The 72,089-nt window shown below is 35.5% G+C and overlaps 2 protein-coding genes across 2 annotated transcripts; both read right to left on the reverse strand.

The window, feature by feature from the left end:
• Positions 1 to 1,913: 1,913 nt before the first annotated feature.
• LOC110467504 (uncharacterized protein y4mH-like) lies at positions 1,914 to 23,474 on the reverse strand. The gene is made up of 8 exons (XM_021524708.1): positions 23,370 to 23,474; positions 6,605 to 6,766; positions 6,126 to 6,202; positions 5,655 to 5,812; positions 5,103 to 5,150; positions 4,305 to 4,421; positions 3,092 to 3,158; positions 1,914 to 2,482 (listed from the first exon to the last, which is right to left on the reverse strand). The coding sequence occupies exons 1-8, from the start codon at positions 23,419 to 23,421 to the stop codon at positions 2,294 to 2,296; spliced, it is 870 nt and encodes a 289-aa protein (XP_021380383.1). The 5' UTR covers positions 23,422 to 23,474; the 3' UTR covers positions 1,914 to 2,293.
• Positions 23,475 to 49,688: 26,214 nt separating this feature from the next.
• On the reverse strand, positions 49,689 to 60,184 carry LOC110440246 (beta-1,3-galactosyltransferase brn-like). Its single transcript, XM_021483193.1, has 2 exons — positions 59,921 to 60,184; positions 49,689 to 52,762 (listed from the first exon to the last, which is right to left on the reverse strand). Exon 2 carries the CDS (start codon positions 52,127 to 52,129, stop codon positions 51,080 to 51,082), a length of 1,050 nt encoding a protein of 349 aa, XP_021338868.1. The 5' UTR covers positions 52,130 to 52,762; positions 59,921 to 60,184; the 3' UTR covers positions 49,689 to 51,079.
• Positions 60,185 to 72,089: the final 11,905 nt, after the last annotated feature.

Raw genomic sequence — 72,089 nt, forward strand, 5'->3', positions numbered from 1 at the left:
TATGTATGTTTGCTGTTATATGTATGTATTTTATTATATGTATTATGTTATTTTATGTATGCATTTATGCTATTATATATATGTATGCTGTTATATGTATGCAAGTATGCTATTATATGTATGCATGTTTGCTGTTATATGTATCTATAATATATGTATGCACGATAGTATGTGTATGCATGCTATGCCAAGTATTATATATGTTTGCTATTATATGTATTTATGATATAATATGTATGTACGATATCACATGCATGCATGCTATGATTTGCTATGCTATGCCTAGTATGTATGCTTTGTATGTATATATTTGCTTTAAAATGCATCCTTCTATCCAGTTGGTCTGCCATTATAAAATGTACCTGAACATTTCGTGCGTAACAGGATGTCAATGTGTGTCTGGAGTGAATAAAACTTGAAATCTTGAAACTACCGAAGACACCCAGCAGTACAGTCCGCCCGTTCACATTATACTGATAACGGGCGAACCAGTCGAGCAGGAGTAGAAACTACCACTTTAACAGACTATGGTATGTCTCGGCAAGGAGACAGAACCCAAAGCCTCCCTCAAAGGGGCGAACGCTCAACCAAATGCCAAAAGTGAGGCATTGTCAAGGGAGACATTAGGAAGAGGAAACATATATGATCTGAATCAGGAGGATGTTACATTACAAAACTTTGAAGAAAAATTTGAAGCTGTTAAAAACTATTAAATGACTGGTCATTTAGAAATTCTAGTTACATAGAAAAAGTCACATTTTAAGTCTTCATAAGCGTTTGATTTCAATTTGTTGAGAAATCAACAATGATTTTTCCAGACCACCAACAGTTTCTCATACATACCTATCAAATTTTAGTGACTGTTTCAAAATTTTAAAGTCAACCCGATGTTTCAGGATGGAACAGACATTTAGACTATATTTCGATATATCTACATGTACCCCGTCTTTCAATGTGGGAGATAACGGAAGTGTCCAGAGAAAATCTACGTTGTCGGGCGGGTGACGGGGATCGAATAATTGATTAAGAAGAGCGCGCTATCCACTGTGCCACCCCAACCGCATCCTCGATATCCAGAGATTGCGCTCACTTTCGCTCTCTACAGAGATATTATTTAAATCACAACTTTAAATGGTGTCTTACCGACTTTGGATACAGCTTTTCTTGTGTTATTCTGAAACAGCAAATATCAGAGAAAGCAAAGCTACGCTCCTTTCAGATTGGCTTTTTTCTATTGAAGTAGACTTTGTATTTGCGAACATGTCCTTATTTTTCATTCTATATTTGTATTACTATTTTTTACTTTAAGACATCTTCAAGAAAATACATACCATTTATGTTCATGCTGGCAGGCATAACGGTGAAACAGTCACTAGAAAAACGATGTAAGGAAGTACTTTCTAATGTAAGTATGTGAAAAGAATGGCAAAAGTGTTCCAAAGATATGTAAAAATTCAACAAAGGGTAAAAGTATCTATAAAACCTCAAACTATGTAACACGCTTTCCTATTATTCTGAAAATATTGGACTTAAACCGTGAAAGATTAACTTTTCATTTCATCTCAATTGCACTCTTTCAATAAAGGCAGTCAAACGGATAAGTAATATTTACCTATTTCGCCCACTATTGGAGCCTCTACAACTCAAACACCGTTGTAAGTGAATAATTTTCATCATAACAGTTTTTATTTTACCAAAGAAACGTGTGTTTCAAATAAGTATTAAATCTATTTTGCCAAATATTTCCTTTAAACAATTACTGTTACTACTTATAACACGTTGAAACTAATTATAGTGTTACATTGTTCGATCTATTTATAGCGAAGCTTTACACGTTTACATGTACGGGAAAATCTTTTTCTCCAAAAAAACTTTAAACTAATATTTGAGATTAAAATGTCTTGAAAGTCATCGAAGCTTTTTTGGTTTATTTGGTTCAACATCTCAATAGCAAAGGTCGTATTAAGACGGAAGCAGTAGGAACGAAAATAATACAGGTCCAAAGTGTTGCAATGAGGGGAGCAAACAGTTATTTGTATTTATTCTTTAATATGATATATGGAAGATAACCCCGAATCGACGCGCTTCACGATCACTTGGAATAAAGCAGGCCGATTTTTGTCCCGAACCTGCACATGGTCATACAATGGGTTCTTGACCTTTCAGGGTGTAGTAGACAGTCAGCATCACAATCTGCCCTGATAAGATTGGCAATGTTGAGTAACTGTTAATAAACTATTATATCACAGATAACAGCACCAACATGAACAGATAAACAGACCACAGCCGTGTACTATATGTCGAGAGAGTAGAATTCCTTAGCGTTGTTACGTAACACCTTCGTCCTATCCTGGTCTGATAACGTGACGATTAGCTTGTCAAACAACTCGTACACATCGTTAAATGAGGCCGAAGCCAGAGTACAGACTGGCCAATCTGATCCAAACATCACTCTGTCCACACCAAAACACGACAAGATGTGCTGAAATAAAACAATTTATAATAAACAATACATTTAAAACATCATTATTTTCTGTACAGGACCACATCAATATATAGATATATCGAATATACAATAAGATCGATTTAAAAAAAGTCTCAAAGCTTTTATAAGAAAGTGTTTTCAAAACGAAGGTAAATCGCGCCAATATTGTGTTTCACAATTCCAGCCAAGAAATAAGTTAATCAGTCATTTTTTGTAGAAACTGAATACTTCTTCGCTTAGTAACTGGTCCTAAATCATCATGACAAAAACCTAGAGAAAAAATGGCGTCCTCTTTAAACACTATTGGAGGATGGCATGATGAAAAAGACAAACTCATCAACAAATGGAACAACAAATTTCAAAACATCTATATTGTTCAATAACTGATCAAACTTCTTATGTCAACATTCTGAATCAGCACTTGTCAAAGATTGGAAAAATCGTTTTTCTATTTATCTTTTTCATCATTAGCAATTTGAAAAATGTTTCACGACTACCTGTATAGGTGCTCAATTGTATTTGTTTCTTTACTTTGATACACATTCAAAATTTAATATAAATTATAGAAAATGAAAAATTAGAACTTTGGGAATGTAATTACATTACCTTAACGTACGGTACGAAATCATCAGGTTGCCACAGATTCCAGTCAGCCTCTGTTACAAGGCCGGATCTGGAAGTGAAGGCCATGTGTGGCGTTACAATAGGTCACGCATTTGTCAGTCTACGTCAGTGTAACAGTACGTCGTATTCGTGTCACAATATGTTTTGTTAAGTAAGTCCCAGGTAGACATGCAAAATATTGAAGATATGGTTAGAATAATTGCGAGTGTTACACAAGTTGACGTTTAGCTAAATTAGACACAGATATAGGTATATGCATTCACATATACATTAGCGATAGTTTTGAAATAATGACATATTGGATCACAATAAGTCAGATTTAATTATATATCAAATACAGGGTAAAATAATGCACATATAGTCAGTTTTGTTACAGGATCGGATCTGAGTATGAAGGTCATATAGGGTTACAATTTGTCAAAAATATGTAACAAAAAGTGACTTGTTATAAACGTTATAATAAGGCTCTGGTAGAGTTGCAACATATAGCAGATACATTGTAGGAAAAAAGTTAAGCCAAAGAGATTTAACAAGAAGTCAAAGATGAATATGCAAAAGGTCACATATACAATGTATTGTCACATAAAAATTCAGACAAGTCACATATACAATGTATTGTCACATAAAAATCAGACAAGTCACATATGCAATGTATTGTCACACAAAAATCAGACAAGTCACATATACAATGTATTGTCACATAAAAATCAGACAAGTCACATATACAATGTATTGTCACATAAAAATCACAAAAGATCTTACAGTAAGTCATATCTATGGTGACATTACGTCATATATAGGCTAAGATAAATCAAGGTCTTTACTATAAGCCACATACATGAAAAGTGTTATAAAAAGTCAAAGTGAGGGTTATAATCATTTTAACATATATTGTTAAAGAGTAACAGAAATCGTTATACACTTTGTAATAATTAATCGAAAACTCCTGTATAGAGTAACAATAAGCCACATATTTGCTAAACGTCATGTGTTGGTCATAATAAAACAAGGGTAACTCACTGAGAGCGCTATACCTTGGTACAGTTATTGAAATATGAATAATAATGTAACCAGTCAATAAGCCACATATCGGGAAACCAATTAATATAAACCTTTAACTTGGTTGATTAAATGTTGATGAGGAAAGACTAACCGAGATACTGAAGAGGTAACACGTTTCAAAAGATTGACTTACATTTTGCAGTATATATTTTCACTTTGCTTGGCTATTGCGGCCATGTCCAATTTCCATTGGTCTATGTTCTGGTCTTTGATGTACGGTTTGGCAATATGATCAACCACCATCTTAAGTCTGAAATCGAAATTTAAAAAAATATATCCATGTCGTTTGCCAAATAAACTAAAATCTGAACATTCGGATGCGTTTTTTTCGAGAGACATTTGCTGGTCCTTTCAAACATATGTTAAAGAGAATAAGAATGTAATACACAATGTTGCTCTGTCTAAATTTTGTCTGTTGTTTCTATGGGTATATCAAAACTTGATACCATATAACAGTATTATAAACCTGTTATAATGGCTGTATTAAATGATCTTCGTTAGGCGCAGGATACGATAATCAATGGCTTCCTGCAACCAAAAAACGTCTTTAGCTAAATAAAGCGATGTTTTATAGCGGTAAAGGATCAACCTTATCATAGAACATATCCAGGCATTATGTTTGAAAGTTGCTTTCGAAGTTCCTGTTGTACTCAAGGCCATCAACAAAGGCGGCTTTTATAGCTAAAGATGATTTCCCATAGACTTCTAACAACTGTACGTACATTTTACCTTACTTATACCTTCACATTTTCAAATTAGTTAACCAAGCTTTCGGTATGGGTGCCTATTTGTTTGTGAACATAAACAAATCATGAAGATTGGACTGCGAACAGTGTCAAACATACAATATTTACTGGGACATCCGAGACTAATCAAAACACATTGCAGGTGCTGTACCTGTACAAGTGAGGGACCAAGGAACGTAACTCACCTTGGGAATTTAGCCACAACCCGCGGTATGTATGTAAGGAGATGCGGCCTACAAAGGAAACGGTGAAAATAAGGTTAGTAACGATGGCCTACATCATGCATCAACGATGACCTACATAATGTTGTAGCAGACGTAACGTCATTCTGTTGCGTTTTTTTGTTTTGTTTCTAACAACAGAGTATTCATGGTATGACACCGCAGGTTGGTGTGTGCTTTATATTGGTAATGGTAAAATATATTGTGAAAATAAATCACTGATATTGTTTATCATAATTTTTAACATACAAAACTATTTCTCGACCTTTTGTGCGAGGTGGGAATTTTGCTTTTGCTGTGAACATACGTAAAGTACAAATGCTATCCAACGTTTTATACCCTTTTGTAGGAAAACGCGAAAAATTGAAGAAAAACATACTTGAACATTATCTGGAAATAGTCGTATGTATTATATATTTCGTAAAATAAATATATTCCCGTTAATGTTTCAGGAGGGTTAGCGTACAAATCAAAATATATCCTCCAAGAGACAAAAATATTAGTTTGCATAATTACCTCAGAAGCAGGTCAAATGTCAGACCGAGTTCGTCTAAGACAGCCAGACCCTTATGTACGTCATCACGTGTGATCCATGTGGGGTCTTCCATATCAAGTATGTGTCGCACACCCTTAAAAACCGGGTTCTTACATAGGTCTGTTAGGGTTTCACGTACCTATTGACAATACAAGTATTTAATTGTCAAGAAATTTTAAGAAGAAAGAAAACTAGCAATGTCCAAGGTTCTGTATATAATTCGGATTTTAACATACAAAACAAGAAAAACACTTTTTTCTTAATATTCAAGAATAAATTTTGTAAAGCTTTTCTCATCTTAAAACGTATATTATTGACTCTTGTCTTCGGGATCTAGAGAGTTTGCTATTTGATTTTGAAATAACATCATCTTTGAAGCAATAGTTTCCAGACTTTATATATTTTGCCAAATGGGAAAGATGTGTTGTCCAATAAGAAAGACTGAAAGTTACATTTGGGTCCGTTAGATCAACACCAGCAACAACGCCTTTAATTTCCGGATGTGACGTCGCCTGCTCCATAACCCATTCTGGGGAAGACAATTGTCATACACTTCAGCCTTTTTAGCAGTTGTGAGCTATTTGTTACAAATATTATCCTTATTAAGTAATGTTTCACAACATACATGTAGTGTTATGTTTTCAATGAAAGACGTCATTAAATAAGAAATAACAATTGAAATCCCATATAATATCGCTTGATAAATGCTACATTATCTTGTATGCATGTATAAATATTAAACACCACAATACAGCAAGATCATGATTGAAATCGGAAACGTTTGGTATATCAATATACGGAAATATTATTGATAACGAGGACTCCGTTAAGTATGACATGCACAGTTCTGTTGAATGTCCACGTCCAGGCAAGACAAAAAGGAAAAGACACTGGACTACTCTTGTATATAAATACATGTACCACAACTTACTTGCTTCGTCTGGATTTCCATTTAGACACTGTACAAACACTCCATATTTGACCGGAGTATCCTTCAGATTGTTCACGTATTCCCCTGCCGTAACTCTCCGAAATATAGGACCTTCCTCCAAAGTTGGCCATGGATATTTAAACTTCTGCAAGTCCCAAATATCTAAAATAACAAACAGTTTTGATATTGTAATAATCTTTTTGTGATTTAACATCTGTCGAACGAAGATGCAGTTTGCACGCGCATGTTCGGGTAAAGAGATCTGCTGTTTAATCCCGCTGCATGTCGGAAAGGCAAATAATGGGGGCCCCAGCAGAATTGCGGTGGTGTCTCCTTTGTACCCGTCTTCATAAAACTTTAGCTGTTGCGTGGACTTTAAACCCCTAACAAACAAAATTATCAGTTACTCATCAGGCTGCTTATGACTAATTATGAAATGATGAGACTGCTTGAGACACCCCGTAATGAGAGACTGCTTGTGACACCCCGTAATGATGAGACTGCTTGAGACACCCCGTAATGAGAGACTGCCTGAGACACCCCGTAATGATGAGACTGCTTGAGACACCCCCTAAGGACAGACTGCTTGAGACACCCCGTAAAGACGAGACTGCTTGAGACACCCCGTAATTATGAGACTGCTTGAGACACCCCGTAAGGACGAAACTGCTCGAGACACCACGTAATGATGAGACTGCTTGAGACCCCCCGTAATGAGAGACTGCTTGTGACCCCCCGTAATGATGAGACTGCTTGAGACACCCCCTAAGGACAGACTGCTTGAGACACCCCGTAAAGACGAGACTGCTTGAGACACCCCGTAATGCCGAGACTGCTTGAGACCCCACGTAATGATGAGACTGCTTGAGACACCCCCTAATGACAGACTGCTTGAGACACCCCGTAATGACAGACTGCTTGAGACACCCCGTAATGACGAGACTGCTTGAGACACCACGTAATGATTAGACTGCTTGAGACACCCCGTAATGAGAGACTGATTGAGACACCCCGTAATGATGAGACTGCTTGAGACCCCCCGTAATGAGAGACTGCTTGAGACCCCCCGTAATGATGAGACTGCTGGAGACACCCCGTAATGATGAGACTTCTTGAGACACCCCGTAATGAGAGACTGCTTGAGATACCCCGTAATGATGAGACTGCTTGAGACACCCCCTAATGACAGACTGCTTGAGACCCCCCGTAATGACAGACTGCTTGAGACACCCCGTAATGAGGAGACTGCTTGAGACACCACGTAATGATGAGACTGCTTGAGACCCCCCGTAATGAGAGACTGATTGAGACACCTCGTAATGATGAGACTGCTTGAGACACCCCGTAATGATGAGACTTCTTGAGACACCCCGTAATGAGAGACTGCTTGAGACACTCCGTAATGATGAGACTGCTTGAGACACCCCGTAATGACAGACTGCTTGAGACACCCCGTAATGACGAGACTGCTTGAGACCCCCCGTAATGAGAGACTGCTTGAGACCCCCCGTAATGATGAGACTGCTGGAGACACCCCGTAATGATGAGACTTCTTGAGACACCCCGTAATGAGAGACTGCTTGAGATACCCCGTAATGATGAGACTGCTTGAGACACCCCGTAATGCGAGACTGCTTGAGACACCCCGTAATGCGAGACTGCTTGAGACACCCCGTAATGAGAGACTGCTTGGGACACCCCGTAATGACGAGACTGCTTGAGACACCACGTAATGATGAGACTGTTTGAGACCCCCCGTAATGAGAGACTGCTTGAGACTTGCCGTAATGACGAGACTGCTTGAGCCACCCCGTAATGACGAGACTGCTTGAGACACCACGTAATGATGAGCCTGCTTGAGACACCCCGTAATGAGAGACTGCTTGTGACACCCCGTAGTGATGAGACTGCTTGAGACACCCCGTAATGAGAGGCTGCTTGAGACACCCCGTAATGATGAGACTACTGGAGACACCCCGTAATGATGAGACAGCTTGAGACACCCCGTAATGAGAGACTGCTTGAGATACCCCGTAATGATGAGACTGCTTGAGACACCCCGAAATGATGAGACTGCTTGAGACGACCCGTAATGAGAGACTGCTTGAGAAACCCCGTAATGATGAGACTGCTTGAGACACCCCCTAATGACAGACTGCTTGAGACCCCCCGTAATGACAGACTGCTTGAGACACCCCGTAATGACGAGACTGATTGAGACACCCCGTAATGATGAGACTGCTTGAGACGACCCGTAATGAGAGACTGCTTGAGACACCCCGTAATGACGAGACTGCATGAGACACCACGTAATGATGAGACTGCTTGAGACCCCCCCTAATGACAGACTGCTTGAGACACCCCGTAATGAGAGACTGATTGAGACACCCCGTAATGATGAGCCTGCTTGAGACACCCCGTAATGAGAGACTGCTTTAGACACCCCGTAATGATGAGACTGCTTGAGACACCCCGAAATGATGAGACTGCTTGAGACGACCCGTAATGAGAGACTGCTTGAGAAACCCCGTAATGATGAGACTGCTTGAGACACCCCGTAATGATAAGACTGCTTGAGACACCCCGTAATGAGAGACTGATTGAGACCCCTCGTAATGATGAGACTGCTTGAGACACCCCGTAATGCGAGACTGCTTGAGACACCCCGTAATGCGAGACTGCTTGAGACACCCCGTAATACGAGACTGCTTGAGACACCCCGTAATGAGAGACTGATTGAGACCCCTCGTAATGATGAGACTGCTTGAGACACCCCGTAATGAGAGACTGCTTGAGACTTGCCGTAATGACGAGACTGCTTGAGACACCCCGTAATGACGAGACTGCTTGAGACACCACGTAATGATGAGACTGCTTGAGACACCCCGTAATGGGAGACTGCTTGAGACACCCCGTCATGATGAGACTGCTTGAGACACCCCGTAATGAGAGACTGCTTTAGACACCCCGTAATGATGAGACTGCTTGAGACACCCCGTAATGATGAACCTGCTTGAGACACCCCGTAATGAGAGACTGCTTTAGACACCCCGTAATGATGAGACTGCTTGAGACACCCCGTAATGAGAGACTGCTTGAAACACCCCGTAATGATGAGACTGCTTGTGTGGATTTATTATTCTTGAGACTGATTGTGACAAAAACGTCATTTACTGAACTTAGCTGTTGATACGACGTTAAACAAAATCAAACTAAACCTTCCCTTTTTATTATCCTCTGTACAGAGAGTGCCTCATTTTTCCGACATTAAATCAATGGGTGAATAAGACAGGGATACTTTTGCATATTAGGCATTCATCTGTGATTGAACTGATAATTTAATAAAACTGCCACAGCAGCTATTATTTGAAATATTAATAAATACATTGATCATATTGTAAATATGCTAGATTAATTGATACTGAAGAGAAACTCGTCGCAATATTGATCAGACGGAGTACATGTACGAATGTGTGTGGTGTAGTAACACCCATTGATTTTATTATTCAAAGTGACAAAAATCAATAAAACCACCTTATTCAATATCTAGTATTCAGATTTAAGACTGAAAAGTATTTGGAACTAGAGCCTCTATTTCTAAACAAGGAAAATGAAGAATTTTTAGCACACGGACTCCTTTGGGCCCTGCCCCCTACAGTCCTTGGGGGTGGGGCTGGCTGAAAATGTTCAAAGTACCAAACTGTCAACTCAAGGTTATAATTCCAATCAAGTTATCAACATGTAATATCCAAAGTATCATTTGCCAATATAAACCATAATAAACCCCCCCCCCCCCTCCCCAGGGGTAAACGTAAGACCCTAGGATCATATAATTCACAATTTTGGAAGTGCACCTTATAAAACCCTTCCATCTATGAAGAGTATTTAATTCTACCATATCTGGGTCTTGAGAAGTCGATTTTTGAAATTTTCGTCAGTTCGATCCTTTTTGGCCCCACCCTTCAGCCCTTGGGGGTCAGTCAGGGCTGATTTGTGCATATCATCAAAATGCTATCCAATACTGATAATGCTAACAAAGTTTGAATTAATTCGCATGGAAATTAAACAAATGCTGGTCCAACATTAGCCCCTGAAATTGGTTCAGGGGTTTTGGAGAAAACGTTGGAAATGTAAATTGTTTACGACGACGGACGAAAGTTCTTGTTCTTTATTAACTTTAAGTCTTGCGACTTATCAGTGTAAACATATATTAAACAGGATATGTACATATGTACAAAAAGCCACATTGGTCACAGGAGAATGAACAATACACACATACAAACTGTCATATATCTGATCGGCGCTTATTTGCCCCTATCAGATACTTTCCAAGATTACATAATTCTTTAATATTCTGTGTATTGAGTAATTGAACAAGCTTATATACACTAGGGTTATTTCTATAGTAACATTTTAAATACTTCCTTCTTAAATCTGTATATCTTGTGCAAACTAAAACAAAATGAAACTCGTCTTGAGTTAAACCGTTTTGAGTTATACTTTCTTAGATATTCTAACATATTTCCCTGATGAAGCATGTATTCACGCTTTAACTTAATTTCAATTTTTGTATAACAGCTCTTACATCGGATGAGGTTTTCCCGATTTTCAGATGATTTACATAAATTAAAAGTAGAGAGAGCAATCTTGTATTCTCTGAACCTTTGCTTACATTGATAATTGAACCAAGGCTTATCTTCTGTCACCGTTTTCTTATCTCTTACATGTTCTGTTACAGTTTTACAACAATAAGGAGATACTCATTTTTTTTTACATATTCTGAAAACTTATTTACAACGTTATTGATACCCCCTTCGCTAAGATCCGAGTCATTACATATATCTAATAAGTCAGCAGAATTAACTAGCAGTGTTTCTTTGATCGACTGTTTTTCGTTCTCATTTCATTTAAAGGTAGTTCTATACGGTTTAGGCTCTACGTTAATATGTTCTTGTACGGCGGGAAACAACAATGGCAATGAGAATGATACTGGAGAGTGGTCAGAAAAATGATTAAAAACTCCAGACTCAAACTGTGCTATGGTCTTTAACATAGTACCAGGGACTAAATCATAATCAATAAGACTGGCTCCATTGTTACTGAAAAATGTATAATGACCATTACCATCACCAGCATGTCTGCCATTCAAAATTTTAAGACCACTTGTTTTGCAAAGAGACAAAAGTTGCCTTCCGAATTGGTTAACATATAGGTCCATATTTGCCCTTTTACAAACATTGGAATCAGGAAGGTATTCGAATATATGGGTTGAAAATTCACTGACTTGATCAAAGGCAATATAATCCTCAGATAAACCAGTACGGCTGTTGAAGTCACCTATAGCTAAAACGTCACCATACTCTTTATATTTACTTACAGTTACCTCTAGCAATATAAACAAATCTAAATCATTCCTTTCAAAATACGTGCTATTCACGGGCGGGAAATAATTAACAGCTAAGTAGATATCCCTTCTAGCCGGATATGACAATTTGACTACACTGATGCTATCTGTAACAGTTTCAACAACTCGACATTTTTCAGCTATACAAGATTTGATATATATTACAATACCCCCTCCACGTCCGTGGAGTCTAGGTATGATATGATCAGTATACCCTATCATAGATATGTCATCCTCACTACTAATCCAGCTTCGTATAAACATGCAATCTCATATTTACATAAAATGTTCCAAAAATCTCGATCATTCAGTTTATCAACAAGTGATCTGCAAACATTCCATGATAGAACGTTAACAGTAGAGAGCTCACTCTCCTCATCATCCTATACAGACTTAAGGGTAGTTTCACCTGATGACACAGGTGAGGAAGATGGCGAGAAACGGGCGAGCGCCTTGGGGACTCAGCGTTGCTGTTGAAGCGCGAACGTTTTGTCGGTTGGGCATGCGCACCAGGAGACCCATTTGACGGACTTTGAGCAATGTCACTATAAGTTCTGATCTGTCGCGGGTTGCTATTCTTCGCTCTGACGTCACTACTTACCAAAGGCCCCGTGTACAACTTGCCGTCCACTATGAGCTTGTCTCTGACAAGCTTGACCTTATGGTGTTTGGCTTTTAGGTCTTTATATGTTGGGTAAAGTTGTCTTCGTTTTTGTTTAACTTCTGAAGGGAATTGTTCATTGATATAGAACGAAGTTCCTGCTAACATACCTGACCGCTTCAACACGTAGGATCTGTCATTGTTGTAGATGAAGCGAGCGACGATTGACCTTCTTTTTCCATGAATGAACTTTCCAAATCGATGAACATTACCAAGCTCAATATGGTGCTGGATTTTCAATTCTACGTGTAGAAACTCTCGGAGAAGTGATTCTGTATTCTCGGTGGGTGACTCCAATAAACCACTGAACACCAGGTTGTTCTTCATAGAGCGCCACCTTAAATCTGTTACACTCCGTTTTAATTCATCTTTATCAGATTTCAACTCATTCACTAGTTTTTCGAGACTTTCAAAGTTCCCTTTTATAGGCGTATGTGTGTGGACTGCTCTTTTCAGCCTCTGTAATTCATCCCCTTGCTTTTTTGATACATTCTTCACCTCATCATACATATCACTAATTACTCTGCAGCTTTGCTCCAAATCTTGACCCTTGACCTTTAATATATTAACTTCATTTTCCAAATTCCCTACTTTGAGAGATAACGAGTTCATCGTACGTTGTACTTGGTTTAACTTTTCACTGATTGGACCGATCGCAATATATAGGTCACCTGAGATTTCTCAGGTGACCTATATATTGCGATCGCCACAATAGCTATGTATGTATTGATTTTGTAAATAGTTTTGATATATTATGTCTAAGCGAGACAAAAACTGACGACTTAGATGTTATTGATTTACCTGGTTTTGTAATTAAAATGAAGAATCGTTTTCAATTTAGAAAAACGAAAGCTGGCGGAATAACACTGGCTTTTAAGTGTGGTTTAGAAAACTGTATAAATACTTTAGAAAGTGACAGCAAGTATGTAAGCTGGTTTAAGGTTAATGGTAACGTCTGCCATTGTGATGAAGATTTGCTGTTTGGTATAGTGTATATACCACCTGAAAATTCTAAATACCATTTAGGTGATCCATATTCAGAACTTGAAAATGAGTACCTACATTTCTCAACCAATAGTAATTATGTATGTCTTTTAGGCGATTTTAATGCACGAACATCAAAGGCAAATGATTTTATAGATGTACATGAAATAGGAAACAATGATGACTTTACAGCTGAGATTCTAAATGACGCACAGAATACTAGTGTTTTTAATGAATTTACTTTCCCAAAATATAGATCAAGTTGTGATGATAAAAAGAATAATTCCGGGAACCGACTCCTAGATTTTTGTAAGTACAATGACCTTTTTATTTGTAATGGTCGAACTGGCCGCGACAAAAGTATTGGTAAGCTTACGTGCAAAAACGCGAGTGTGGTTGATTATGTATTATGTTCATCTAGACTTGTTAAAAATGTACATGAATTTGATATTTTAGACTTTAATTCCTTATTATCTGATGTACATTGTCCAATTTCATTAACTTTACAATTTAATAACAGTTTAAACACATGTGTAACAAATAACCAAATCCCACAATCTGGAGAAAGAATTAACCAATGGAAAACAGAGAAAACACATGATTACATTAATAATATTGATGATGATTTAGTAAAGGATATTACTGAAATGATTGACAATTGTACAGATCCATATGTATTGAATGTTGACGAACTTGTTGATCATTGTAGTAATATTTTATTACATGCTGCTAAAAAAACACTTGGCACAAAACCCTATACTGTTAGTAAGCGTGAGAAGTCAGTCGCCCCCAAGAAACCTTGGTTTGATTTTAATTGTCGAAATGCTAGAAAAAAATACCGCCTATGTAAAGGACAGTATAGACGGCATAGAAACGAGTATTTTCACAATAAATATAAAGAATCTGAAAAAGTTTATAAAAATATAATGGATAAAAGTATTAAAACGTTCAGACATGATATCAGAAAAAAATTGAAGGTAATGAAAAGTAAAAATCCAAGGGATTATTGGAAGCTTTTGAAATCTGGTGGTGAAAGAAAACCAAAACGAACAATACCTATAGACGAATTTCTAAATTTTTACAAAGACCTTAATACATGTGATGATGATGATGAAAACGGTACTGATGTGCCTGTGGATATTGTTAATCCCACTAATGAGTTTTTAAACTGTGATATAACAAAGGATGAGGTAAAAAGAGCTATTAGGTCGTTGAAAAATAACAAAACATGCTCTGATGACAATATTATGAATGAATATATCAAACATTCTGTTACGAAAATGACTGATTTGTATGTCAAAGTGTTTAATATTATTTTCAATAGTGGGAAATTCCCATCAAAATGGCTGACCGGTACTATTGTTCCTATTTTTAAAAATAAAGGTTCACCTATGGAACCTAAAAATTATAGACCAATTACGATTGTTAGTTGTTTAGGGAAGTTGTTCACTAGTATATTAAATGAAAGACTACAGAAATACTCAGAGGAGGTAAGCTTGATATGTGAAAATCAGACAGGGTTTCGTAAAAATTATTCAACTATTGATAACATTTTTGTACTTTACTCTTTGATAAATTTGACTCAGATGATGAAAAGTAAATTATACTGTGTATTTTTTGACTTCGAAAAAGCCTTTGATAAAGTATGGCGCAATGGCTTGTGGAATAAGATGTTAATGAGCGGTATTAATGGGAAAATGTTAACAATTATTTTTAACATGTATCAAGGCATTAAGTCAAATATATCTTTTAATGGTGAATGTTCTGGTTATTTTCCATGTGAAAATGGTTTGAGACAAGGAGAAAATCTATCTCCCTTTTTATTCAGTCTGTACTTGAACGATCTAGAAGAGTTTATGGTCCAAAATAACGTTCAGGGTTTGACAAACCTTAGTACTAAATTAGAAAATAATCTACATGTATACATAAAGCTTTTTATTTTACTATATGCTGATGATACACTACTTTTCTCGGACTGTCCAGTTGACTTGCAACTACAATTAAATGTATTCAGTGAATACTGTAAACAGTGGAAATTAAAGGTTAATATAGGAAAAACCAAATGTATAGTGTTTAGTAAAGGACGCAAAAACAATAGAAATGTATTTTTATTTAATAATGAGGCGATCGAGTTAGTGGACAATTTTACCTATTTGGGTACGGCATTTAATCGAACTGGTTCATTCAATGAAACGAAAAAATACAATATTAAAAAGGCTACTATAGCAATGTATGACGTTATAAAGAAAGGTAGACTACATAATTTATCAGTTCATTGTATATATGATTTATTTAACAAGATTGTAAAACCCATACTGTTGTATGGTTGTGAAGTTTGGGGTCTTTCTGACCTTAAGGTAATTGAACGTGTACATTTAAAGTTCTGTAAATTATTACTAGGGTTAAAAAGTAGCACCCCTAATTATATGGTATATGGAGAACTAGGTACTAGTCCACTTGAAATAACAATAAAAACAAGAATAATATCATATTGGTCACAATTGACTCATTCTAAAGGAAACAAAATTAATATTATATTGTATAAATTTCTTTGCCATCAACATAATGTTGATGATAAACCGGTTCCATATATAAGTTTTATTAAACGTATTTTAAATGAATGTGGTATGAGTTACCTATGGAATGTCCAATATACTTCAGAATGTAATATCACATGGCTAAAGCATGTTATTAAACAAAGATTGTACGACCAGTATTTACAGAAATGGCAGAGTGATGTTCACACTTCATCAAAAGCTACATGTTATAGGATTTTTAAAAATAATTGTCATTTTGAAAATTACTTAGATATTTTAAGTGATAAGGATAGAGTTACATTTTGTAAATTTAAGACTACTAATCACAAATTCATTGTTGAAACCGGCAGATGGCATAATATAGAGTATAATGAAAGAAAATGTCCACACTGTAACAGTCAGCAAATTGGTGACGAATTCCATTACTTGCTTGAGTGTCCGTCACTATCTGGGTTTCGAATTTTATACATAGACAAATATTTTTGGACGAGACCAAATGTAATTAAGTTTAATGAATTGATGAATACTACTAATATAAAAACACTGAAGAAACTTTGTACTTTTATTAGAATAATTAATAACAGTATTTGACCTCCTCGATATAAATGTGTATATATTATAAAACAGTACTGTGTACTACCGACTACGAACACTACAATTACTATATATTATATTGTAAATATGTTTCTCTATACATTGTATTGTGAAAGAGAATAAAGTTGAATTGAATTGAATTGAGCCTGTATGGAGTGTTCTCAATTCCCCCACTTTTTAGAGAACAAAGAAAAGTGTTGATATAGGAAGACAATGGCAAACCAATTATAGTCTGTTTCATACTTACCCTACAGGTAACTTACCTGTGTGAAAGTTACCTGTCTGACTTAACCATTCTTACTAGGTATTTAGGCAACTTATTAAATGTTATAATCTTAAAGAAAGATTCATTTTAGAATTATTTTTATTATTATTTTAATAATATGTTTAAAGTACAAAATTATCATAAAATAAAATAACACATTTCATCTTATTATATGTCATATCAGCAGCACAAGGACTACAGAATGGATATAATTAATATTGAAATATTTAAAATTAACATTTGCTATTAAAAATTAAAAAAATTTATATGATGTATTATTAAATTATATATAATCAGCTTCCAGCTTAAATAGAACACCACTCTTCTAGATAGAAGCGTTAACCACAGGTAAAAACACAGGTAAATACAGATAAATACTGCCAATACTACTCAGAAACGGACTATAATCCTTCTAACAACATTCTTCACCCCATGTTATTTTTAAAAGCGGGGGAACTGATCAACCCTGAGAACAAGCCCTATGTATGATATTTTAAAGAAAGGTAGAATACTGAATTTGTCTATCAAATGTATTTAATTATCTTTTAAATAAAATAATAAAACCTATCTTGCTGTATGGATGTGATGTCTGGGTTACACAAACACTCAGATTTTGGAACGTTTTCATTTAAAATTCTGTAAATTTAGATGAGTTCAAAAAAAAGTACGCCAAATTGTACGGTTTATGGTGAACTCGGCACATGTACCCTTTTAATTGAAATACAAACTAGAATGATTAGTTATTGCACGGACTCAGATCTAATTCAGTGGTTATTGATTAAGAATGTTACAGTCCAAAGAGAGTAAATTGAATATTGTTTTGTATAATATGTAATATCATGTTTATAATAATGAAAACAAATGAATTCCCTACTTGAAATTTGTACAAAGTATTTTTAATGAATGTGGTCTTACATATATATGGAATTCCAAGTTTTTTGGAACATAGTGACTCTCTATGGATTAAACTTGTTACACAATAAATATTAAATGACCAGTTTTTACAAAAGTGGAGTAATGAAATTTTTAATTCCTCTTAGTCTGTGTGTTACAGAACATATGAATATAATTGTAATTTTGAAAATTATCTAGAAATGTTGAATGAAAATGAACTAATTGTATTGTGTTAATTTAGACCTAGTAATCATAAGTTTATAGTGGAAACTGGAAGATGGAATGATGTTGATTACCAAAACAGAAAATGCACATATTGCCATACCCAAGACATTGGTGACGAATTTCACTACTTGTTAAAATGTCCCTTTCTGTAGACTGTCCCGTTCTGTCTACAGAAAGGAAGTTATATTTAAACAAATACTACTAGCTAATGTTCTCAGAACTTAGGAATACAAACAATGTTAAAATTTATGCAAATTTATCAAAATTTTGTTTAAAAAGTATCATGATTTGTCCTCCATCTGTATTACATTTGATAATGTATACTGTTGTAAATATGTTTTCTCTGTACATTCGTAGTAATCTTGTAAACAGAAATAAAGTTAAAAGTTGAAACAACGGCAAGTCAATTATATACTGTTTCATAAAAGCTGCATTTCACCTGTGAATACCCGATATTTACCTGTGTTTTAAACAACACATTCTCTCAGATATTTTTGCCATAGCAGGTCCAATTCAACCATTAAAGGCTCAATTTTACCGTTTTCAGTGGTAGCATCTTTTTAACAAAAGTAAGCATTGAAAAGTGTTTCCTTATATTCTATATTTTTTTAAACTTATTCTGTGTACTCATTTTAAAAATCTTAAAAAACTTAAACTGAAAAAAAATGAGGTTACATACAGGTCCAGTAAACTCTGGCAACTGAGCTATATAACTGTATAGAAATACAATATTTATATCGACCTATTCAGAATTGGTCTTTTGAGGTTTTTTCATGTTATTTTCTTTTTAAAAGAAAACGACACAAAGTAAATAGAAGACCTTATCAATATTTTGTTATAAAATACATCCAACAAAAGTAGCGAAAAAATGAAAATTTACAGTTATGAATATTAACAATATTCCTCTAGTGACTTTGCTTTATTTCTATAAAAACTACAAAAATATAGCTGAATACAGGTATAAATTATAGGTGTATACAGCTAAGGGTGGGGCAGATACAGCTAAGGGTGGGGCAGACACACCTCCCCTGTGGGATACCATTCTATTTAATTTCATAAACATGAAGAATCGCTTTTAGTAAATGAATGCTTATGAACTTGGTTCCTTCTTATGAATATCCCCTCTTTTAATTTCAATTTTAAGTTAATTTATTTTTTCTGTGATTCCTCATTTTTTACTACGATCACACTATCACTAATCCGTATATGTGTGAGGTACAATTGTATACTTCTTAATTTGTTTTTTGTTAAAAAAACCCATTAACTTAGATACTTATAAGTGTATTGTTAAATTATAATTAACTGTGCTACATACGGTATCTTTTTATGTGATTTACATGTGGAACCCTACATGGATAAGCTTATTAATTTTATCAAGAACATATTTAATATGAAAAATATACATGTTTACACAAATAAAAATGTATATGTAAGTACATGTATTACATGGTAAAGCATGTACTTAGATATACATTTTGTTTTGTTATCACATGTAAGTTTTTACAGGTAGATTTACCTGTTGGATCTCAGTCCCCTATAGGTAAATTAACTGTGCTACATACGGTATCTTTTTATGTGATTTACATGTGGAACACTACATGGATAAGCTTATTAATTTTATCAAGAACATATTTAATATGAAAAATATACATGTTTACACAAATAAAAATGTATATGTAAGTACATGTATTACATGGTAAAGCATGTACTTAGATATACATTTTGTTTTGTTATCACATGTAAGTTTTTACAGGTAGATTAACCTGTTGGATCTCAGTCCCCTATAGGTAAATTAAAAATGTTGGCACTCGGAGATACACCCAGTGTAGGCTCTTCAGTGAGTGTGACGGCCCATTTCATAAAAGCACACATACGATACATGTACATATCCGGCTTGAAATACTCGGTAATTGTATTGTTCCAAAAACGCCGGAAAAGACCAATTGTAAACATTCCGACATAATACACGTTTAGCTGATTGCGGATTCAAGATAGATAATTTTATCTTCCACTCAATCACATACTTAATGCAGCAATATACACGATTACATAACATGGGACGCCGAGCGTAATTTTGTCGTATAACCCTTTCACCATAGGAAACTTTAGTAGATTCTACCATACATTTATCTGGATGAGTCCATTATGGTTTATAGTGGTGAAAGGTTAAAGGGGCATCACGTGAAAAGCCATTTTTTTAAATGAATGTATGTATTGTATGCACTTCCACTTATGTTATGTTATGTTATGCACACGTTTTTACAAATTTATCACAGCCTTCTCCCGTCATACATTTACAATTAAATGTGAACAATGATAATAGGCATAAACATAAAGTATATATATATAAATATATATTGAATTTAGTCCCGGAATGTGACATCTGTACGGGGCTAAACACCTTTCTTCAACCATGGGACAAACCTTTCTGTAAAAAGGAATATTCACGAGACGAATATCCCTTTTCAAATGTTTTCATAAAGTGCATATATGCAATGACAACCTACACGCGTATAAAAAAGAGAAATGTTTGTGATTTTTTTTTATTACATTGTACAACTCAATATCTTTGACCAATTTTTTTTCTATACCATGCATACAAATTTATGTATACACTCTTTCCCACTTTCACTGTCTCCATACGCTAACACTTTGTAAGTCATATTAGCCATCACACACACTAACCTGTATGGCAAAACCACTAAGTGTACATGTAGAATATGTGTCGTATTGAGCAACTTGATAATTATATTTTTTCAATACTTTTCATAGATTAAAGCATTCTTGTCAATAGACCCTTTTTTATGTTGAGCAAACTTTTCTTTAATCATTTCATTTTTGGCTGAAACAGAAGCCGTAGTTATCGGCAGCACGCGTCATTTTTACAACGTAAACAAATATTTACTTCCCCTGTTTTCAATACGTATTCCGATTCTATCTGAAGTCGAAAATTATTTCTTTATATAGAAAAGGTTGTTACATGATCATACATTCTAAGTCAACATCATATGAAAACATGAACTATTGAAATATTACGATTTAAAAGAAAATGTTACGCGATACTTTTTACTAGAAGTAGGTTCTCCTTCCTCAGTTATTCATCCTGGCCCATCATTTTGACATTTTTAATCTAGCTGCGATAATGTAGCTTTCTGACGACGAGAGAATTGTTCTTTATATAATTAAATCATACCATTTTACTGAACCCGGTAATATTTTAAATTATGTAAATCTAAAAGCGCACATATCTCATTTGACACCGACCACGAGTACCGACAGAGACAGAATACGCCGTGGCTATCACAACAGTAAACCCTTGGAGGGCCTCATGACAAAATCAAACTAACCAGTCACTTATCCCTTCCTTTCGCATAAACCACTGTATAATTATAGAAACACAAAGTAAAACTCTCTCCGATACATGCCCATTGACATATTAAACTATGTTCACCCGTATTCAAACTCAGACAAAGATACTTTAATAGTTTTAGATATTTACAGCGCTAGCATTTCTGTCGATTCCATTTCAGCTTAACCGGCTATCCGGAAGAATACATGCAGCGTACTAACTGCTAGGGCAGTTATTTTCTCCTTTGAATACTTCCCACCTGTAATAATGATTCCGTAACGTACTCCTTGCGCTATCTTTTGACCATTCGGCAACTTTTCGCCTAGTAGCTGACACTCCGAAAGGATTCCTTTATCAACATCTAATAGACAATTTTTCTTTGCAATCATATTTAATCAAACCAATTGATAATTCATATAAAAAGACTTTAGCTCGCTTTAGACTTAGCTCTCATAATTTAAATATTGAACAGGGAAGATATAGAAACCTTACCAGAGATCAAAGATTCTGTAACTTATGTAACTCTAATGATATTGAAGACGAATTTCATTTTATATTAAAGTGTAACTTTTATAACGACTTAGGGCGCGAGTTTATTAAGCCTTTTTATTACAAACGACCAAGTGTTTTCAAATTGATACAGTTATTTACTACTCAAAACATTAAGGAATTAAATAAATTAGGAAAATTCCTGTTTTTAAGTTTAAAACGTCGTAATAACACTGTATAATATTTTATCTCATTTTTCATGTAAATGTTCATTTCAGTATACCATATTTATAAGATATTTGTATTATGTGTATATAGTGTAAAAAAAAAAGGTGATTGTGCCCGTTCATTTCCTTTCCTATGTGAAATAAAGTATATGGTAAATTAATCATAATTAACAACTTCGAAACATCGACGAGTATTTTCTATATCGTAATATCACTGTCACTAACGTCAGGTGTAACATCGTATTTATTACACTATGGTAGTGTATTTTATTTGGGTTTTTTTACTGTTCTACTAGAGAGTATTTATTCGTGACATATGTGCGATATAATGTATGTAGCTATATTAATCCAGTTATCATTACCTGTAACGTACGTCATTGAAAGTTATACTATTGTTATGCTTGCACTGTATCGGATCCTTACGATGTTGGTGTATTGCAGTGTAAAATGCTGTCTCTTATTATATGTCATTTTGAAGTACTGCAAGATTAATGAATATTATTGTATACATGTATCATTGTAAATTTGTAATATACTGTACTATTTGTATGTCTACTCTCCGATGTGTGTTACACAAGGAATAAAACAATCTGAATCTGACACGGTATAACACTTTTCTTTGGCTTACTTCACACGGCCAGTCATTTTGTTTACAAAGAAATGGTGTGCAATGCGCATGCGCTAGTAGAGGAAAATCCCTGAACAAAACGTTGGTCAGACAGGTAGAAATACCGATGATTATCTTAAATTAAATCATTTTTATGAATCTATTTCAGCCTAAATCCGATCGTTTTACAAAATTTAATAGCGAATTCCATGGCGCGCGGAAATCTCCCTGGACACTCATTCCTCCCAACCAGGCATCTTTATCGACGTATTTCGGTACTTTCGGGTATGGTGGACCTTGAATTTTACACACAGCTAGGCCGTGCAAACAATTATTAATCAGAAGAAGAAAAAATTAGGGTGACCACTACTGCTTCGTCTATAAATAGATCCTTTTTGGCCAGCTTCGGAATACTATATGATGTAGTGTATATAAAATATGATATGAAGATAAAGGAAAAGTTTGAGTATGCAGTAAATTTCTTTCCGTTAAATCAGTCTTCAAAAGTATAATATTTAGTAATACGTACGAAAGTGGCTATCCACATAATCCTCACGCCCCTTGTAATTCCCGGTGGCCATATTTGTTTTGCTCTCTGGGGGCGTTACGTAACTTTATGCAAATGAACCAGGGTTTTAATCATATGACTTCCGATACACGTACACACAATCTAGCTTGCCATGTCTCATAACTGAAATATTCACATTGATAGTAAAGTCTTATAACAACGATTTTGTAACAGTTGGGTGGAATTCATTAGACACCGTGCACGTCTCTGTAGTTGCATGCTTGTAGCTACAAAAGAATGGGGACGAGTCTATAAGCCCGGGAGGCCCGTGAATCATCTACTTCGATTGGATCGATCACACGTGTGTAGCCGGAGACGATCTAATAATAATACTACAGTAATACTAATTGTGTTTAACGTTCTGTACATGGTCAACAACAAATATAAGCTATGTAGACACTGATTAGAGAACAAATATTGTCTTTCGTTGTGGCGAAAACGAGCCGTATTAGCTGGTTGACGAGCGACAATACGTATGCACTATTTTCATTGGGTAAAGTAAGACGACCAGTATGACCTGTCGCCTTGACCTTTTTCCTCTTGTAAGGTAATCTGAACCCGGAACAATAAATGATCCGAAGATAAACTAGAGCTAGGTCAGTGTGACATTTCAGCCGCTCACCGCTTTAGAATGGTTTGTTTTAAGAACATTTAAACAAAGTCAGCGCAGGTAATGTACATGTTTGTTTTTTATAGATTTCATAATTCGGGAGTTTATTTTTTTGTAGCAAAACATTTTTTATCCACATCGGCCATCTCGTCTTCAAATCTTCAGCCTCAGGAATGATTCTCAATTGTTGCTTTTTTTTTTTTCTCACTTTTGTGCTTCTTCTACATCTTATAACCAAACAAAAACATTGGTCCGTTTCCTGCCACCTGACTGACCCTAAACAAAATTTGTCATTCTAGATTGTTGTTTTTTAATCTCACAAACCCTATTATTACAGATTTCGATCCTGCCTGGAATTTAGAATATACCCAAAATCAACATGCGGGCGACAACATAAAATTACTGAAATAAATATGCTCTTTTTTCAATAAAACATCAATTAAAATATTCTACCGACTCTATCAGTATTTTTTAGTCATGTAGTAGGAATAAGTTGTTTATTTTTTATTGCCTTTCTTATTCCGATGCATGCATTTATTACTTAATCACAAATAAGTTAAAAAAAAATGGTCATCTGATAAAAAAAAAAAAAAAAAATCCACGTCAAATTAAGGACTTGACTACAATGTAAGTTAGAAGAGTTATCGCCCTTACACCAACTTTGATTATATATTGTACGACACAATATGTGAAAAATTATTCAAGACAAAATACATTGGTGTGAGAGGTGTTTGAAGAGAAAGCACATCTTTGTTTAATTACTGGTGGTTGTCACGTCGATCTAAGCACTGCAGACAAATTGCGTTGCCATTTACCAACAGTATGTGGCGGTACTTCAACCTTTGTTTTTAGATACATGTCCTCATTTAAATTACCAAGAACTTGATTAACCTGGAAACTCCACAGATCGGAAATAAATGAAAATGCTTTAATCTCGGGTGGTTAAAGAACTCGAATCAAGCATTCTTCTGACCTCAACGGTTCTTGTAGAACGCCACAGCAGACTTTCAAATGTCGGACTGTATGCAAGACAAAGGAGGCCAAGAGTGGCGTAAAAAGTAGTATTTTAAGTTCAACCTCATGTGGATTCATGCGCAAAAAGTATATGAGACCAATCCAAACAATTCCTTTATCAATGTTATCACAATATGGAAACTATTATAGACACCGACTTACTGGAGAGTGTTCTTTGTCCACTATACACGTACATGTACATAGTTAATACAATATCCTCATATAGTTTGCAATTCACACAAGAACGTACCTTATACGAATTTATTTTCCAACACAATAATCCATTTCAATGTGTACATTGCCCGTTTACTATGATACACGTTGCCATACATTTTGCCATTCAGTGAAGTACGGTACTCATACACTATTTTAATATCAGTGAAGTGTGGCACGAATGCTTTTTGTTGAAACAATCTCACGATTATCTGTCAAGCTTGACCTATGTCCATGACCTTTGCGAGCACACACCTGTACTATAGGGTGTTCAGATACGAGACAAGTGTCTTTTACACCGTCGATACCTGTACTTCGAAAACACGACAACCTTAGGTAAAAAGGACGCCATTCTATTCAATATCAAAAACAAGTTTTAACTGTTGTCAGCGTGGCAACTGTAATCGCACTATCCATATAAAGATACTATTAAATTGGTATATATCGATTGCTTGCTTATAGTCAAGTTAGTTAAGTGTTATCTGAACTTTAGGCCATTGACCCATCAGTATACAATACATATTATACACAAATCATGGACAATGTACAGAGAATGAAGACAATCATATTCCATCATAGATGCATTTTCCTAGTATAAACAATTCTTTAATTTAATGGACACTCAATAACTGAACGGCTTTAAACACAGATGGTTTTTTCCAATAATAGTTTTTGATAAAACGTGATCTGACATTTTGGAATTTAGAACAGACTAATAAAAAATGAAATTCGTCCTCTACTTCAGAGGGGGAGTTACACTGTTTACAATATCTACGTTCTCTAGGTATCTTATTATACCTTCCAACTTCTACAGCCAAAGAATGTGCAGATGTACGGATTCGAGTTAAACAAATGCAATATTTCATTGGTATATATTTTGTTCGATAAAATTGTAATGATTCTCCAAAATCCATGATATTTTTATACAATAAACATTTTGGAGAGTTTTCCATTGAGGCCCTTAGGGATTGTATGCCTTGATCAAAAAATCTTTGTTTTATCAATGTTAATAACACATTTTGCTGAGAAATACATGGATTCAACCAAACATCACTAAGACCTAGATTATTCAATTCATCTCTTACTGCTTTAGCCCAGTTGAAATCATTTTTACTACAACATTTTAATAAAAATCTATAGGAAATGGATATGATACAATTTCAAGATTTTAAGATCTTAAACCAATATTTCATCATTCTAATTTTTCTCATACAAACTAGAGGTAATCGTCCCAATTCAAGATATACAATGTTGTTATTGGCCGATTTCTTCACTTTTAGTAATTTCTTACAAAAATGTAAATGTACATGTTCAAACTCTGGAGCTTTGTGCATACACCAAATTTCACTTGCATAAAAAAGGATACTGCTTACATATGTATCGAAAAGGTGTAGCATAGTTTTTACATTTAAGTTTAGTGATGAACACTTTGAAAATAATGCAAACATTGCTTTTCGTCCTTGGATAGCTAATTGTTATTGGATAGAAGTGAATATATTATTGTAAAATAGAATAACACCTAGGTAAGGAAATTGATCCACACATTCGACTTTAGTTCCTTTGTAATACCATTTTCTATCATTATGTAATCTTCCACCTTTTCTAAAAACTACAATTTTTGTTTTTTCCGTATTTACAGTTAAACTCCATTTTGTAGAGTATTCAAAAAGGCTATCAAGAAGAGTCTGCAGGCCCTGTACAGATTCCGAAAAGACAGAAACAAACTTAATTCACCGAAGTCGTAATGCACCGTTTTCAATAAAGGACATTTCAAAATCATTGATAAAAATTGAAAACAGTAATGGTGACAAAATTTCCCCTTGCAATAAACTGACATTGTTTTCAAAAAAGTCAGAGCATTTCCCATTAATTGAAACACAGGATTTCACTGATCTATAAAGCGACTTAAGGTAATAGGATTGTGTCACCATTTCTCAATAGAATTTCTTCAAATTTTGTAGTTATATTGCTTTAAAGTAAAGAAAATTTTCTGCCACAAAAAAAATATAGGTTGTCAGAATTTTAAGGATTTTAAATGGAAATTTATGTAAAAAGGAGTGAATTTTGAAAAAAAAATGAAAGACACAATATTTTTACAAAATAATGTCAATGAAAATGATACTGACATATATTAGTATTGCATTAATGTATATCAATTTAATAAATGCTGAAATTGTGTAAAATTAATTCTCTATACACGATATAAAAATTGACATTTTATAATAAAACCATATACACATAGTAATTGCAGGTAAGAGTTATCGTTCTTGAAAAACTTCACAGTAGTGAAATAGGTAGCCGGTTTCCTGAAGTACAGAAAAATGGACACATGTGACTCATTGATAAAAAAAACCTGAATTAATGCCTGGATTGCTTTGGAATACTTTGATATTGAGAGAACACACTGTTCTGTCAATAATAAACATACAATATTCATCAATTTAATATTAAACATTAGAATTTGTGGAAATTGTGATGCTGTCTCCCTACATTGGTTATTCAACTAGGGATGTACTTCCTGTTTCCGTTTATCAATACACTCCAATGACCTTAATAACAGACAACATTTCCCCTCGAATACCAAGCCTAGTCAACTTGCGCCATAAGCTTAACCTGTCGACGAAATCAAACGCTTTGCGAAAATCTACAAAACAACAATTCTATCTTTTCTTAGATGATGATGTTTTTATTATAATAGTATGTAATGCAAATATAGCATCTATCGTACTCACTTCCGGACGAAATCCGAATTGAGCATCTGTTAAAATAACTTATCTTATACGAATTTATTTTCCAACACAATAATCCATTTCAATGTGTACATTGCCCCCCGTATACTATGATACACGTTGCCATACATTTTGCCATTCAGTGAAGTACGGTACTCATACACTATTAATCAGCATTAAGTAGATAATTTTGGTCTGCAATACTACCAGAAAAAAACTATTGATCAGTTGTATAAGAACAGTATTTCATGTATTCGCTTAAGCGCCCACAAGCTCAATATTGAAAGTGGAAGATACAATAATGATATTGAGAGTTTCACTTCATCCTTTTAAAAGTGTCCTATTTATGCAGATTTACGAGTGAGATACATGAAGCCATATAATTTTAGTGTATTTGAACTTGTTCATTTGTTCAGTGCTAATAATGTAAAAGATTTGTGTAATCTTGGTAAATATATAAGATTTGCTTTTAAGAAGCGCTCTCAGTCATTATAGTATTACCACATGCTTGTGTGTGTGTGTATGTGTGTGTGTGTGTGTGTGTGTGTGTGATACGATTATATACAATGATCACTCTCCCGTACATCATTACTCTATTTAACCTGGTAATATGTATTATTATTGAGTTTTGTATCTTATAAGTCGTAAGGCTTACAGAATAACTAATTGATTGATTGAATCAGTGAAGTGTGGCACGAATGCTTTTTGTTGAAACAATCTCACGATTATCTGTCAAGCTTGACCTATGTCCATGACCTTTGCGAGCACACACCTGTACTATAGGGTGTTCAGATACGAGACAAGTGTCTTTTACACCGTCTATACCTGTACCTTAGGTAAAAAGGACGCCATTCTATTAAATATCAAAAACAAGTTTTAACTGTTGTCAGCGTGGCAACTGTAATCGCACTATCCATATAAAGATACTATTAAATTGGTATATATCGATTGCTTGCTTATGTAAATATAATAAGGCCGTCGCTATTACCACCCGAGTGTCAATAGCCACCGCCGCGCAGGGTGGCTATTGCCACTCGGGGCATCTTCACTTGAAAACGGTTAGAGGGTGTAAGGTTCCGGATTTATACATACATTTTTACGTTGCTGTTTTGCACCTTTGTAATGAGAAGTTCACATAAATCTTATTCTGTAATTTCATGTACATTACCAAATAATGCTAGCTTGATACTAATATTTTTTTTATTCAATTTTATTTTATCGACGCATAGGTCGATTTAATGCAGTTAAATTAACGGATTGCAAATAATATATATTAAAATGTAATTAGATGATTAGTAAATAATTACAAGTATAGCAATTAAATAATATAAGCATTATTGTATTAATTTGTGTATTCAACCGTTAATTACTTATGTTGGATACATTTATCATCCTACCCCGTGCATGACGTGACCGGTTCAGATCGCAAGCCAAGTAATATACAACATGGCAGCGCATTACTTTCGCTTTGCTGGAATGAGACGAATCTTTTGAAATAATTCAGTGTTTAGAATACACGTTTTGGAATTATTGTCGAACACCTTATGATGCTATTTGGTAACTCTTTAGCAGTAAATTAACTGACATCTGACTGAATAATTCGTTACACACGAGCTGTATTCTGTATATCATGTAGGGACCATTCAAGTATCGCGTTGTTAACAAAACACGTGTACGTCGGTAAACGCACAGATACTAGTCTATTATAGGTGTGCCTAGTACACTATATTGTAACTGTCGGTAAACGTACAGATACTAGTCTATTATAGGTGTGACTAGTACACTATATTGTAACTATCGGTAAACGTACAGATACTAGTCTATTATAGGCGTGACTAGTACACTATATATGTTACTGTGGGGAAACGTTCAGATACTAGTCTATTATAGATGTTGCTAGTACACTATATATGTAACTGTGAGTTAACGTTCAGATACTAGTCTATTATAGATGTTGCTAGTACACTATATATGTAACTGTGAGTTAACGTTCAGATACTAGTCTATTATAGGTGTTGCTAGTACACTATATATGTAACTGTGAGTTAACGTTCAGATACTAGTCTATTATAGATGTTGCTAGTACACTATATATGTAACTGTGAGTTAACGTTCAGATACTAGTCTATTATAGATGTTGCTAGTACACTATATATGTAACTGTGAGTTAACGTTCAGATACTAGTCTATTATAGGTGTTGCTAGTACACTATATATGTAACTGTGGGCAAACGTACAGATACTAGTCTATTATAGGCGTGACTAGTACACTATATATGTTACTGTGGGTTAACGCACAGATACTAGTCTATTATAGGTGTGAATAGTACACTATATATGTAACTGTGGGTTAACGTACAGATACTAGTATATGTAACTGTGGGTTAACGTTCAGATACTAGTCTATAATAGGTGTGACTAGTACACTATATATGTGCCTGTGGGTAAACGTTCAGATACTAGTCTATTATAGGTGTGACTTGTACACTATATATGTTACTGTGGGTTAACGCACAGATACTAGTCTATTATAGGTGTGACTAGTACACTATATATGTAACTGTGGGTTAACGTTCAGATACTAGTCTATTATAGGTGTCGCTAGTACACTATATATGTACCTGTGGGTAAACGTTCAGATACAAGTCTATTATAGGTGTTGCTAGTACACTATATATGCAGCTGTGGGTTAACGTACAGGTACTAGTCTATTTTTGGTGTGACAAGTACACTATATATGTAACTGTGGGTAAACGAACAGATACTAGTCTATTATAGGTGTGACTAGTACACTATATATGTTACTGTGGGTAAACGTACAGATACTAGTCTATTATAGGTGTTGCTAGTACACTATATATGTAACTGTGAGTTAACGTTCAGATACTAGTCTATTATAGGTGTGACTAGTACACTATATATGTACCTGGGGGTAACGTAAAGATACTAATCTATTTTAGGTGTGACTAGTACACTATATATGTAACTGTGGGTTAGCGTATAGATACTAGTCTATTATAGGTGTGACTAGTACACTATATATGTAACTGTGGGTAAACGTACAGATACTAGTCTATTATAGGTGTGACTAGTACACTATATATGTAACTGTGGGTAAACGTACAGATACTAGTCTATTATAGGTGTGACTAGTACACTATATATGTAACTGTGGGTAAACGTACAGATACTAGTCTATTATAGGTGTGACTAGTACACTATATATGTAACTGTGGGTAAACGTACAGATACTAGTCTATTATAGGTGTGACTAGTACACTATATATGTAACTGTGGGTAAACGTACAGATACTAGTCTATTATAGGTGTGACTAGTACACTATATATGTAACTGTGGGTAAACGTACAGATACTAGTCTATTATAGGTGTGACTAGTACACTATATATGTAACTGTGGGTAAACGTACAGATACTAGTCTATTATAGGTGTGACTAGTACACTATATATGTACCTGTGGGTAAACGTACAGATACTAGTCTATTATAGGTGTGACTAGTACACTATATATGTAACTGTGGGTAAACGTACAGATACTAGTCTATTATAGGTGTGACTAGTACACTATATATGTAACTGTGGGTAAACGTACAGATACTAGTCTATTATAGGTGTGACTAGTACACTATATATGTAACTGTGGGTAAACGTACAGATACTAGTCTATTATAGGTGTGACTAGTACACTATATATGTAACTGTGGGTAAACGTACAGATACTAGTCTATTATAGGTGTGACTAGTACACTATATATGTAACTGTGGGTAAACGTACAGATACTAGTCTATTATAGGTGTGACTAGTACACTATATATGTAACTGTGGGTAAACGTACAGATACTAGTCTATTATAGGTGTGACTAGTACACTATATATGTAACTGTGGGTAAACGTACAGATACTAGTCTATTATAGGTGTGACTAGTACACTATATATGTAACTGTGGGTAAACGTACAGATACTAGTCTATTATAGGTGTGACTAGTACACTATATATGTAACTGTGGGTAAACGTACAGATACTAGTCTATTATAGGTGTGACTAGTACACTATATATGTAACTGTGGGTAAACGTACAGATACTAGTCTATTATAGGTGTGACTAGTACACTATATATGTAACTGTGGGTAAACGTACAGATACTAGTCTATTATAGGTGTGACTAGTACACTATATATGTAACTGTGGGTAAACGTACAGATACTAGTCTATTATAGGTGTGACTAGTACACTATATATGTAACTGTGGGTAAACGTACAGATACTAGTCTATTATAGGTGTGACTAGTACACTATATATGTAACTGTGGGTAAACGTACAGATACTAGTCTATTATAGGTGTGACTAGTACACTATATATGTAACTGTGGGTAAACGTACAGATACTAGTCTATTATAGGTGTGACTAGTACACTATATATGTAACTGTGGGTAAACGTACAGATACTAGTCTATTATAGGTGTGACTAGTACACTATATATGTAACTGTGGGTAAACGTACAGATACTAGTCTATTATAGGTGTGACTAGTACACTATATATGTAACTGTGGGTAAACGTACAGATACTAGTCTATTATAGGTGTGACTAGTACACTATATATGTAACTGTGGGTAAACGTACAGATACTAGTCTATTATAGGTGTGACTAGTACACTATATATGTAACTGTGGGTAAACGTACAGATACTAGTCTATTATAGGTGTGACTAGTACACTATATATGTAACTGTGGGTAAACGTACAGATACTAGTCTATTATAGGTGTGACTAGTACACTATATATGTAACTGTGGGTAAACGTACAGATACTAGTCTATTATAGGTGTGACTAGTACACTATATATGTAACTGTGGGTAAACGTACAGATACTAGTCTATTATAGGTGTGACTAGTACACTATATATGTAACTGTGGGTAAACGTACAGATACTAGTCTATTATAGGTGTGACTAGTACACTATATATGTAACTGTGGGTAAACGTACAGATACTAGTCTATTATAGGTGTGACTAGTACACTATATATGTAACTGTGGGTAAACGTACAGATACTAGTCTATTATAGGTGTGACTAGTACACTATATATGTAACTGTGGGTAAACGTACAGATACTAGTCTATTATAGGTGTGACTAGTACACTATATATGTAACTGTGGGTAAACGTACAGATACTAGTCTATTATAGGTGTGACTAGTACACTATATATGTAACTGTGGGTAAACGTACAGATACTAGTCTATTATAGGTGTGACTAGTACACTATATATGTAACTGTGGGTAAACGTACAGATACTAGTCTATTATAGGTGTGACTAGTACACTATATATGTAACTGTGGGTAAACGTACAGATACTAGTCTATTATAGGTGTGACTAGTACACTATATATGTAACTGTGGGTAAACGTACAGATACTAGTCTATTATAGGTGTGACTAGTACACTATATATGTAACTGTGGGTAAACGTACAGATACTAGTCTATTATAGGTGTGACTAGTACACTATATATGTAACTGTGGGTAAACGTACAGATACTAGTCTATTATAGGTGTGACTAGTACACTATATATGTAACTGTGGGTAAACGTACAGATACTAGTCTATTATAGGTGTGACTAGTACACTATATATGTAACTGTGGGTAAACGTACAGATACTAGTCTATTATAGGTGTGACTAGTACACTATATATGTAACTGTGGGTAAACGTACAGATACTAGTCTATTATAGGTGTGACTAGTACACTATATATGTAACTGTGGGTAAACGTACAGATACTAGTCTATTATAGGTGTGACTAGTACACTATATATGTAACTGTGGGTAAACGTACAGATACTAGTCTATTATAGGTGGGGCTTGTACACTATATATGTAACTGTGGATAAAATGAAAGGAATGTTTACAATATGTAACAAACGATTAATCAAAAGGGTTAGTATATTTCTTGTAAAACTGCAAATAATTATAAAAAATAACAATTGAAATAAATCTGTGTGTCAAAAATACTATACTTTGCATTATGATTATGGCAGTGAAGATAATTTGCTGTGAAAATTGAGTATTCAATACGTATATCACTAATGCTGATAAATCTGTTCATTTATATTCTTACTGTGTCACATGCATGAACTAATGCTGAATCTGTTCATGTGTAATCTACATGTGTGAAATAATGCTAAATCTGTCCTTGTATAATACTACTGTTTCACATGTATGAAATGATGATGTATAATCTTACTGTTTCACAAGTATGAAATAATGAGGCGTAATTTTACTGTTTCACATGTATGAAATAATTATGTGTAAACTTAGTGTTTCACATGAAAATAATGTTGAATCTGTTCATGTATAACCTTACTGTTACTTTGTAACAATACATCTGATACATATGTACATCAAACAATGTGAAATATTGCTGAATCTATCTATGAAATATTGCTGAATCTATCAAATAATGCTGAATCCATCTATAAAATATTGCTGAATCTGTCTATGAAATAATGCTGAATCTGTCCATGTGTAATCTACTCTCTCTGTCATGTTTTATTTTGATTGACGTTATTTTGTTTGACCTCTTGTTACACACTTTGTGTGTCAGAGCGTAATAAAAAAAATCTTGAAATCTTGGTAAACGGTTTCCTGATAGTACAAATTGATATAAGTTGAAATAACATTTTTGGAGGGAGGATCCCGATTTTGACCCTATAGTTTTCAGTAAAAAATATTGCATGCAAAAATGATCAATAAGATGTTTGTATAGGTGACCTCTGGCAGCATTTATAATTCTTCTCTCATTACCTGAGTGTAACAATCTTTAAATCGTTGTTCTACTACTTTGTACATATTACCATTTATAGTATCACTAGTCCAAGAGTAAGATAAACCAAGTTTATCTAGTTCTTGTTTAATATTGTTTATCCAATCATCATTCATTATTAATCGCTCTTTTAAACATGTGGCCAATATACAATTTTTTGAATCTTTTAATTTTAACCAGTATTTTATAACTTTTAACTTTCTATTTATGTAACTCGACTGTCTACCAAGCTCGTAATATACAAAATCAGTACCTGTACTTTTTGTGACACAAGCAATCGTTTACAAAACCCAGAATGGAGCTTTTCTATCTCTGGTGCTTTATGAAAGCCCCATATCTCGCTTCCACACTCGAGTATGCTGTTGACATATGTATCAAACACTGAACAGTTTGTACTAATATTGAAATTATTTTTCTTCAATTTACTATTAATTGCAAATAAAGCTTTTCTTCCCTGGTTAGCAATATGTTTCTGGGTAACATTGAACTTTCCGTTAAAATTCATCTACATTCCCAAATAATTAAATTCATTAACTATATCGACTTCCTGGTTGTTGTAGATCGATTTTTCAGCATCTCTTATGCTCCCCCTATTATGAAAGATAACAATCTTGGTTTTGGAGATATTGAGTTACATAGGGGCTGTTTAGAATCGGTGACAGAATTTCTCCCTGGAACAAACCGATTTTGTTTTGGTAGTACTCTGATAACAAACCATTAAACTTTATACATGATTTTACATTTTTATATAGCGACTGAATAATTTTCAACATTTTCCCTTTGATTCCATGTTTTATGAGTTTAGACCACAAAAAACTTCTTTCAATCAAATCGAATGCTTTTGTGTAAACTATAAAGCAACAGTATAGTCTCTTTTTCGCTTCTAATGTTTTATTGATTAAGGTTTGTAATGCGAAAATGGCATCTACCGTCAAAAACCAGGTTTGAATCCAAATTGAGCATCAGCAATTATATTATGTTCACTATCCCATTTAAGTAGCCTATGATTTAACACTCCAGTAAATAATTTGCCCAAACAGCTTAATAATGAGATGCCTCTGTAGTTGTTAGGGTCATCAATATCTCCATTTTTATGTATTGGAACAACACATGCTTTTGACCAGGCTTCAGGAAAATACCCGGATTTGAAGACATTATGGAATATTTTAGTTATGCATGGTAAAAGTTCATTTTTACAATCTAAAAATAGCCCATTTCGGGTTTTGTCTTCACCACAGCTCTTCATAATCTGCCTCACAGTTTTCTTCTATAATATCTTCGGTACTTTCAGATTCTCCGATATTAAGGTTTTTAAGGTGAGATAAGAAATCATCCAAGCCAATATTTGATGAAGCAGCAGAAACAGGGTTTTTTCTTTTACCAAAATATTTGTAGAATTGTCTAGGGTTGTTTCGTCTGACTAATTCTAACATATCGCCTTCGTATCTCTTATATTCTCTCTTAAGCCTGTTTTCTAATATTTTGTAAGAGCGTGTCCTATCTATTAGAACTCTGTGGTTAGCTGGTGACTTATCAGTGTTAAAGGTTGTCAGAGCAGTTTTGTATTCTCGATGCCTATTTCTACACTCATTAGTGAACCATGGCTTGTCATTTTTGACAGGATTGTTTTTCTTTTTACTAAATAACCCACATGTCTGTACAAGGCATAACAACAGCATTTATTTAATGACTATTTTTGTTATATAACTCGTGTAGACGACAGAAATACTGCGGTTCCTCTCATCGAGCCAAAAACTCACAAGAGTCTTAGGTACATTAGAGTAAATAATAATGAAATACGTGATATTTTACAGATATTGAAGCTTGGTAAGGCCTCGGGTGAGGATGGAATCAGTCACCATATGCTCAGAAACACATCAGAAACAGTTTGTGTTCCCCTTGAAATCATTTTTAATAAGTCTTTATCGTCTGGTGTTTACCCAACCTCTTGGAAAACAGCCAAAATTATGCCACTGTTTAAAAAAGGTGACAGGCATTCTCCCTCTAACGACAGGCCAATTTCCTTATTATCTACAGTTGGAAAAGTGTTTGAGAGGGTAATTTTCAAATACTTACATAAATATTTTATTGAAAACTCACTTTTTTATAAGCACCAGTCTGGTTTTTTGCCTGGTCATTCCACTGTATATCAGCTCATTGAAATTTATCATTACATCTGTATTGCTCTAGAAGAAAAAAAACCATGTATGTATGGTATTCTGCGATATTTCTAAGGCTTTTGATAGGGTTTGGCATAAGGGTTTGGTGATTAAGTTAAATTCCTATGGAATTTCAGGGGAATTGTATGATTGGTTGGAAAATTACCTATTTCAGAGGCACCAGAGGGTCTTTTTGAATTCTTCTTACTCCGACTTAGGTTTCATTGAAGCAGGCGTTCCTCAGAGTTCGATTCTTGGACCTCTTTTGTTATTACTGATGTGTTTGAATCAACTTCTCGTCTTTTTGCAGACGATACTTCTTTGTTAAAATCATCCTCTTCATGAAATCCAGACGGTTATGAATTGAGATCTCGAGTCTCTTAATGCATGGTCCCAAACTTGGTTAGTAACATTCCATTCAGAAAAAACTGAGGTTATTTTTGTTTCAAACTTGGTTGAAATTGATGAAGATTTACAATTAGGATTTAATGGCGAATTTTTAAATTTTACTGATCATCATAAACATTTAGGTGTAATTTTTAATTCAAGTGCAAAATGGGGGAATCATATTTGTGCAATATATATTTCAGTTATGAAAAAAGTCAACGTCTTACGTAGACTAAAATACTTATTAAATCGTGATAATCTTTAAAAGATTTATAAATCATTTATTTTACCAGTTTTAGAATATGCTTGTGAATTGTGGGATGGTTGTACAAATTATGAAACAGAAATGTTAGAGAAAGCCCAAAGAGAAGCGTCTCGTATTATAACTGGTCTTCCTTCATATGCACGAATTGAAGACTTGCTTTTAGAAACTGGTCAAGAAACTCTTTCGAATAGAAGAAAACGCAGAAAACTCCAACTTTTGTATAAAATGCACAACAAATTAACTCCAGACTATTTAAATTCTCTATTGCCATCTTCCGTTGCAGAAAATAACCGTTGTACCCTTAGAAACAATGATGATTATAGAATTCGTCCTTTCAGGCTTTGTCTAACAAATTCATCTTTTATACCTTCAACTCTTCGCGGTTGGAATTCATTGGACCTTTCAATACGATCATTTCCCACATTGCATTCTTTTAAAAACTCATTAACTTCAAATGTACAATCTCCTCCACCAATTTTCTTAGGTTTCGGAGAACGTAAATTGAACATGTTGCATACTAGACATCAGTGTAGTCCACTTAACTATGATCTTTTTAGAGTAAATCTGGTCGATAGTCCTGTTTGTTATTGTGGCCATCCCTGTGAAAATGCCTTTCACTTTTTTTGTGAGTGCTTACTTTTTAACAACGAAACACATCCCCTGCTCCTAAATTTGAATGCCTTGCATGTTGATTTTAATTTAGAACTACTTTTGTTTGGAAATAGTCAACTTTCGGTAGAAAACAATATAAGTATCTTTAGACATGTGCATCATTACATCAAATCCAGCAATAGGTTTTGAAAGTAATAATTAATTTTCTATTCTTATTTAAGTTGTTGTATGTGTTTATGAAATTGTATTTCATTATTTTGCCTGATTTATTTGTTACATTGATTCTGTTTGTTTTGAAAGTACTCTACCAGGATGCATGTCATGAAATCTGTATAATTTATAATTGATTCAAAGGCGGAACAATTTCTCAGTTTACAAGTTTAATTTTCTAGGTAACACCCCTCCCCTCCACCACTCCCACCCACTCCCACCCCACAGTTCCCTCCTTCCTCAACCTATCTTTTCCCTTTCCCCAAAAACATATACACTTTTAAAAATATGTATTGAGGAGAGGACTCTATTAAGTTGTAATAACTTGTTGTCCGATCCATTTGTATATTTGTACAATAAAATATGTTTAAACTAAACAGCATTTACCAAACTACAAAAAAATGTCGACCATGTCGTCAACGTCACATTGCATTTTAGCGTTTATTTCACAAACTCGTTCTAAAGCGATTGCATTTTCTACTAATTTCGTTTTAATCAATTCTCTGTTTTCATCCTTCCATTTGACAAAATCGCTTGCAACTCTTGACTAAGTGTTTTTATTCTTTTCACAGTATTTGTAATTTGTTCTATAATTTACGCTAAAACACAATGGAGCGTGATCAGAAATTGTTGTGAAATGACCCACAGAAACGTCCCGAATATAGCTAAGTATCCCACTGTATATGTATCGTAAACAGCTACTTATGTAGGGCACCCTGCACCCTACTACCTCTTTGCGGCGATATCTCCCTAGGCACCAGTCATCTTATAACCTTGACTGTTGCAAGTCATTAAACCCTAAACAAAAAATACTCTTCATCTCCCTCCCATAGGCCTTTCAACCTTTAATCCCCTACACCTTAATATTTGATTTTAACGACGGGCTTCCTACAAATGACCTGTTAGCCTCTATCTGTTTACCCCTATTTCTAACCCCTACCTGAAACCCCTTCAATATTGGCCTTGCTTCTTCTAGCCCTCTAACCATAGACCTTTAATGATAATCCCCTACATGTTAACACTGACTTACACCAATAAGCCCTCTAACTCCCTAGTTGTTGTTCCTCTCAGCTATTAGCCATTGTTGCCCAATCATTTAGCCCCCTACCTAATAACCCCGTACTTAATGTTCAACCTAGTTGTAACCTCTGTACTTGTTAACCCCCTAAACTAATAACCACATTCCTGTTCTGACAGCTCTGCAATAGCCCCTGAACCCATTGGCCGTCCAATGTTTAAGCCCCCTGCCAATTATCTTTCTCACTACCGCCCCCCCCCCTCCCCGTAAGCTTTAACACCGAAGAGAATGAGCCGCCATTCCATCAGTTCCTACCTGTTAACCCCTTACTTTTCAGCCTCCTATTTTTATTTGTTGTAGCTCCCTACCTTGTAAAACCCTAACCATTACTGCCTAACATTAACACTCATTGTGACATGCTTCCTACCTGTTAGCCCTCTAGCTATTAACCCACTTCCTGATAACCCCTACTGTTACCCCTAGCTGTTAGCTCCATCCTAATAACCTCCTTTCTGTTACCCCCTCCGAGTTGTAACCCCCTGCATTAGTTGACCCTGTAACTATTAGCCCTCTGCTCATTATCTTTCTCACCACCGCCCCCCCCCCTCCCCCGTAAGCTATAACACCGACAGCAATGAGACGCCTCTCCATAAGCCTCTACCTGTTAGCTCCTTACCTTAAAGCCTCATATTTGTAGTCCCCTACCTGTAAACCCCTAACCATTACTGCCTCACATTAATACTCATATTGATTTGCTTCCTACCTATTAGCCCACTTCCTAATAACCCCCTAATTGTTTCCCCTCTAGCCGTTAGCCCCATCTTAATAGCCTCCTTCTTGGCACTCTCCTCTTAGTTGTTACCCCTACCTGTTAGCCCCTGTATTTGTTGACCCCTGTAACTATTAGCCCCCTTACCTAATAACCACATTTCTATTCCGACAGCTCCGCAATAGCCCCTGAACCCATTGGCCCTTTTATGTTTTAGCCCCCTGCCCATTATCTTTCTCACCTACGTCCCCCGCAAGCTTTAACACCCACAACAATGAGCCTCCTTTCCATAAGCCTCTACCTGTTAACCTCTTACCTTGTACCCTCCTTTTTGTAGTCCCCTACCTGTAAACCCCTAACCATTACTGCCTCGCATTAGCATTCCTATTGATGTGCTTACTACCTGTAAGCCCTCTAGCTATTAACACACTTCCTGATAACCCTCTAATTGTTGCCCCCTTAGCCGTTAGCTCCATCCTATTAACCTCTTTCTTGTTATCTCCCCCCTCTTTGTTGTAGCCCTTACCTACGAGCCCCATACCTGTTATCCCCTACTTTGTGCCAAGAAAATGTTCGGGGCATTCTTTTCAGGAAACTATATAGAACTACATGTCAGGTACCTACTGGCCAAGTATTATTACTCTGACAAGAACTAGATAAACTTGGTTTATCTTACTTTTGGACTAGTGATACTATAAATGGTGATATGTACAAAGTAGTAGAACAACGATTTAAAGATTGCTACACCCAGGAAATGAGAGCAAGAATTATAAATGCTGCCAGAGGTCACCTATACAAACATCTTATTGATCATTTTTGCATGCAATATTTTTTACTGAAACCTATTGATAATATATAAAAAAAATCTATAGCCAGTATAAGATTGTCATCACACTAGTTAAAAATCCAAAATGGCTGCTATCACAACATTGATTGGAGACGCAGAATATGTGTATGTTGCCAAAGTTATGAAATTGAAGATGAGTTCCATTTTATACTTCAATGTCCATTTTATATAGAAATTAGACAAAGGTATATTAAAAGGTATTATTATAAATGACCTAGCGTTTTCAAACTTGTACAGCTGTTAAGTATAAATAATGTTGAGGAACTAAATAATCTTGTAAAATATATTCATTTTGCCTTTAAGAAAAGAAAAACACACTTTGGTTAAAAGTGAATAATATCGTTATATACCTCACATATGTATTTCAGGTATATTTCAAATTCAAAGAAAAGCATGTCATCGCTGAAAACGAATTATTACTTTTACTTCTGTCTGTCTGTCTGTATAATATTAAATATTATTGCTGATGTTGTACAACATATATTTATTATTAAACTTAATCAATAAGTGGTACATCAGTGGTAGATTGACTCAGCACTAATGTAATCCCATTCAAGGTAACATTGGCGCATCTCTGTCAGTATGTGTTTGTTAAGTTAACTTTAACTTAAGTTAATTTTTTCTTGTACTATTATGTTTATGATGTATTTTATACATACATGTGTATGTGTTACTCTCTATGTTCGGTATGCTTGTCATGCGAGACCACTCTCCAAATACGTATCCAAAAGGTATGTTTTGCTTGTTAAACATGCTGGTAATATAAATTAAATGATAAAAAATATGCAAAGTGGAAATATTTGTTTATTGCTCAACTGTGTATTTCGTCACCGTTGACAACGCATCATTTTTCCGGCGAAAAAGGCTGTTCAATTAATGTTGTTTTCATGACGGTGATTTGCTTTTTACATGAACATTGCTTAAATTTCAAATAATAAAAGAAGATGTAATAGGACGTAAATATTATAGAACGGAAACAGTTCCGTTCAAACATATTCTCCAAAATACGCTAACGCGGATCAAGGAATATGTTTGATTGGAACTGTGTTGCATACTCTCATAAATGTTAAAAAGATGTACTTCCAACCTTATAAAAGCATGTATTTTACATGAATAACATCATTATTCTGGCACAATCAACGGGTGTTCAAAATAACTACGTTGCTTCCATATCCAGTATTGACGACACTGACATTGACGTACCTATAGTACACAGAACTGACTGTAGCCTCTCAGAGATACAAACTGACTGTAGCCTCTCAGAGCTACAAACTGACTGTAGTCTCTCAGAGAGACAAACTGACTGTAGTCTCTCAGAGATATAAACTGACTGTAGTCTCTCAGAGATACAAAATGACTGTAGCCTCTCAGAGATACAAACTAACTGTAGGCTCTAAGAGATGCAAACTGACTGTAGCCTCTCAGAGATATAAACTGACTGTAGCCTCTCAGAGATACATTGGACCTTTAAATATTAATGACATTATCGATATTAGTCTCTCAGAGATACAAACTGACTGCAGCCTCTCAGAGATACAAACTGACTGTAGTCTCTCAAAGATACAAACTGACTGTAGCCTCTCAGAGCTACAAACTGACTGTAGTCTCTCAGAGACACAAACTGACTGTCGCCTCTCAGAGCTACAAACTGACTGTAGCCTCTCAGAGAGACAAACTGACTGTAGCCTCTCAGAGATTCAAACTTACTTTAGTCTCTCAGAGATACAAACTGACTGTAGTCTCTAAGGGATACAAACTGACTGTAGCCTCTCAGAGCTACAAACTGACTGTAGCCTCTCAGAGAAACAAACTGACTGTAGCCTCTCAGAGATGCAAACTGACTGTAGTCTCTCAGAGATATAAACTGACTGTAGTCTCTCAGAGATACAAAATGACTGTAGCCTCTCAGAGATACAAACTGACGGTAGCCTCTCAGAGATACAAACTGACTCTAGCCTCTCAGAGATACAAACTGACTGCAGTCTCTAAGAGATACAAACTGACTGTAGCCTCTCAGAGCTACAAACTGACTGCAGCCTCTCAGAGATACAAACTGACTGTACCCTCTCAGAGATACAAACTGACTGTAGTCTCTAAGGGATACAAACTGACTGTAGCCTCTCAGAGCTACAAACTGACTGCAGCCTCTCAGAGATACAAACTGACTGTACCCTCTCAGAGATACAAACTGACTGTAGCCGCTCAGAGATACATACTGACTGTAGTCTCTCAGAGATTCAAACTGACTGTAGCCTCTCAGAGATAAAAACTGACTGTAGTCTCTCAGAGATACAAAATGACTGTAGCCTCTCAGAGATACAAACTAACTGTAGCCTCTCAGAGCTACAAACTGACTGCAGCCTCTCAGAGATACAAACTGACTGTACCCTCTCAGAGATACAAACTGACTGTAGCCTCTAAGAGATACAAACTGACTGTAGCCTCTCAGAGAAACAAACTGACTGTAGCCTCTCAGAGATCCAAACTGACTGTAGCCTCTCAGAGATACAAACTGACTGCAGTCTCTAAGAGATACAAACTGACTGTAGCCTCTCAGAGCTACAAACTGACTGCAGCCTCTCAGAGATACAAACTGACTGTAGCCGCTCAGAGATACAAACTGACTGTAGTCTCTAAGGGATACAAACTGACTGTAGCCTCTCAGAGCTACAAACTGACTGCAGCCTCTCAGAGATACAAACTGACTGTACCCTCTCAGAGATACAAACTGACTGTAGTCTCTAAGGGATACAAACTGACTGTAGCCTCTCAGAGGTACAAACTGACTGTAGCCTCTCAGAGAGACAAACTGACTGTAGCCTCTCAGAGATGCAAACTGACTGTAGTCTCTCAGAGATATAAACTGACTGTAGTCTCTCAGAGATACATACTGACTGTAGTCTCTCAGAGATTCAAACTGACTGTAGCCTCTCAGAGATACATTGGACCTTTAAATATTAATGACATTATCGATATTAGTCTCTCAGAGATACAAACTGACTGCAGCCTCTCAGAGATACAAACTGACTGTAGTCTCTAAGGGATACAAACTGACTGTAGCCTCTCAGAGAGACAAACTGACTGTAGCCTCTCAGAGATACAAACTGACTGGAGCCTCTCAGAGATACAAACTGACTGTAGCCTCTCAGAGATACATTGGACCTTTAAATATTAATGACATTATCGATATTCTTCAGACTAAAAAAATGTAGAGCAGAAGGAAAGGATACTATTAGTCGTACCAATCGAAAGAATACTGCTGATACAGTTGCTTATCCTCTGTTATTAATTTTTCGTTCTGCTTTGGAAACTTGATATTTCCCCAGACAATGAAAACATACTCTAAAGAAACAAGATTCTTCAAATTATCGAACTATTGCACTTTCGAAAACTTTACTATGGTACTAGACTAGTGGCTAAATAGTAACGTAACTACCTTTTATATATTTTTGTTATGCATGATTATCAGTAAGGTTTTTAACAAGGTCTTCCACCGTACACCAGCTTATCGAAATTTACCATTAAACGTGTCTACCTGTTTAATTTACTGTGATATTTCTAAGGCATTTGCTCGAGGGTGGCATAAAGGGTTGGAAATACAATTACAAATGTAGCTAGCTAAGGCTTGATTGATGAATTATGTTAATAATAGATCTGAACAAGTTTTGTTGGAAATAGTAAATCTTCTGTTAAGACAACAAATGCATGCAGACGTGGCGAAGGGATCGGTACTTGGCCCGTTACTATTTATACTTTATATAACAATTCAGAAATTCTATCAAAACGTTTTGCTGATTACATTTCTCTTTTATGTTCGGAAAAATCCATCCCCACAAGTAATTGAACAAAACTAATTAATGATCTAATAAATATACAATTTTGAACAGATAAGTGGTTGGTTAAGTTTCATTCTTCAATAACAAGTCTAGAGGCTTTATTTATATCTCATAATGAATTGGACAACCTGATGGAAATAAACATTAATACATTTTTATAATACAAGTATAGATAAGTTGATAATCATAAGCAGCAGGAAGTATTCATCGATGCTAGCTGCAAGTGAACATACAGCGTATCACATTGATAATATAAGTAAAAACGTAGTTAAACAATTAGAAGTCCTTCGTAAACTTTAATATGTTCTGAACCGACGTACACTGATTAAGATATATAGAGAATTTATGCCTCCTATTCTAGAATATTGCTGTGAACTTTGGGATGGATGTTCCCTTACTTACTACCAATAAATTGGAAAAGATAAATTGGAAAAGTAACAACTAGAGGTTGGACGTATGAACACCGGTCTACCTTCTTATACTGGTAGACAATCTTTAGGACAATCGCTGAAAACTACAACTTATCTAACGGCAGACTCCAATTATCTATCGTATCCTCTTTACGTTCTACAATTAGACTGTGGAACTAGTTGCCTATTAGTATGAGACGTAGTGATTCATTGTCATCATTCAGAAACGCTGTACGAGACATGAACTTGTCTCAGGTACCAAATTAGCTTTTTACGGCGATAGAAAAAACAACGTTTTAATGTAAAACATTTTTTTAAATGATCCATTTCGTGTAAACCTTATTGATGACCAACTTTGTACATGTGACTTTCCCATTTTTATCTGGGATAAGTATCCTGAACAAAAAACTAAGCTTGATTGTGAACTAAATGGATACATCTGCATCTACTTCTTGTGGAGATTCTTTTTGTCGGAACAAGAAAAAAATTATATCTATGCAAACTAAACAATATATTCCTGACTCGAACAGATTCTAGTACGCCCCCAACCCCCCCCTCCCCCGGATCTCTTCCTGTTTGTTTGCTCTACAAACTTGACTTTCCCTATATGACTCTGATATTAGGTAGTTTATACGAGTAGACATATGGGCGTTACTAGATGCGACCTTAGAATGCTTGGGCTTTCCCTGTGTATACGGACTAGTTGAAACGGAAATACCGGAAAACATGAATTGAACAGAAGGAAGAATTTACAGCACGGGATGTGATGGACATTTGATAAGTAGCGAGTCATGACTAGTGAAAAGTGTATTCCTTGTGTTTGCATGGACAAAGAACAACCACTTGGTCTTCATATATATAAACTGCATATTTACACTCCCCCCCCCCCCCCCCCCCCCCCCCCCCCCCCCCCCNATTGATTTTAACATAAAGTGTCAAGTGCGGGAGTGTGTATGTGTGATTATATGCAAATGAACTTACATGTATCAATGTGCTCTATCATCAAGTATGGTAAATCTTAAGCTACGTTATTATTGTAATATATAACGGATGGGTTCTGTATAATTTGTGCCCCATCCTGTTGCTATTTTAAGGTAATAAAATGTGCGAATAAAATAAATACACGTAGGTAGTCTTAAAGGCCCGTAGTTACTATACTCCTCCGGATGAATCAGCGTTGTGAGCCTATGGCAGCTCACAACAACTCGTGAAACTTCACTTGATATTTCACACTACTTACACTACATGCAATTCTCAGTATATGTAGCGTTTTATACTGTTTGGTTACCTGCAGTAATTGTTCTACGGTTGCTTTTGTTTGTTATATTTCACTATTCCTCATACCCAGGTTATTGTTTTTGCTTCGTTTCTTGTATGTGTGTCGCGAACGATTTTGGACGGCTCGTCGACCTTTTCGAAGGAATTCATCTGTGTTAGGAAATAACTCTTCTACTTCTTATTTGTAAAACTCGCCGTCAGGTTTGACGATTATGCCAGTACCATGTTAAATGGACGGCATTGCGTGAATGTACGTACAGTGATATGTTTTAGTAGTTTTAAAGTAGTTTATATAAGATAATTGCTGTTGATTACATCGAGTTGAGGAGGTGTCAGGTGTCACATTTAGGTTTAATGAATTAATGTGTTACATGTACGATATATAATGTTTGGGTGTGTTTTCATTTACACAATCAACTATGCGTACGTTCCATTACAGTGATTTGTATTAGACTTCTTGTGCACTCTCATTTACGAATTGTATAGTACGAGGACGAAGACAGCGGGATGGTTCGATGTTTAAATGTAACACTTTAGAAGTAAAACTTGACGGACTTGCAAATACAAATGCAGACATGGAAAGACTTTGCCAAGTTCTAGACTTGCCAAAAACAACATTTAATCACTAAGCCCGTCCATATTAAATAACGAACTAATAATATTGTCCAACCGTTTTGATCGCGTTAAAAAGTACGTTTTCGGAAATAACTTACTCTACAATATTTTTGTAAGCGTGTTTATTGTAAAATTATATACCTGTATTTGTTATATTGGTTACGTATATCATACATCGATTGATTATAAGCAACAACTGTTAGTACTATGTCCAACAGCATTTTATACCAAATTTATGAACCCGCATAACTCGAATACTCGGATAATTCGAAGTTTTCTCACGACCCCGTTGACTTCGAGATACCGAGGTTCGAATGTACATAATTCTTTCACTAAAAAGTGTCCCGATTTGGGTACTGTGACGGTAGACTGTTCTTCTTTAGCCGCCTTCTTAGATCTTTACTTACAACATAGCAAATATGAACGGCTTACTTCCAAGCTGTACGATAAGTGGGCTAGCAATATCCCGGCTTTCCCTACCTTAAGGGGTTAATATGTCTCAGTGTATCCGGTGATCAACAGCTTGCTCCGAATACCATGACTCCCGTGACAGAAATACTTACAAAACAGAGTTTCACAGTAATTTAAAATGTTATCGTTTCTACAAATTTCACGTAGATATTCGAAAATCTTTGACAAATTTATTGAGTTGAAAAAAGATTTGATTTTCAGAATTTCTATTATTGTCAGCACTAAAATAGCGATAGATAAACTAGTTTTTTTCTTCTACATTCTACATATATCAGATAGTAAGTCATATGTTTCAACATACATACAACACAGCATTTACGCAAGGTAATATTAAAACCTCCGTCCATTTCCGACCTACGAGACACTATACTATAAAACCTACTTTTCCTGAATTTCACTTTTGTCATTAAAAGCAGATATTAGATAGTTCTGGTATCCAGAGTTCAGACAAATGTCTACTTTCATTGCACATTTTATGAAAAAAATGGAAAAGTTTGAGGAAATATTTTCATTTGATTAGAACAAATTAACGGTAACAGTAAATGTGTGCGTAAACTATTCTTATGCTCCAAATTTATTCTTTCGATATTTAGATGTAGATTAAGCACTTGGTTTGTAATCTCAATACAAGTTCCTTGGGCCCAGGGTTAAGCTAGGGGAGAAGACCGTTACGCTGTACATACCGATTATCACCATTTATGGCTCTATCCAAAATGTTTGCTACTCATCCAACATTTCTCCTCTTCATATACGCAACGGAATAGCAGGCACAAATTAATCCGGCTCAAACAGTTAAAAGCACAAGATTGCTGCACCCAAGCACTCTTGCAGCGTCGATGCTTTCTGCATTAATTTATTCTCTCTTGCTCCCTCCAAGCGTCTTTTCCCCCGGACTAACGACTAAATAAAGGCATTCTTACGCGATTGATAATCATTTGCATTCCTGTCATTTATCTTGAAATATTGTCAAATATAAAGACATAGTATGTTTAAAGAATAACTCACAAAAGATGATAATAATAATAATAATCATAACAATACACAACATTTGATAAGCAACTCTAAAGCGCTTTACAGTACATAGATATAAAATTAATACAATTAGCATATACATTAATTAATACAATATGCCACCTGGCTAATATATCCCTATGTGTGTATGCCTGCATGTATGCAGGAGATGGCATAATCCATAGCGTCACCTCACTTGAATGCTACAGCACAGATACCGCAACACTTTCTCTGAATATTTCATGCGTGCGACGATTTCGAGGATCGGACCCCGGCCACCTGCATGGAAGGCCGAAGTGTTCACCACTCGACCAATCCGCCAACATAAGTCACTATTGGAAATTTTCACTGGAGATTTCTAGTATACAAAATTTCATTGGATAGCATTTATTTTTTTCGTTAGTCTGAGAATAAGACAGGATGCAGTTATGTGTCCTCAACTATTTGAGATATATAGAAATCAATTATAGGAGAGAAGTTTAGGGTCTCTAAAAACTTTAGTTTCCATACGTAATGGATCTGTTACAAGAGGGATTCCTTTTGATCAAAGTAGGGAAAGTTATATTATGTATAAAGATTGCTTCACTTGTCCATGTTCGAATTCGTTATAAACAATCATATCCTCAGCAACCAGAATGTATAAGAGTAATTAATTATGCGTTAATCTGCACAAATGACATTGACCAGCGAACTTAGTCTTAAACATGTTATTATAACATCGTGTTTATGTCATCTACTTGATTGACTTGAAATTAATGTACACCGGAGAACTCTGTTATATTTTTGCCAAAAGTACCACTAAGACAGTTATTGTTGTAAGAGAGCATTTACTCAAATGCCCAAGTCTAATAGCATTGAGCAAAATGCCAAAATCTTTTTTTTTAGATTGAAATTAAAATACAATGTTATAGACAAAATAGGTGGGACTAAATATAAAAACAATTGACTATGCCAAAGTGTTATAGCATTTAGCAAAATGCTTTTTTATTCAAAAGGGGATGAAGTCAGGGGTAGAGGTGGGCATATAAAACAATAAAAAAATTGCACTCACATGACATACTACTGAAGTGACAAGGGAGATAACCCAGTTATTATTAGATTACATATTTCCACCTCAAACCGAATAATTGAATACAAGCACATAGGTAAACATGTTGAAATATAAAACCGAGGTTATAAATTCCTTTATGTGAATATTAATACAATTATAATATCGTGTTTGTGTGATCTACTTGAAATTAAAGCACACCGGAGAACTCTGCTAGGATTTTGCCAAAAATATCTATAAGACATTTATTGTTGTAATAGAGCATTTATTCAAATGCCAAAGTCTAATACCAGTTAATATGTATGTGCATAACACATTTTGTTGAAATAGGACCATAATAAGCACACTTATTACATGGAAACTAATAAACCGATCAAAATGTATGTGTAATTAATTATGCATAAATTTGCATGGATCACATTGACCAGCGAACTTAAACATGTTAATAGGTATGTGCACACCAAATTGTGTTTAAATAGAACCACTATTAGAGCACTTAATGCACTTAGCAATCAGAATGTATAAGTGTTATTAATTATGTGTAAATATAAAAGGATCACATTGACGAGTGAACTTAGTCTTAACATGTTAGCATGTATGAGACCATTTTAGCATGTATGAGACCATTTTAGCAGGTATGAGACCATTTAGCACGTATGAGACCATTTAAGCATGTATGAGACCATGTTAGCATGTATGAGACCATTTTAGCATGTATGAGACCATGTTAGCATGTATGAGACCATTTTAGCATATATGAGACCATTTTAGAATGTCTGTGACCATTTTAGCATGTATGAGACCATGTTAGCATGTATGAGACCATTTTAGCATGCATGAGACCATTTTAGCATGCATGAAACCATTTAAGCATGTATGAGACCATGTTAGCATGTATGAGACCATTTTAGCATGTATGAGACCATTTTAGCATGTATGAGACCATTTTAGCATGTATGAAACCATGTTAGCATGTGTGAGACCATGTAAGCATGTATGAGACCATTTTAGCATGTATGAGACCATTTTAGCATGTATGAGACCATTTTAGAATGTCTGAGACCATTTTAGCATGTATGAGACCATGTTAGCATGTATGAGACCATGTTAGCATGTATGAGACTATTTTAGCAAGTATGAGACCATTTTAGTAGTATGCGACCAATTTAGCATGTATGAGACCATTTTAGCGTAGTTATTACAAGGACACTGAAAGGTGACAGACGGACGGACCCAAGTTAATATCCCTCGATTTGTTTCGAAAAGCGGGAGATATTAGAAGTACAGTAAAATACAACGTTGTTTTTACAATACTAATTACGGTATATCTTTGTTTTTAAATGGTAATACCATGCCATCCTCAGGTCATTTGTATTTGCATAGAAATGGGAGGCTTTTGCACTGTCGAATTGTTCATCCTCGAGTGAAACACGCTTTGTTATGTGGAAACCTGCAAGGTTTATCGGCTTCACATCGAGTTTATAAGCAATAATTGCTAGAAAAATGTCATCAAACTTAAACTGCTTAGTAAATGGGATAGCAATCTGGAGTTTTTTGACAAATTCCATCGACAACATAAGGGCACCGGCACTAATGAACGGCGGATACTTGTCAAAAGGATAGTCTTCAAATGGCATATACCATTTCTGAGTTGGGCCTCTCTGTGGAATATCGTCAAACACGTAACCCGCAAAGAGAGAGCGAACTGTGCTGTAAGGTAGTCCGTTCAGGTACTCCAAGAGGAAATCCGTGGCAACGTAAAAATCATCATCCACCATCATAACAAATTTAGCTTTGGGACAATACTTAACACACCAATTAATGCCTCCAATAGTTTTGTATGTGTTCCTGTAATAGTTATCAACATACGTCATCTGGACGATGTCGTCATACATATCTTCCTCCAATGAAAGACGATCATTTATTGATATATTCGTAGTTCGTGCAAGAAGAAAGGCATGACGGATGATATCTTGTTTGAAATATTTCCTGTTAGTCCATGTCTCCCTGATAGCTTGTCGCTGATCGAAATTTCCCGGTGCTGACTTTATCATAAACAACAGTGTTATTTCTTCCTTTGATTCACAAATATTTTCTTTTGGTTTTACATATGTATATGGATACACATTGATAGGTTTGACGGGTGTTTGACCCGTTTTGCTGATGTCGATAATTAATTCTCTGAAGTTGATGTCCAGAGGATAACGAAACATACGAAAGGGAATCTCTCTCTTATCATTTACACTTTTTGAAACCTTTTGATTATGTATCATGTAGATCATCATCAGAGCAAAGACGGTTGGTATAATAAGAAACATCGTACCAGCTTTTAAACGTCTGTAACGCAGGACTTTCATGATCATATTCGATTACGGAAGTGCTATATAACGTCAACTTTTTGGAACTGCTTGTTATCAAGAATCAAGTTTTTACTAAATTGTATATCGAAGCGATTACAAATGAACTCAGCTTTGCATTAATCTTTGTTACGTACGAGTAGTCTTTAAACTATTTTTTCTTGTTTATCCCGATTTCTGTCTTCGATATTCGCGGGCAGATGGGTATTGTTGATATGTTTATTACGACGACATAGAACCATTTGTTGGTATGTCTATACACTTCGCAACATATATTGCCATTACATTTAAATTATATCGCGCCTGTATTCACGATTTAGTTCGGAATGTAACAGCAGTCCAAAAGGCATCTAATTTTGTGTTTATAAATCTATAAAGTTTATAAAGTCTTCGTTTGACAAATGATTTGATGTATCAAATGTATCAAAATATGTCAAATCAATATGTATATATATGTATCATTATTACTCCACATGGCTGTTGGTTCCGTGTATGATGTGAGGTAGTGCATCTTATGTAGTTACACTTCTCAAGGTGATTGCGTGTTATTATCCGCCTTGAAGTGCATCGAGAATAGTAAAAGCCGGTCAGTTGGTCTTCCTTATGCCCTCGATGGAAATATCCAGCAGTCAACAGAATCTGGAACAGTAGACAGAAAATAAAACATCGATTTTTTTTTTTTTTCAAATGTCAAGACACATTGTTCGATATCAAACAAATTAATTGTTAATCTAACGTTTTGCCTATCAGATATCCCGAATACATTCCATAACCACACTCTGCTATTCTACAGATCAGATATCCCGAATACATGCCATAACCACACACCGCTATTCTACAGATCAGAAATCCCGAATACATGCCATAACCCCACACTGCTATTCTACAGATCAGATATCCCGAATACATGCCATAACCACACACTGCTATTCTACAGAACCCGTCGTGTGCGGGGAAAACTAGAACACTGACAGGTCAGTAAGGGCCCCGTCTTGTGGCATTATATCCCCCATAATCATCAAGAAGCAATCTGCCCAAATAGCTGAGCTTGCTGTTTGACATTTGGACTTCAAAAAGAATCGCAAGGAAGCAAAATATACATTTTACATTTACTATGATGCGAGTCTTGTTTCCTTCCACCTCCATATTTGCTGGGTTAACAGAAATGTAAATACCGGTGCAATACTCATTTGTTAGCTTTGATTTGTTTTATTTCACCTTATATACCTCCTCCATCAAGAGCCAGGGTCAAAGTCAGATATCCACTTTGTCTTTGACCTTTGGATCCAAATGACCTTGACCATTGACCCAGTGACCCTTAACTTTGGTCAGTTGACTTATTGTTTAATTTCGACCAACTTTGCTTCTTGATATCATAATAAAATGTTCATCAGTGAAAAATACAAAACTTGACCTTGACCCTTTGGACCCCGTAACCTGGACCTAAGGTCAGTTGACTCTGTGTTAAGTTCTGAACAACATTGCTTCATAATGTCATAACAAAATGTTCATCAGGGAAAAGGTACAAAATTTAACTTTGACCTTTGACCCTATGACCTTGACCTTTGGTCAGTTGACTCCTTGTTTAATTCTGATCAACTTTGCTTCATNTTTGAATATATTGACCTTGATCTTTGACCTCGACTTTTTACCTCAGTGTGTCTCTTTGTTTTATTCCGAACAACTTTGCTTCATAATGTCATAGCGAAATGTTCACCAGTGAAAAGCTACAAAATTTGACCTTGACCCCCGACCCGATGACCTTGACCTTTTGTCAGTTGACTCCTTGTTTAATTCTGATCAACTTTGCTTCATAATGTCATAACAAAATGTTCATCAGTGAAAAGATGTAAAATTTGACCTTGACCTTTGACCTTGATATTTTTACCTCAATATGTATTTTTGTGAACTGAACATCTTGACCAAGTTTCATGTACATCAGTCAATAAATACCAAAGTTATCAGCCAGGAACAGAATTTGTGGACGGACAGACAGACAGACAGAGTAATTACTATAGGGCACCCGTATTTCCGATACGGGGCCCTAATTAGGCCACCTGTGTCCTGCTGCATCATTGTAAAATGCGACTAACGTGCACGTGCCCCCTGCAGAATCGGGGGATAGTTTTTACATGTTTTCTAATTTAGAGGACATTGAAGAACCAAGAACATACGTGATATATCCCACTACAGGCGTGTCGTAAAAGGATACCCATGATTGCCTTCCCATTTTTCTTTCTTTTTGCTATCCTTACCTACCCTCATCCGCTCATCCTTCTCTTTTCTAATCTCACATCCAGTCATCCCCAAATGCTTTGTATTAAACTGCCCGTATATGAAAGCTCTTCTCGCGCCCCCAAAATCTTGCAAACATTTTAATAACCTACACTTACATAACATACCCTGCTGATTTTCTAAATATTTTTGAAGTCAATGCCAAATGTTGGTTATTTACATCATATTTGTTTTTATAACAATCCTATATCAATAATGTAAACATATTCTTTCCTATGATAATCCATCTTCTTCTTCTGACATCAGGAGATATTCATTCCAACCCTGGTCCAAACTCTAGTAATATGACGGCAACCCATTCACTGAATCTTATGCATCTTAACATTAGAAGTATACGAAACAAAATAGGCTACATTGAAGCATTGACCGACGATGTCGACATTCTTTGTATAACCGAAACTCATTTGGATCCTTCTATAACTAATGAAGAAATTACGCTACAGGGCTTTAGTGACAAACCGTTTAGAAAAGATAGGAATATGTTCGGAGGGGGTGTATTGTTATACTATTCTCCATCTCTCGTAGTTAAAAGAAAACTTGAGTTAGAATTTGCTAATGACGAAGTAATATGGGTACAAGTTTATTCAAATAATATTACACATATAATAGGAAATCTATACAGACCACCTAATCTAAATTATTCTGACGGTATATGGCAGAGACTAAAACATTCCCTCGACCTGGCATTCGATATTACAGATAATGTTATTTTGATGGGCGATCTAAATGTTGACTTTTTAAAATCCTCCAGAGATGAATTATTCGACCTTCTCACTTTGTACCAGATGTCAAATATTATAACCGAACCTACCAGAATAACGGACCATTCAGCAACATTATTAGATCCAGTAATTATCAGTAACACAATCAACACTTTTTTCAGTGAAGTTATTAATATAGACGACAATATAAGTGACCACAATGCTGTTTTTACAATAATTGAAGTACCGAAACAAACCCAAACAGTTTTCAAACGAAAGGTATGGCTATATGACAAAACAGACATCGAAAAGCTTAAACATTTTATCACAAATATATCATGGGTAAACCAATTTAATATGTTTAATGACGTTAATGACATGTGTGATTTTCTGACAACCACTATACTTAACGCTGTAGATATATGCATACCATCTAAATATGTGCAGATTAGACAACATGACAAACCCTGGATCAATAATATTGTCAGAAGACAAATACGTAATAGAAATCGATTAAAAAAGATACTTATAAATAATAATAATGATTTTAATAGGACGAAATTTAAACAATCAAGAAATAAAACAAATAATATGATAAAACGAGCAAAAGAACTTTTCTACGAAAATATCGACTCTATCATAGTCAAAAATAAATCTAACCCCAAAACATATTGGAAATTGTTAAGGTTTGTACTGAAAGGAAGCAAAACTACTGATATATCACCACTTTTTGATGACAATGCTAACGAATTCACGAATGATAATAACCATAAATGTGAACTTCTTAATAACTATTTTTCTTCAGTATCCAGTCATTCCGAAGTAGACCAAAACAAACCTATTCCCATTTTAGAAAAACGAACAGACTCTCTTTTGTCCGAAATTCATATTATACCTTCTGAAATAGTTGATATTATTAACATACTAGATGTAAATAAGGCAACAGGGCCTGACGGAATCAGTCATCGAATGTTAAAACTTGTAGCAAATGAAATTGCCATTCCCCTTTCCCTCATTTTTAATCACTCCTTAAACAATGGTATATATCCCGATAAATGGAAATTAGCAAACGTCATGCCGATCTTTAAGTCTGGCGACGCTCATAATGCTTCGAATTATAGACCAATATCATTATTAAGCTGTGTTGGAAAAATTTTTGAACGTGTAGTCTATAAACATATTTACAACTTTTTTAACTCTAATTATCTTATTTACAAACTTCAGTCTGGATTCTTACCCAATCATTCTTGTACGCATCAACTCATTGAAATGTACCATTCTATGATGTTAGCATTAGAAAACTATGAACATATAGCTTTTACTTTTTGTGATTTTTCAAAGGCCTTCGATCGAGTTTGGCATAGAGGGCTTTTATACAAACTTCAACAACATGGTATTTCAGGCAGTCTTCTTAATTGGATAACAAACTATCTTTTTGAGCGTAAGCAATCCGTCTTTATTCACGATTCCCATTCTTCTGTAAGAAATATAAACGCCGGTGTTCCCCAAGGTTCAGTGTTAGGCCCTTTATTCTTCTTGATTTATATTAACGACATTTCAACCGAACTCTCCTCATTATCTCGTCTTTTTGCTGACGATACGTCGCTTTCATACTCATCACCAAACCTAGAAAATATTGTAAGTGAAGTAAATAAAGACCTAAAAACTCTAGAGAAATGGTCTAAAAATTGGCTGATGTCTTTCAATCCTAAAAAAACCGAAATCATGATTGTTTCTAATACAAATCTACCCTTTCAACCCCAATTTATTTTTAACGATACTTCTATCCTTTTAACAGATAGCCACAAACACCTTGGAGTTATACTAAGTAGCGACGGTAAATGGAATAAACATGTAGACGAACTTATCAAAAAAGTGGCTAAATATATAGCAACCCTTCGTAAAATGAAATGGTTACTCAGTAGAAATAACCTTGAAAAACTATATTTAACGTACATTCGACCATTATTAGAATATGCATGTGAAGTCTGGGACAATTGTGGAATGACAAATTCATCAAAACTTGAAAATATTCAGATAGATGCTGCACGAATTGTTACAGGACTACCTATTTACACAAAAATTGAACATATATTTAATGAAATTGGCTGGGTTCCACTAAGTAATAGAAGGAAAAACAGAAAATTGTCCCTATTCTTTACAATTAAAAACGGTACAGCTCCTAATTATTTGTGTGACACCTTACCAGATAGCATTGGGGATATTTCTCGTTATAACCTAAGAAATTCCCAACATTTAAGACAACCAAACTTTAGGCTTGAAACAATGCGCAATTCTTTTTTCCCATCAACTACAAAAATGTGGAATGACCTAGATATATCTATAAGGAATTCGGCTTCTCTCAGTTCATTTAAATCAAATATAAAATCAAAAGGTAAACCACAAAATAAATGCTTTCTGGTATGGGGTTCCCGTAAATCAAATATACTTCATTGCCGTTTGAGAAATCGTGCGAGCTCCCTTAACTATGACCTATTTAGAGCAAATTTATCAAATACAGCTGAATGTGCATGCGGTAATCCATGTGAAGACTCTTATCACTTCCTTTGTGTCTGTCCCTTATACACCCAGCATCGCAATCTATTAATAAGAGAGCTTCAACCTGTTCGTGATGATTTAACTTTAGACTTGCTCCTATATGGCGATCCTAAATTCAGCATTAATGTAAATACCTCAATTGCAAAATCTGTCCAAAATTATATCAGCAAATGCAACAGGTTTGACTGAATGTGATCATCTTTCTCTCTCTATCACTCTTTTTTTTCTCCGACTCTACCTGTGTTACTATCATTTACTTCATTACTCTATCCGTCTTTTCTTCCACTCTATTTTTCATCTACTCTATCTGTGTTACTATCCTTTACTTCGTTTCGCTCTCCTTCTTTTCTTCGTCTCTATTTTCCATTTCCATATAAAAACATAATTAATGTATATTGCGTAAATTACCTTATCAAGTTATTGTTTATATTCATGTATTTGAAGAAAAGGACTTTGATAAGTTGGTAAAACTTGTGTCCAATTCTTTTGTAAATATTTATTTGCAATAAAATATGTTTTAAAAATTGCCTTCCTGTAGAAACAGATTTTTCTTCCATGTCCTATAGAAACAGGATATAGAGAAGACCAGAAACAGCGTTACAGAAACACGGAAGACATCTAATTCATCAGATTTCAATTTCCCATCGACTGCAAAGCGGGTTTTTTTCAAAAAAGTTTAAAATGAAATAAAATTCAAATTTAGTGACCTTTGACCCAAGAAGGATAATTTTAATTTGACGTATTTTGTCATAACATGTAATGAGAAAATGTTATAAAGAGCAAATTACTTCACCGTTAGTTTTCTGTGATGTGGCTGGTCTGATAAATAACATGAATGTACCTTGGTAAAGGCAAAACTATCTATAACAAAGCGGAATTTCAAGTCAGTGCGGCCGTATTCTTATCGGAGGTCGGGTCGGGGAGTTTGTTTAATCACGTGAGGTTCATTGTACCAAAGTACTAAAGCTTTAGTTGTTATTTCCTCCTGAACGTTCAGCATTTAGGGTAAAACTGGATATCCCGTTGTCAGTATAATGTGACACGGCGGAATGCTGTGCTGGGTGTATAGTATTTCAGTTAGGTAGCACAATAAACTCGGCATGAGATCTTCACTACAACATGGAGGCGAATACACCAACATAGTCTGAGGATGTTTACTCCTCCATGTATACATGAAAATATCACAAATCATTTCTTAATTATGCCATCCATCTTATTTAACGATTACTTGATCTTTAGATGATACAAGATTTAATTCGAATCCATATATATCTCTCCCTCGAACACATCAAATCAAATGATGTACCGAAATCAATGATCTACTCTGATTCCCTATCTATTCTATAAAGTGTTCGTAACAAAACAGTTGACGAATATTTCAATTAATAACATATCAATGTTATAACACAGTATTCCCTCTAAATATAAAAAACATAGCATGCTGGGTTCCCGGCCATTGCGGAATACCAGGTAATGAAAAGACAGATTGCGCCGCCAAAGCTTTCATCTGTGGATTTTAAATTTCATTTTACAGATTTTAAACTTATCTTAATGCTGCATACATCAAAACTATTTTGAAAGATATTCTGTTTGTAAAAGTATTCAATATAAGATATATACTTTTCGCGAATATAAATGTCTACCATAACAGGACACATTTGTGAGTGTATTGGTCCATTAAAATATCCAATATTTCGTTGAATGTGTAGTCATAAAACGTGTCTGTACACGTGTGTCTGTAACATGTATTAAGCTCATATATAGGACTTTACGTCCTTGTTCCGATTGTTACCGCGCCTAGGACAAAGATAACATACACTTGCACATTTTGCGTTAAATATCGCTTGCTCTTATGGAGTTAGTTCGCGGATGTACTAAGTAAGTCATATACATACTGTTTCTGCATAAGCAGTTGAGAGATGATGTGAAGTCATATACCCAGTCTGCACAAGTGTGCAGGTAGCAATTGTTTAAGGTCAAACGCGATAATGCAAAATAATGCAAATACCGATTGATTGTTAGACTGTGAGTTTACGTCCTGGTTCGGAATATCACAACGCCTAGGACGCGAACACCGGTACGCAATACTCAAACATAGGATATAATAATCGGATGTACTGCGTTAGTCACATACAAAATATATATTTAAAATGTGAATTAAAATAGCATGCTTGTACAAATATCAAAAACTCAATATCTATAACGGTGACTGTAGTAATATGGTTAGGACGGTACGCCTTACCTTATTTTGTTTTTTTGTTTTGTACAATCACACCCGCAATCCATTACACAGGTAACTCCAGTACATGTACGGTATGGTTATAGAATAAAAACTCTATACATTAACCACCACAGTTCGTCTAACCTAACAATTTGTCATATAATGATTTCCTACATCACAATAGATTCACACGATGCTTATACGACGATGAATGTATCACGTGGAGTAAAACTTCCTCACTTTCGCTGATGCAATTTTCTGAGCGCTTGCATCTACACACTCGATTGCATGCAACAACGTGCCCGAATGATTTATATTTTTATCGTATGATGTATCTTCCGAACCGGAACGACAGCCCGTTCTGCTCTACCTATTGAACATAAAACTAAATTAGATAGAACTGAAATAAATTATTGTTAGTGTCTTCAGAGCATATATTTTGCCAATTCGTTTTAATAAAATTCGCTATTGATGGTTTAAATCTATTTTATTTATTCCGACATGGCCAGGTGTCCAAATCAAGATCAGTGGGCCGAAGATAAAACCCTTTAACACGAAGGGAAATATTTTTTCTACGTTAAAGTTCCGGTTTTTGATACTTTGTAGTAGTGGCAAAGAGTCGGAGCAGATACAAGCTTTTTTCGTTTTTATCATATTTGTGTAATTTTAGATTTATTTGGAGCAGCTGCTGACTTATGAACAAAAGGCCAAACGTTTGAAATATGCTTAAGTTTTTATTGAAAAATTACAGTAATTTTGACTCAAGGAAACCATGTGAGGTACAAAAAAAATGTTAATAATAAATAAGCATTGTGAATTGCGAGTTCTAACATTAACAGAATATTTGGTGAGTCCTTTATCAATAGAGTCTCTCGATCGGCCTATATCATGAATGCACAATCACTATACGGCTTAACGTGGGCAATACACCCTGGTATGTACAACTAACTACGTCTGCTGGATAACCAAATTACTCCTAGTGAAGCAAACAAACAAAAACAAACGCGTCTAGTGTCGCATGTAGTGCCGCAAAACATCTATAGTTACTACCTAGAAGATATGTAGTGCCGCAAAACATCTACAGTTACTACCTAGAAGATATATAGTGCCGCAAAACATCTACAGTTACTACCTAGAAGATATATAGTGCCGCAAAACATCTACAGTTACTACCTAGAAGATATATAGTGCCGCAAAACATCTACAGTTACTACCTAGAAGATATATAGTGCCGCAAAACATCTACAGTTACTACCTAGAAGATATATAGTGCCGCAAAACATCTACAGTTACTACCTAGAAGATATATAGTGCCGCAAAACATCTACAGTTACTACCTAGAAGATATATAGTGCCGCAAAACATCTACAGTTACTACCTAGAAGATATATAGTGCCGCAAAACATCTACAGTTACTACCTAGAAGATATATAGTGCCGCAAAACATCTACAGTTACTACCTAGAAGATATATAGTGCCGCAAAACATCTACAGTTACTACCTAGAAGATATATAGTGCCGCAAAACATCTACAGTTACTACCTAGAAGATATATAGTGCCGCAAAACATCTACAGTTACTACCTAGAAGATATATAGTGCCGCAAAACATCTACAGTTACTACCTAGAAGATATATAGTGCCGCAAAACATCTACAGTTACTACCTAGAAGATATATAGTGCCGCAAAACATCTACAGTTACTACCTAGAAGATATATAGTGCCGCAAAACATCTACAGTTACTACCTAGAAGATATATAGTGCCGCAAAACATCTACAGTTACTACCTAGAAGATATATAGTGCCGCAAAACATCTACAGTTACTACCTAGAAGATATATAGTGCCGCAAAACATCTACAGTTACTACCTAGAAGATATATAGTGCTGCAAAACATCTACAGTTACTATCTAGAAGATGTATAGTGCTGCAAAACATCTATAGTTACTATCTAGAAGATATGTAGTGCCGCAAAACATCTACAGTTACTACCTAGTAGATATATAGTGCCGCAAAACATCTACAGTTACTATCTAGAAGATGTATAGTGCTGCAAAACATCTACAGTTACTATCTAGAAGATATATAGTGCCGCAAAACATCTACAGTTACTACCTAGAAAATATATTGTGACGCAAAACATATATAGTTACTACCTAGAAGTTATATAGTGCCACAAAACATCTATAGTTATTACCTAGAAGATATATAGTACCGCAAAACATCTAAGTTATTACCTAGAAGATATATATAGTGCCGCAAAACATCTATAGTTATTACCTAGAAGATATAGTCTAAGTCCGACTCTTTTTCATGTTCATCTAGCTTTTAGACTCTGTTTACAAACCAAATGCATCTATTGTATATTATTTTCCATTTTGTCTGAACATGATAATTGTTTCTATATTAAAATAGCCCATGCAGTGGAAGGTATTACATATACCTGTCTTTGTTTATCATAACATGACGGGAGAACGATTTCATCTGTTTTTTATCGGTAGCCTTGTAGCACACGTAAAACTATCTGTATTGTGCCATACACTGTAAGCGTGAAATGTATGGAGTGTTCAAGGGGGAACCATAAAATATCCAGTATATATTTAAATAAGGTATATGCAATCGCTAATGGGATCTGGTAGTAGTGTACATTACGTGTACACAAATACTCTAAACCTTCGACTTTTTCTATTAAATAGACGAAGGCGTTATTAGTTTCTGTTCGGTCGATGATGAATTTGCGCGCTGGTGAATGGCGTTATTAGACAAAAACAGCAATCTTTGAATACGGTTTTGAATTTTCCAAATCCAAAAACGGCGTGCACGCATTTTTGTCAATTACGTAAAACCCATGACGATCCAAATCTCACCCTTGACGGCCAACCAATTCCTGTAGTAGAACAAACTAAATCCCTAGGCGTTATTTTCGATAGAAAAGTATCGCTGCTCCTCACATCAAGTACCTTAAGGCTGAATGCATTAAGGCACTTAATATTTTAAAGGTAATATCCCATACTGATTGGGGCGCTGATAGGAAAGTATTGCTAAGAATCTATAGTGCACGAAAAGTAAAATATTTCATCGCCGAGTCCGAGATACACTTGTCGTATCTTGTAAACTGCGAAACTGCAAATTATGAAAATATAATGAGAAACCCCCCAGACATTTAATGGATTTTAAAAGCCATGCAATCGTATGTAAAGCAACGACCGTTCATAGAATTATACCATAATACAGATGTTTTATTTAAATCTGTAGGATAGATCTACATACACATTTAAAGATTCGAGATACACCACAGAACACCTGTGGATTTAAAATACAACTTCTTTGATGTTAGACATTATAGTAGTAGATCTATATATCATGTGGTAAAATATATAGGGACCTGAGCTATATTTGGTCCTAAACTGAGATGTTCAGAGTAAATTACTCTGAACACCTTAGTTTAGGTCCAAATATAACAAATTATCAGGTCTCTTTGGTATACTACTCCAATCAAGGCATTCTTTTGTCCCACTGTTTTGTATATGAGCGCTCACCTTTGATTGCCTATATCTAGGTAACGGGACAGTTCTGAACGCGCATTGATGGATGATTCGGTATTTATTTCAGTATATGACAGGTTTCGCTGATCAGTTTTTAAAATTGTAAAAAAGCTTGACCAAAACCCTAAAAATAAAGTGTACAACAGTGAAATCGTATTAGATATCAATGAGAACGTCTATTGATAACGTAGGTAAGTAATATATTTTTATGCTCTAGTGATGCCCTGTTTTAAAAAAGGTGACAAATCTAAACCCTCAAATTACCGACCTATATCTTTACTCAGTACAGTTGGGAAAGTATTCGAAAAAGTAGTAACTAAATTCCTACATAATTATTTGATAGAAAACTCTCTTATCTACAAATACCAATCAGGATTTCAGCCAGGTAATTCCACTGTCCATCAACTTATTGAAATTTTTCATCAAATTTGTGAAAATCTAGACAAAAAACATCCAACTTGTCTAATTTTTTTGTGATATATCTAAAGCCTTTGACAGAGTATGGCATAAAGGGCTGGAAGTGAAACTATTCAGCTATGGTATTTCAGGTAAATTACTACACTGGTTAGTTGACTATGTTACTGACAGACGACAACAAGTTTTTGTGGGAAACAGCAGATCTTCTTAAAGGAAAATAAATGCAGGAGTTTCTCAAGGTTCAGTCCTCGGACCCCTACTATTCATTTTGTACATGAATGATATTACTGATAATCTCAATTGTATCTCAAAACTATTTGCTGATGACACATCCTTATTATTTTCAGACGAATCCCCACTAGTTATTGAAAACAAAATTAACAATGATCTTACCACTATCCAGCAGTGGGCAAATAAATGGTTGGTCAAATTTAAATCAGACCAAAACAGAAGCTCTGCTTATTTCTAACATAGAACTAGACCACGTTATTGACATTAATTTTAATAATGAAAGTGTAGATTTTGTTGACCACCACAAACATTTAGGTGTATTTTTTGCTTTTAACTGTAAATGGAGCCATCATATCGAACATTTATCAACACAGGCTGCAAAACTTATTGGTATTTTAAGAAAGCTAAAGTATACTGTAAATCGCACGACTTTAGATAAAATATATAAATCATATATTCTACCAACTTTAGAGTATTGTTGTGGACTATGGGATGGATGTAGTGTTGCAGATGCTGATAAGGCCAAATAAAATAATATGTGTGTTTCCTATTCCCTCGAAATTTGAATCCAGGAAGGTAGGTAGGCAAAACATTTTATTTTATCAAAACATTTTATTTCTTTTTCAAATGTTATACAAACGATTCAATGTCAATTGATCATGTACCCAGTGTGTTTATTTTCAGCATTTCAGAGGCTGTATTATTATTCGAAAGTACAAACATGCATAAGTATATAAAGCACCATTACTTTTAATATTATCATTTATTTGCAGCATTTTAAAGAATGTTTCCAAATTCAAAATAAAAAAAATGATAAATTTACCATTGCCAAACACATATATATATTATTTCACACGGTGCTTTATATAGTTAGAAAGGCCCACCTAAACCTATCACATTGTCAACTTTAATAGTATATGTTAAACAAGACTTAGCCTGTCTTCGAACTGTCCTTATAATTTATTATCAAAAATGTATTAAAACATAAACTTGTTGTTTGTCGTTCTTCAATATTTCTGTATCTGAGAATAATCCTCCACCACTGAGTTTGTCACATTTCAAAAATTGTTGATATGAACTCTTTGTTTTCAACATGCGTACATTTTGTATATCATCCTTGAAGTTTGTGTATGTAGTGATCAGTCAAGAAAAATGCCAGAGTATGTGCACGCAATAATATAACTTTAAACTATACACACCAAACTATAAACACCACACCTACCAGTATGCACATTTCAACTGTCTGATCTACTTATAAAACTGTGTTGCTGATGTGCGATGTCGGACAGTTTTTGAGTTCAAGAACAGTGGGTATTTGCACTGATGTATGACTTCAAACTATTTTAACATTTAACATTCAACTATAAACACGTGCACCACACCTATAGGTATGCACATTTCACATGTCAGATCTACTTGTTTTTACCAAAAGGTCGACTTGTAACTGGAGTCTTTCCCTCCAATTTACAGTCATCGCACATGGGCAACACGGTCTTATAACGCGCTTTGAGTTCCCCGCAAATCAAACTGTTCTCTGCTGCACAGTGCGCACATATATCGGCACGTCCTACAGCGCTGCTGTAGTAGGGAATTTCCACAGGCATCGCACATGAAATGTTTGCCCTCGTCATCACTTTCCCATGAAGATTGTGGGACGGTGGTGTAATTGGTGCACCACAACTATATTCAAAATCACTCAGTATGATAACGAGAGACACGCTTTGGCGCTCCGTAAGAACATGCTTCGAATAGATGACCCGAGGTTTTCTGCATTCAACACACACTGTTCATGTGCGAGCATGCTGTGCTGTGCAAAGTTGGCTGTCTCCAAACTTCGGTTCCCCGATCAATTCCACATTTTCGTCGGCACTCTCTGGATCTTCTACCGCATAAACATTATCTGGAGTAACACTGGGCTTGGCTTTCATTGTAGGGGGCTTGGCTTTCTGTGTATGGGGCTTTGTAACTTTCAATGATGGACGGTTGTCAACAGTTTCTTTTCCCTTAACTTCGCTATATGGCAGGTAATGTCCGGGGTTGTTTACGTCCTCCTGTGGATCTGGTAACCAGAACAAGTCTTCCGGCAACAATGTTGAAGGAAGACAACAGTTCCCATCATCGCATTTCCTAATTTGGAATGTGTAATGGCGCTGCAAACAGTGCCTCTCAAGCCATGTAATGTACGCGTCCGACTTCTTGGTGTGGATTTTCTGGAGCTTTTTAGGGTCCAAATCAGGGAAATGTTCTCGCAGATGTCGCTGCAGTACATCAATTTCTTCTGTGGTGACAGGGTCAAGTGCCTGTATGGGTTTGTTCTTCACGGACAGGCGAAGGAACCTATTCCTGATGACGGATATTGATTCCTCAACACTTTCCCTCCACTTTTCCTTTATTTCTGGGTGTTTCTCGGCCTGATCTTTGATATTCGCCATTGACCCACATTTCTTCAGTACTTTCTCTGTTTCTGCATCACTTTCTTTTCTTTCAAGCGCACAGTTCTGAAGACCAATATTGAGTATTGACATAATGCGCTCGGCTGGGTTGATCCAGCTTTGTCCTGGGGCGCACCTTCTATGTATCAACATGTCCAGATTCATCTCGAGGAAGATACAAATTGATGCGCACTTGACTGCTTCCAATGTGTTCCTCTGGTCTGTTCCACCGTCAGTAAACTTCATCAGGACATTTGTATTTTCAGTTTGGTTTTGTAGAATTTTCAGGAATGTAGCAGCATGGCGAAAAGGATTGGACGTTTGAAACACAGAGTCGTTCACAACTGTTGTTACTGTTCCTCTAACAAATGATTTGTTGACAGCTTCTGGAACATCACAAAGCAGAGTGACCGAAGGGGTTACAGATGCCATGTTCATATCGTGATCCTTTGCACTTAGTGTAGTACCGACTAGGGCTAGTGATTTCGTTCCTCGGACTCCGGTAGAAATTGGGCACCCAGGTTCACCCAAGGGCACCTTGGCTTTGTCATCACAGAAGACCACAGCTGATTTTCCAATAAGCTCTACTGCTCGTTCGCGAAAGTAGCGGAACTGGGCGGCACAGTAGTGATCATCAGGGTGTGCGGCTCTTAACTGCCTCCGTTGAATTTTGTATTGCACCTGAATTTTGGATGTGAAGTTTAATGCTACCCGGGTGTACGGGTTCCTTGGGGCGAACTGAAGTCTGACGAGACTGCTGGAGGGAACAGGTGTGTCTGGTGGACATTTCTTTGCAGCATCAGAAATCAGTTCTTTTAGGGACATCTATTCTGATAAATGAGCCACATTGTGTCGTCGATCGTCTGCTGCAGTCTTCTCCTCTACAATATCAGTCAGGTGTTCGAAAAAGGTGTCAAACTTTGCAACAGGTCTTCCAGGATTGATATGTCTCATGTCGGCAATAAGTCCAGGTTCACCGAGGAAAATGAGCCTCATACGTTCCGCTGTTGCAGGATGAGAAGCAGCTGCTGCGTCATATGTAAGCTCTTTATAAATCATGTCTGCCACCGATGGTAAAATGTGCGTAACGTTGCGAAGCCTTTCACGGAACTGTGTTTTCTGTTGCCTCGTATGAAATTCTTTCAGATAAGGTCGTGCCTTCTGAAGCATCCTTACACCTTCGATTAACATTTCTGGTTCTGCAGCTCTGTTAGATTGCACTTTGGCAACGCAAACTGTGGTGACAACTGATCCACCTGGATTGAACTTGATGATGTAAATGGGGGAGGACAACTGTAAATTATCAAAAAACCTCCAGCGTTGTTTTGGATTTTCAAAGGGGGTTTCAAGGTGTACAGTTTCATCAAACAATATAAGAGTTGAAAGTTCAGATGTCTTAATAGCCTCGTCAAGTTTTTTGTATTGTGGTTTGACCCCGAATGGAGTCATTTTCCGATGCTGAATGGTGGCATGCTCATCAATTGTTCTCACAGGATGGTCTAAGCCTTGGTTTCTCTTTGATTCCTTACTTACAACATCCAAATGGCTAGCGTACGTATCCAAACATTTCGCAAGATTGGTGATGTTCTCTGTCTCGACCACCCACTCTGGAGAGCTGCTCGTAAACGGTTTCATGAGAATGCTGAAAAGATATGTAAAAATGACTATTTTAAATGTGTATTTTAATATGTGTATTTTAATATTTTAATATGTGTATCTTAATATGTGTATCTTATATTTTAATATATGTATCTTATATTTTTTAATTCCTGCAAAGTGTATACGTCCATGTATACAGACAGAGGGACACCCTGCTTTCAGTGTCCACCCACTAACTTTGTTGCGGGGGTATAAAAATACCAGACATACTTTTATATAAAATTTTATTTGATTGATTCATAATCTGGCACTTTTAATGTAAAACAATGGAATTTTATAAAGAATTCAATATTGAACTGCAATTTGGTTGCTTTTACTGGTATGGAGGCAGGAGCTAATACATTATGGAGCATATAAAAACACATCCTATTAAATGATCATTGAGAAAATGACCACATGATGTACCTGTAAACTGCCTGACTATGGGAGCGAAGACAGCTAGCGGAGAGGGGATCTTCTTTCAGTTTTTTTCTCTTGACCTCGTTGTACCCAACAAACCCGCCATAGGTGTCAGGAATGGGGAGAACATATTTCTTGCGCAAGGCGGCATTGTTGATGGTCTGCTGTTGGTTGCACAAGTACCACAAGACATTGCAAAGAACCTGAAATATATCATATTTCTTCACTGCAGTGATAAAGGGATTGTAGTGCATTTTGTGTTCTGTCATGTAATTTTAAGTTTTCAAATAAAATCACTAGTATTATATATTTTTAAAATTATTTGCATGTCAAATATGGTGTCCAAAATATGCAATGGACTGGCAATAGTTTATTATTCATATTTTAATATAGCAAGTGTAAAAATGTAAATTAACATTCAATGTATATATTAAATATATTAAAAGTTTAGTGCAGTAGTGAAACGTGCAGAGTACATGTATGTAGTTCAAGCTTTCTGGTATGTCAGACTTTCATTTAAACAACAAAAATCCAACAAAGACTAAAACTAAATGAGAAAATATATACTTCAAAATAGTATTATTTTAAACACACCAAGCAGACAAATTTAATATGCAGAATATAGATATATAATAGATCATTTTAGTGCACTGTATGGGATGAAGAGACTGTGGGAAGACAATAGATTTTTTTACCACAAACAAGCAGCCTGCTACATAGAACTACCACCACCAAATATGTATTTAATAAAAACAAACTTACCTCCATATTAAAACACCTTTGAAATTAAAAAAATTATATATTAAATATCTATATTGAAAATGAAAATTTACATGCCTAGTATTTTACCTTAATACCATGTCCTGGCAGGGAACTAAACATATTTTAAACTTTCACATCTTTTATAGTATTTTTTACACATCAGATTCAGTCATAATTTTGTATCATGAGATATTCTGACATAAAACTTGTAAAGCATTATAATATATTGAATTTAAAATCAGATGTAATCTAAAATATATTCAATTTAATACATATTATTGATATCATACAGCTGTCATACAGACGCAAACTGTACCTGTATAAAATATGCCCCGTCTGTTTCCGCCACCGACTTGGGAAAGTCAAGACCTTTCGCTTTAAAATCTTGAACTAGGTCGTTGTAAAGCTGATCTTTTCTCGTAAGTCCTGATTTGACTCGAGCACTGGAATATGATATGATACAACTCAAATATATGAACCCAAATATATTACAAGGCAATATAGTATACTAAAACTTTATATCTAAATGAGTATTTTGAAAGTTGACAACTTATTTTCGATATTTTACATAGGCCTTGCTTAACTTTTAAATAGAAGGGTTAGTGTAAAACATTTGATGTTTTTAAATATGTCTGATATAATATGTTGTTTTTGTTTTTGTTTTAATATTAATACAATATTAAACGGGGGGCATGTTGTATTGAACAGTTGAAATACATGATTGACATAAATTTAATGTATATTGTTTTATACCAAATAAATACAAATACTTTTGGATTGATTAGAACGATTGTAACTCGTATTTTGTAGTATGACTACCGTTGTAAATTAACATATAATATTAAACGGCGACTTATCTTGACTTTCTCTTTTGGGGAAGGGTTCTTCCTTTCGCCATCAATAATTGAAAGGCGTCGACAGCTTTTACTGTGGCTTTTTCTGAGGATTCCGCAATTAAATCAAGGACAGAAACATTCTTTTTTGAGCATGAAAAAAGCAGTACTCGCATACCAAAACCCTTGGCGATATCGCCGACGTTTAAATTTCCATCAACATCAAACAATTCAGTGTTTGCGGAACACTTTATGGCAGTTGTATAACCTTTAAGGTCTGTTGGGTGGTATGTCCCATAAACATCCAAAAGCGGGGTCTTGTTTGGAAACGACGCAAGGTGCTTACTTTCCGCAATGTGATCGCATTTTGCAAATTTAATGGTCAAAATGGAACTTTCTGTTCCGATGGCCGCCATGTTGCCGTCAAGGTCGAATCACGAAGACGTTTGACACGCACAATACATGTGTGTCAAGCGCTTTATTGACGGCGTACCAAGTCAAAACTAATAACAAATCGGACACATTCCGGAAAAGTTTAAGTCGGACGAAAAATCGCCGAAAAAAACCTTTCAGGTCGGGCACATTTTTTCCAGGTAGGTCGGGTAACCGGAAACACACATATTATATTATTTGGCCTTTAACTAGAAAGAATTCAAATAGAAGCCGCCAGGATAGTCACAGGACTTCCCTCATATACAAGCAGACAATCTCTATACTCCGAAACTGGCTGGGAATCCTTATCTGACCGTAGATCTAGACGGAAGTTAAATTTTTTCTACAAAATACACAATGGACTAGCCCCACCATACCTTTCTGACCTTCTTCCACCTTTACATTCTGAAAACTCCAGATTCACTCTAAGAAACTCCGAAAATTACACGATAGCCTACCCAATAACCGACTGGAAATAACAAACAACTCCTACTTCCCAGCTACTATAAGACTCTGGAACCGTTTAGATACTAACATTAGACAGTTAGGAACTTTTAGCACGTTTAGAGATACTCTTCCTAAAAACACGTTTCAAATTTTTCACATCTCTTTCTCTTTGGTGACCGGAAAACTAACATCTTACACTGTAGATTAAGAAACAAATCAAGTTCTCTTAAACACGATTTATTCAGAGTGAACATTATTAATGAACAACGTTGTGAATGCGTTTTTTACCGTGAAGATGCAAACCATTATTTTTTTAACTGTAATCTCTATGCCCGACAACGCGTTGAACTTTTTAGGAATTTGGATGCATACATTCCACTCAGCCTACAAACCTTGATGTTTGGTGATTCAAACTTATCTAATAATGATAATGAACAATTTTTTAATTATGCTAAGAAATACATTGACAATACGAAAAGATTCTATATGTGCCAACTTGGAACGGTTCCATTAAATGGTACAGCACGTTCTAATCACGTTCTTCGCACGCTAAATCCAACATGGCGGACATCAGCAAGATTGCTACAGCGTATTTTTCTTTTTTTAACCTTTTTTTGGATGGTGAGGACGAAGATATGTTAGAAATCGCAGTTGCTGTGTTTTGTATGACACGAGACCGAGTTTGCGTTCCGCTGTATGTTGAAAATGTTGTTGCAAATTATGACGAGATAGAGTTCCGTTCTCATTTTATAATGACACGGAGGTCGTTCAATTTATTACCAAATCTGATTTATGCTACTGATATAGTTTCTACATATTATGAGCAAGGTCGCGGACCTATTCAGGTAGAGAAACAGGTTTTGGTGACAGTTTGGTACCTGGCAAACAAGGACTCGCATCGGGAAATAGCCGATCGGTTTAATATAACAGTAAGCAGCGTCGCTAGGTCGAAATCCAGTGTGGTAGACGCTATCATGGCTTTGATGAAAGAATTCATCGTTTGGCCAACTGGTAATTTGGGGTTGTAAACAT

This window comes from Mizuhopecten yessoensis, unplaced genomic scaffold (assembly GCF_002113885.1).
Source record: "Mizuhopecten yessoensis strain PY_sf001 unplaced genomic scaffold, ASM211388v2 scaffold11175, whole genome shotgun sequence".
NCBI classification, from domain to species: domain Eukaryota; kingdom Metazoa; phylum Mollusca; class Bivalvia; order Pectinida; family Pectinidae; genus Mizuhopecten; species Mizuhopecten yessoensis.

What these genes read in the sequence shown, in the direction of transcription:
- LOC110440246 (XM_021483193.1), bottom strand. Translation starts at nt 52,129, where the DNA reads ATGATCATGAAAGTCCTGCGTTACAGACGTTTAAAAGCTGGTACGATG.
- LOC110467504 (XM_021524708.1), bottom strand. Translation starts at nt 23,421, where the DNA reads ATGGCCACCGGGAATTACAAGGGGCGTGAGGATTATGTGGATAGCCAC. An exon ending in TGGAAATCCAGACGAAGCAA is followed by an intron (nt 6,203 to 6,604) that starts GTAAGTTGTGGT and finishes TGTCTTCCCCAG; the next exon opens with AATGGGTTATGGAGCAGGCG. An exon ending in GTTGTGGCTAAATTCCCAAG is followed by an intron (nt 4,422 to 5,102) that starts GTGAGTTACGTT and finishes TTTCGATTTCAG; the next exon opens with ACTTAAGATGGTGGTTGATC.